This window comes from Schistocerca nitens, chromosome 2, assembly GCF_023898315.1.
Source record: "Schistocerca nitens isolate TAMUIC-IGC-003100 chromosome 2, iqSchNite1.1, whole genome shotgun sequence".
In the NCBI taxonomy this organism is placed as follows: Eukaryota; Metazoa; Arthropoda; class Insecta; order Orthoptera; family Acrididae; genus Schistocerca; species Schistocerca nitens.
The window spans coordinates 26,738,254-26,810,342 of record NC_064615.1 but is presented as its reverse complement, the minus strand read 5'-3'; the positions used below and the strand labels follow the sequence as shown (position 1 = coordinate 26,810,342).

Sequence of the window (72,089 nt, the reverse complement as noted above, 5' to 3'; positions counted from 1 at the left end):
ATTTCTTTCCCACTGACATTACTTTCGTTTTGGAGATGCTAATCTTCATACCATAGTCCTTACATTTCTGATCTAGCTCTGAAATATTACTTTGCAAACTTTAAATCGAATCTGCCATCACAACTAAGTCATCCGCATATGCAAGACTGCTTATTTTGTGTTCACATATCTTAATCTCACCCAGCCAGTCTATTGTTTTCAACATATGATCCATAAATAATATCAACAACAGTGGAGACAGGTTTCAGCGTTGTCTTACCCCTGAAACTACTATGAACCATGAACTCAATTTACCGTCAACTCTAACTGCTGCCTGATTATCCAAGTAAAGACCTTTAATTGCTTGCAAAAGTTTGCCTCCTATTCCATAATCTCATAGAACAGACAATAACTTCCTCCTAGGAACTCGGTCATATGCCTTTTCTAGATCTATAAAGCATAGATACAATTCCGTGTTCCACTCATAACACTTCTCCATTATTTTCCGTAAGCTAAAGATCTGGTCCTGACAACTTCTAAGAGGCCTAAACTCACACTGATTTTCATCCAATTTGTCCTCAACTAATACTCGCACTTTCCTTTCAACAATACCTGAGAAGATTTTACCCACAACGCTGATTAAAGAGCTACCTCTGTAGTTGTTACAATCTTTTCTGTTTCCATGTTTAAAGACTGGTGTGATTACTGCTTTTGTCCAGTCTGATGGAACCTGTCCCGACTCCCAGGCCATTTCAATTATCCTGTGTAGCCATTTAAGACCTGACATTCCACTGTATTTGATGAGTTCCGACTTAATTCCAACCACCCCAGCCGCTTTATTGCACTACAATCTATTGACCATTTTCTCCACTTCTTCAAATGTGATCCTATTTCCATCATCATTCCTATACCATTCTACCCCAAAATCTGAAACATTACTCATCGTATTTTCACCTACATTGAGCCACTCTTCAAAATATTCCCTCCATCTGCCCAAGGCATCCACAGGATTCACCAGCAGTTTTCCTGACCTGTCCAAAATACTTGTCATTTCCTTCTTACCTCCCTTTCGAAGACTGCTAATTACACTCCAGAATGGTTTTCCAGCAGCTTGACCCATAGTCTCCAACCTGTTTCCAAAGTCTTCCCAATATTTCTTCTTGGACGCTGAAATTATCTGTTTGGCTTTGCTTCTTTCTTCAACACAACTTTCTCTGTCTACCTGAGTTCTAGTATGTAGCCATTTTTGTTACGCCTTCTTTTTCCTTTTACAGGCTGCCTTGACTGTGTCATTCCACCAAGCTGTTTGCTTCATCCTACTTTTACACACTACTGTTCCAAGACATTCTTTAGCCACTTCTAGTACTGTGTCCCTGTACCTTGTCCATTCCTTTTCCAATGACTGTAATTAACTACATTCAACTAACTGGTACCTTTCTGAGATCGCTGTTATGTACTTGTGCCTGATTTCCTTATCCTGAAGTTTCCCCACTCTTATCCTCCTACATATGGACCTGACCTTGTAACAGAACATATTAAAGGCTTTACTTTAATGAAGTATGCGATACCCTCCAAATTCAACCAGTTTAACTAGTATTTATGATTATAGAAAAGTTATTGTGTATGTTAACAATGATTGCACAACACGTCTCCATAAACAGTCAACCCATTAAATTATACTGAATAACTGACCCACATAAAAGTTAGTATCACTTGATCACTGATACAGCAAATGTCATCATGTAAAAACGCTAAGTTCATCTTAAATAATTAATATGAAGTACGAAAATAGTGGCCAACTTAGGTATTTTGGACCTCCTTAAATAAAAATCACCCAGTGAAACCTATTTGTTCACTAGGAGCGTTTTCACTCAGTATTCACGTAATCAATCCTATTTTAGACGAAAACCAATGTAATTCTTAATAATTCATGTTACTTACTTATTTGTGCAAATTAGAGAAATCAACTGACAAACTTCTAAAAAACGGCCTTTTTGTAACAGAGAATTATTCTGTCAAGTCAACAAATCTGTCTGTCATTTTCATAACATGTTAAATTATGTCACTCGATGCAAATTAATAACTTATCTGCACAAATTATGATAACAGATGTACATGTGACTTATAAACTATATCTATTTTTAGTAGTTCTTTGACAATGTTATAAATACAAGCAGCAAGAAGGGTCGAGGGCGCAGTCGGAACGTCACTTTGGTAAAGTGTGTTTATGTGTGATTGTTTGAGGTGGATAAACAATGCAAAGATCATGTAAAGGAAGTAATACTTTGTGTTGTGTCATGGTCTTTGGTGGACAGTGGAATTAAGATGGCCACCAGAGTAGTAAATATTTGAAGTTTACATGTTTGTTGGTTTCGCTCGTTCTTTATCATCCAAAGCACATAAAAAACACGGGACCTCATGTTTTTAACCCTAGACAACCAGATTTAGAGCCAACATCGGCATCGAGACACAGCAGCGATCCAGCAAGCAGCAGCGATTACCACAATGCATTTTAATGGTGCCAACCTAACATCAAGTGCTAACAAGCTCCGTAAATTGGAGTGAAATAGTGCGATTATAGCAATTAGGAATATCTACGACTAGGCGACCTTTACAACCTCCTGCACTTTCGGCTTCACAATCCCAATTTCACTGCAGATTAAATAATGATCAGTGTCATCAAAGAATCCCCTGAATACACGTGTGTCCCTCACAGCCTTCCTGAATTCCTGATCTGCTATTATATAGTCAATGACAGATCTGGTTCCCCTGCTTTCCCAAGTATACCAGTGAATGTTTTTATGTTTAAAAAAGGAGTTTGTATTACTAAGCCCATACTGGCACAGAAATCCAAGAGTTGTTTCCCGTTCCTGTTGACCTCCATATCCTCTCCAAATTTACCCATTACCTTTTCATACCCTTCTGTTTGATTTCCAATCCTGGCGTTAAAATCACCCTTGAGCAGAACACTGTCCTTGTCCTTTACTCTAACAACTACATCACTGAGTGCCTCATAAAAGCTATCCATCTTATCTTGATCTGCCCCTTCACAATGTGAATATACTGACACAATCCTAATTTTCTTGCTAGACACTGTCAAATCCATCCACATCAGTCATTCGTTTACATACCCTATTGCAACTATGCTGGGTTCCATTTCTTTCCTGATGTAAAGCCCTACACCCCATTGTGCTATTCCTGCTTTGACTCCTGACAGGTAGACCTTGTATTCTCCCAATTCCTCTTCTTTCTCACCCCCTTACCCGAATGTCACTAACAGCTAAAACGTCCAACCCCATCTTACTTGCAGCCTCTGCTAGCTCTACCTTCTTCCCAGAGTAGCCCCCATTGATATTAATAGCTCCCCATCTCATTACCATTTGTTTGCCAAGTCGTATCTTAGGAGTCCCTGATTTGTCAGTTAGAGGTGGGACTCCGTCACCTCCAAAGGTCCGAGGCATTTTGCTGTGATTGTTGCCAGCATCATATTTAAAGTACCAGGGAAGCAGGTAGCCTTATTTGCCCTGAGTCCCATTGGGTTTTACCCCTAACGGCTGAGGGACTAACTGGTAGATTTGGTAGTCTTTGCCGTATGAGCACAAAGGTGACCATGACTCAGGATATGTCCGAGATGCCCAGCCTTATTCCAAAGTAACTGGTATCCCGACTGTCGGGACCACTTACTTGGCCACTCATACGTTGCCCGTGGTTCATGAACTAGGACATGACTACAGGAACCCACACCATGAATCCACTAGGGTGTCCCAAAAAAATCTATATATTTTTTTTTGAACGCACAACCTCTTTATTTATTTATACGATGTGAAAAACAAATGCAAAAAAGATTTCATAAACATAACCTCGGTAAGCCATGCCGACTTATACAGAAACTCGTCAATGATTGCAAAGTAAGGCGAACGCGCAGTATTGTGTTGACGTGTTTTTAAAAGTTTTTAACATTGCCAGTAAACGAATTATTGTCAATCAGTGAACATGTCAGTGGAATTACAGTTTGTTAACTGTAAGTTAACACCTGCAGTGCTGGCACCACAAATTACCCAGCATGCTTCCTCGAAAGCATAAGTCGTGCACGCAAGTAAAAAATCGCTGAAATGCTGTTCGTAAAGAAACTGAAATTGTCATATGTATTGACATGTTTAATACAGATTCTAACTGTAGCAATTATGTAGACCTATTCGCAAGGAAAGGAAACAGTACTAAATATATTGAAATGCAACAAAGTAACACAGTAGATAACAGTGAGTACCTCACACAGTACTGTGTGCTAGTTAATGTTGCCTGCACCCAAAAACAAATAATTATCCACCGAAGCTGTCCGACTTTTACCGACTTCTGCCAGTTTAGGAGTAAGGAGTGGTCAGCCATCTGGAAGTTACCACGCTGTACGTAGTAGCTCTAGAAAGTAATGTTTTAAATAGGCAGTGTAAAACATCAAATTAAAGGCTCAAAGTTGCCCTCTAATGAAAAGTTTTGGCAGTTTTATATCAGTGAAGCGGCTTTTAACTGTCAGCTAAACTGCAGATCTCACTATATGGCTATCGAATCCTTGCCTAATTGTGTGAAGCTTCGAGGGAGTTATAAAAAAATATACAAAACACTAAAAACGCATTTGAGCAGCGCCAACAAGAGTTGGTCAACAACGTAAGTAATTTGTCTGATACTGCACACTCAGATGCGCTTCAGTTAATGAATGCAGGTCGCCTTATCACTTAGCTGGATTGGACAAAAAATTCAGTAATAAAGAATAAAATGCGAGCTCAGAACTATTAAGTAAAATGAGGCGCTAAATATTTTTCCACGCCAACTTCTTCGACATCATGTTACGAACCATTACAAAAGAGTAGTCTCCTGATTCTAATGAAATGACATGCATTTACACGAAGATTTTCCAACTATGTTCGAGAACATATATATCGGAACTTGTATAACTGCTATGCAGAAAAATTTCGCTCCAAAATTAGTAGCAGTAGACAGGTGCTCGTTAAGTATGAAAGATTCAGTGTTTATGCTTGAAGCTACATTTAGGCTCTTGGATATAATATTGATGAATTTCCTACAAGTAAGTTCTCGATTCAAAGAATTCGAATAGAATAACGGAAAGAGCATGCGGAAGCCATAAAAGCTAATTCTCAGAATGAGGTACCAGATGTAACTGTTCACTGGGCTGACAAACTGTTGGCTGCCTTACAAGATCGGGAATCAAAAGAAGAATGTCTTCCTGTAGTTACTACATATCTGAATAAAGAAAACTTTTAAGCTCTTCAAGATGCCAACAGGCGCAAACTATTCGTAACGCGGCTGTGGGCTGACATCTCGAAGATAAAGTGCAACTTCCTTGTGGTGATACTACAACTTCATACGTGGATCATATCGATTAATCAGTTGTTCAAATGGTTGAAATGGCTCTGAGCACTATGGGACTTAACTGCTGAGGTCATAAGTCCCCTAGAACTTAGAACTACTTAAACCTAACGAACCTAAGGACATCAGACACATCCATGCCCGAGGCAGGATTCGAACCTGCGACCGTAGCGGTCGCGCGGTTCCAGACTGTAGCGCCTAGAACCGCTCGGCCACCACGGCCGGCTTAATCAGTTGTAAATGTGTCGATCCTTGAACAAAATTTTAACGGAGATATAACTATTTTTGTTTGCGCCATCATGTGTATGAATTGGTTTTGAAATTCGTGTTCGAAGTAAAACTCAGTGAACTGACAACAATCCTGATATTCTACCCTTCAAAAAGTTCCGAGATTACTGGAAAAGTACCGATCAGAATATAATATAGTCCTATATATAAAAGCTCGCATTGCATCTGACTGTGTAGGAAATTGATAATCTGCTTGAGTTTTACCGAACTAATAATAAATAATTAGTCAGAGACGATTATCGAGACTTGACTGAGATTTCTGTGATATTTTTAAGCGGAGATTCACAGAAAATTTAAGATTTGACCTCCAGGTGCAATAAACCAAGCTCGACGGAAGGCGAGAGCTATTTATTCCGTAAAAATATCATTAGTTTGTATGCAGTACTAAATTACGAGCAAGGATAAGGCAGCAGCGGTGTTAGACGTTTTCTGTGCGTCGTGACATCCTACGTCAAGCCATGAGTATAATCTGTTTTGCCAGTAAAAGCACCATGCTAAGACTTGCGCTTTTTTGAAGTCGGTGGTAGGCTTACGTAAAAATTGAGAAAAGAGTCTCAAACGGAACTTTACAGAGAAAGGCCAGTATTTATAGTGCCTGACTGATAAATTTTGTCTTGTCACTATTTGACGATGATGTGGATCAAAGTAAAAAATGGTTGAAAATTTAACGAAAAAGAATTTTTCAGCCCTTGGAAGGAAGAACTTTTGAGTTCCATTCTACTGTAAGTTAAATAAATAAATACAGAAGTTGTCTCTTTAGTTTCCTGTTTAGATCACTATTTTGTTAAGTGACTTTCTCTTTTTTTTAAATTTAGAAAAGTACAGCTACGAATTCATTCGAGTCAGAAGCAAGTCATTGTTCGATAGTCTCAAAACTGATGACAGTTTGTCTCCTCTAACGCTCTACTATGAGGCCAAATAATCCTTTTTTCAAGAAGCCAGAAAGAAGGTTTCAACGCTGAGGCCAGTGAACGACACAGCTAAAGAACAGTCACGTTGATGCAAGACCGGTGCTTAATTTTAAGATGTTAAGTGCCGGAAGCACCGAACGCACATCTTCAATAGTACAACCCCGCCACACACACTTAAAAACCACAAGTTTGAGTCTCTGAAATCGTTTTTTATAGAAGACTGCTCTTAATTTCGCGTTTTTAAAATAATTTCTTATAATCAAAACAACAAACCACAAGATTTTTAATATAAACAACAAATGCTACCGTTTGTCACAATAGCAGCGCTCACTTGGCTCCCTGCGTCTGCGCAATATATCGGCCCAAGTCGGTAGTCCTCGTGACTATGAATAACAGTGTTGCCAAACGTACGAGGTTTCTCGTACAAACACGAAATCTGTGGTCTGGTGTCGAGTTACGAGGACGTCAGGCCAGTACAGCTATGTACCGGATTCCGACAAAGGAAATTTTATAACATGGTTTTCTATTGTGGGCCACAATTTATAGCGTAACTGGGTCTTCACACTTTGGCTACATTGGGTGTGCTACACGAAAAGTAGACGCATTGGGTATGTTCGCAGATTTTTTTCATTTTAAAGCACCTTTTAAAGTTTTCCTAGTTCCCTTAGCTCCCTCAGTTTTCCTCGGAGCTCGTCGGCAGAACCCGGAACATTCTGTAGTTTTACGCCCTGCTGCCAACGAATGCTATTTGCAGTGTGCGGCACTACAATGAACAGAAGTTCAGTGTGCAGTGGACGCGATATTGTTCATGATGATGATACGATGATGACGACACTGAAATCTAGATTCCAGAAGAATGCAGTGCCTGCGACTGACTTGTTAATGATTATATCCGTTCTGAGTATTAAAATATGTTTTTACATGGTTTTGAATGTAATTCATGTCTCACTCATTGAATAACTGTAATACATCATGATTTACTTTTTTCTATATTTCATATTCATTGATATAAAAAGTACCATAACTTAATATAAACTTGCACAGATATGTTCTTTCAGCAAATGTGTTCACTTTCATGCTGTTTTCACCACAATAAGCGAGGATGCGTGCCCGTTGGCAATGCTGCAAAGAAGCCATTCCGTTGTTAAGCGTTAGCTTCTGCTGTCGTTCCTCCTTGCCGCGCATCCCCCTCATCCCAGGAAACAACAAAATCGTAACAAGGAATAGTGGCCCATACCCATGCGTATAATAAGTTATACTTCTACTTTGCGTGGAAATGACACATGCGCAAAAGATTGTCACTCAGCAATTCAAAAACTGTGAAACGTAATACTCAACGAGAATAGCCGGCCGGGGTGGCCGAGCAGTTCTAGGCGCTACAGTCTGGCACCGCGCGACCGCTACAGTCGCAGGTTCGAATCCTGCCTCGGGCATGGGTGTGTGTGATGTCCTTAGGTTAGTTAGGCTTAAGTAGTTCTAAGTTCTAGGGGACTGATGACCTCAGAAGTTAAGTCCCATAGTGCTCAGAGCCATTTGAACCATCTACATCTACGTCTACATACATACTCCGCAATCCACCATACGGTGCGTGGCGGAGGGTACCTCGTACCACAGCTAGCATCTACTCTCCGTGTTCCACTCCCAAACAGAACGAGGGAAAAATGACTGCCTATATGTCTCTGTATGAGCCCTAATCTCTCTTATCTTTGTGGTCTTTCCGCGAAATATAAGTTGGCGGCAGTAAAATTGTACTGCAGTCAGCCTCAAGTGCTGGTTCTCTAAATTTCCTCAGTAGCGATTCACGAAAAGAACGCCTCCTTTCCTCTAGAGACTCCCACGCGAGTTCCTGAAGCATTTCCGTCCTAACAAAAAAATGGCTCTGAGCACTATGGGACTCAACTGCTGAGGTCATTAGTCCCCTAGAACTTAGAACTAGTTAAACCTAACTAACCTAAGGACATCACAAACATCCATGCCCGTGGCAGGATTCGAACCTGCGACCGTAGCGGTCTTGCGGTTCCAGACTGCAGCGCCTTTAACCGCACGGCCACTTCGGCCGGCTCCGTCCTAACAGGCCGCCTCTGAATTGCTTCTATGTCCACCCTCAATCCGACCTGATAGGGATCCCAAACGCTCGAGCAGTACTCAAGAATAGGTCGTATTAGTGTTTTATAAGCGGTCTCGTTTACAGATGAACCACATCTTCCCAAAATTCTGCCGGCCGAAGTGGCCGTGCGGTTAAAGGCGCTGCAGTCTGGAACCGCAAGACCGCTACGGTCGCAGGTTCGAATCCTGCCTCGGGCATGGATGTTTGTGATGTCCTTAGGTTAGTTAGGTTTAACTAGTTCTAAGTTCTAGGGGACTAATGACCTCAGCAGTTGAGTCCCATAGTGCTCAGAGCCATTTGAACCATTTTCCCAAAATTCTACCAATGAACCGAAGACGACTATCCGCCTTCCCCACAACTGCCATTACATGCTTGTCCCACTTCATATCACTCTGCAATGTTACGCCCAAATATTTAATCGACGTGACTGTGTCAAGCGCTACACTACTAATGGAGTATTCAAACATTACGGGATTCTTTTTCCTATTCATCTGCATTAATTTACATTTATCTACAGTACATTTAGAGTAAGCTGCCATTCTTTACACCACTCACAAATCCTGTCCAAGTCATCTTGTATCCTCCTACAGTCACTCAACGACGACACCTTACCGTACACCACAGTATCATCAGCAAACAGCCGCACATTGCTATCCACCATATCCAAAAGATCATTAATGTAGGTAGAAAACAACAGCGGACCTACCACACTTCCCTGGGGCACTCCAGATGATACCCTCACCTCCGATGAACACTCACCATCGAGGACAACGTACTGGGTTCTATTACTTAAGAAGTCTTCGAGCCACTCACATACTTGGGAACTAATCCCATATGCTCGTACCTTAGTTAGGAGTCTGCAGTGGGACACCGAGTCAAACGCTTTTCGGAAGTCAAGGAATATGGCATCCGTCTGATACCCTTCATCCATGGTTCGCAAGATATGTGAAAAAAGGGCGAGTTGCGTTTCGCAGGAGCGATGCTTTCTAAAGCCGTGCTGTCTCAAGGAAATTCATTATATTCGAACTGAGAATATGTTCAAGAATCGTGCAACAAACCGATGTTAAGGATATTGGTCTGTAATGTTGAGGATCCGTCCTTCTACCCTTCTTGTATACAGACGTCATCTGCGCTTTTTTCCAGTCGCTCGGGACTTTACGTTGGACAGGAGATTCGCGATAAATGCAAGCTCAGTAAGGAACCAATGCAGTAGAGTACTCTCTGTAAAACCGAATTGGAATCCCATCAGGACCTGGCGATTTATTTATTTTCAACCCATTCAGCTGCTTCACAACCCTAGGGATGTCTATCACTTACTCGAGAATAGATCTGTTCTCCATGACAATACATTAGACTCGTTCATTTGGCGCAATGTTATCTAAAATTAGCACTTCTGTTGGTAGATTTTTGTAGTTTTTAGTCACAATTTAAATTTATAAAATTCGGACATAAACAGAATGTGCCTCTGACCTTCCTGTTACTAAAGAAATTAAATGTTTTATTGTAATAATGACATATTTTCAATTCATAAAAAATAATTAGTTGATAAAGCCTATCTCTGCAATTCATTTTAACTAAGTTTCGAATTTTGCACGTGACAATGAGCACGAGAAAGTCCAATGGAAATAAAATAATATTTTTCATTCATATCAATTTTTGTTTCAGTGGCCATCAGTTATACAAAAGTTGACGTAACACTTGCAATCGTATTCCGAAAGTCTTGTCTAAATAAATGTTAATGCGTCAGGATTGGCCAGGAGAGTAAAGCAGTAGACACCATCTGAGGTGAAGAATAAAACATAGTTTAAACTGTATGAAGTTTTAATGCCAAAAAGAAGGCAGGCCTGGAGAAGCCGCCGGTAGAAGATTTTATTTTTTTAACTCGTTCATATTGTTGGAAGGGTTAGAAAACCAAGTTTTGCCAACAAAATTTCTCTTGGGAAAACTTTCTGCAGTCAAAAAACTTCGAAAATTTCGGACTTTTTTCAGTTTTTTCAAAATATCTCAGTTTCATTTGCTCCTATCGCTTTGACGTCTATTTTCTTTTTTAAAGAGCACAAAACTCTCTACAAATTTGATTCTTACCATTTTTTTCTACTCCCAGTATCTAAGGCGCTACAGCGCGTCAAAAAATAGCAATTTTTCAAATTTCGAGCAAAGAATAGTTGGTGACAATTTCCACGATGTAAAGTTCCGTAGAGAAGATAAAGTTGTGACTCTCCTTTCTGCGTTCAATTCTGTAAAAGCTGGGAGCACTAAAATTACTCCTGTTGATCCTTTAACTCTTTTCCAAAGGATTTGTTTAATGAAACAAAGTGAAGAAGAGTTAAAAGCCTTTCTGAAATATGAACTTGCTCCTCACCCAATGTCCCTATTCTCAGAAAAAGGCATGCGAAAAGGAACAAAATCTTCATTCTACAATGCCTTCGTTCCAGTGGAAGATGTGAAGTCAGGTGGACCGAGTAAATTTCTTGTCATTGATGGAGGGTACCTTATCCACAAAGTGACTTGGACTCGAAATGTTTGCTTCAAGTCAATAGCCCAAAGCTATGTTTCTTACCTGCAACGTCATTTTGGATCTCAGTTTGCTATTGTATTTTACGGGTATCCATGTGAGGGAGATGGTTGGTTGTTGGGATGTTTAAGGGGGGACATGTGAGGGAGACAAATGTAGCACAAAGAGTGCTGAGAGGATTCGTAGGTCCAAACAACATTCTTCGGTTGACGTTGTGGTTGAATCAGAGATGGTGAACCAAGTTCCTCAGGACAAGTTCTTGTGCATCGAACGAAACAAGATGCGTTTGATCACACTTCTTAAAATGGAATTTCTGGAGTATAGCATTGAAGTGCACCAGGCACAAGAAGATGCTGATGTTATAATTGTAACATCTGTCATTTCAAGAACCAAAGATTTTGGAAGTGTTGTCATTGTAGGAGAAGATGTTGACCTGCTTGTGCTCATGACCGGTTTGGGGCAAGGAACTGAAAACTTATTTTTCTTAAAGCCAGGAAGAGGAAATGCAGAAGACAAGTGGTTTTCTACTGCATCTTACAAGTTTGACAGTGAATATATTCTGTTCACTCACGCCTTTAGCGTATGTGATACAACATCTGCTTTTTTTGGTCAATGAAAAATTAACTGCTGCAATATTGTTGCGAAAAATGAACACCTAACCTCAGCGCTTTGCTCGTTCAATAAACCACATGCTACCCGTGAAGAAATAATAACTGCAGGAGAACAGGTTACTATCGCATTGTATAGTAGAGGTGTCAGCAGTTCCCACACACTAGACCATTTGCAGTACCAGCTATTCGCCAAGTCTGCCACAAAAAGCAAACTGAATCTTGCACGCTTGCCACCTACACAAGATGCTGCACAACATCATTCGTTGCGGACTTACCAACAAGTCCAAAGTTGGATGGGAAACTGGGAACCTCTTGAGAAATGGGGCTGGAATCACAGTGACCACGGTCCAATACCCGGTATAATGAGCCAAGATCCAGCACCTGAAGCACTTCTTCACATTGTTTCATGCTCATGCAAGCTGAACTGTGGCGGAGTGTGCTCCTGCAGAAAAGTGGGTTTGAAATGTTTTTCAATTTGCAAGAAATGTATTGGGGTCAACTGTGAAAACGTGCCAAAATTTTTATATGAAGACAGTGAAGAAGATGTTATGAAGGATGTTGAGGAAACCGCTGACGAAACCAACGAACTTGCTGAGGCTGACTCGCTGTTTAAAGAAGAGGTCAGTCTGGGATCAACTCTATGTACAGACCCTGAATCCGTAACTCAAGGTATTTCTTGTGACACTGAGGAACCTGGCCCATCAAAACGTTGGAAGTGATGCTCATATCTGTCTCAAGTGCGCTTAAGTGCAATATTACAAGTACTACACACCCAGAACTTCAACATTTTTTAGTAACTGACAATGCATTTTAATTGTAATAAAGCTACTTATTTTTAATGTCAACTGTGTGGCTTTTATACACAAGAATAATTACCTACCTAATTAGGTTGCCTATTGCAGCTAATAATAGTTCAGTATCGTGGGAAAATTTATTTTGTGTGGGTGCGTGTGTGTGTGTGTGTGTGTGTGTGTGTGTGTGTGTGTGTGTGTGTGTTTATGTCTCTTAATGATTTATATTTATAGTTTTACAAATACCAGGGCTGAGGTGGCCCATAGTGAACTTCAGGCAGTGATGTAAGAATCACAATAGTTGGGTGCCCAGCAATCCTCATGTTGCATACAGAGAAATTGAATATCTGAAAGTGAGATGGTAAATTCCAACTTATAACATGATGTATAATGTATTTATACTACACAAACAGAAACTGAAAAAAATAGTGTTAAAAAATAAGGTATCTTGCCTCTATGCTCAAAATTTGAAAAATTGGTATTTTTTGAGGCGCTGTAGCGCCTTAGATATTGGGAGTAGAAAAAAATGGCAAGAATCAAATTTTTAGAGAATTTTGTGCTCTTTAAAAAAGAAAATAGACGTTAAAGTGATAGGAGCAAATGAAACTGAGATATTTTGAAAAAACTGAAAAAAGTCCGAAATTTTCGAAGTTTTTTGAAAGCAGAAAGTTTTCCCAAGCGAAATTTTGTTGGCAAAACTCGGTTTTCTAATCTTTCCAACCATATGAACGAGTTGAAAAAATAATCTCTTCTACCCCACCTTTTGCAAGGTATATCTACTATTTGACTGGACTATACCTCGTCAGCAACATACCGGCCCTCACTGTACGTAAACATGTCATCATTTAAAAGATAAAACAGTCTACTCTATGGTTAGTTAGCCGGGAATCCGCGAGGAACAAATTCCGTTCTTCGTATTTGTTATCTCTGACTACCACAAAAGCGAAAGTACTACTCAGCCAAAAATAGATAGCCCCTTCCTCCAACGCTTACCGACAATTACCGAACTGAAATCGTAGCGCTGCCAACATATGCAGCCTAACAATGTGTGGTGCGGTATTATTTCAGCAGGTATTTCACAATAAAGTAGCCACACATTTGAACATGAACACACATGCAAAGCTCGTTAACGAAATCAGGCGATCGTTATGGCGCTCTGAGCTCAAAGTGCATCTACAGTTCAGCGCAGGTGTGTTTCCGCCACTGATAATAGCCTGCCTCGCCGTATGTAGTATCTACTTTTCTCTGTTCCATACGTGTAGTACTGTGCCTCTAGTGCAGTTGTTTGTGCTACCTATTTACCTATATTTACCTATAATTATGAGTGATTGCCAGGAAGACAGTGACCATTCGTGTACTCTTACTCCACCAAGAAAAATACCCAAAAAAGCGGCTGGGCAGGAAAAAAGAAAGGAAACATCATCGCCGCATAGCTCACAAAATTTTAGTCGTCGATGGTTAAAGGATCCGGGTTTTAAGGTCTGGCTTTTGCCAAACTCAAATGATTCAACTAAAGCTAAGTGTGCATTTTTCCCAGAAATATCGATGGTAGCTGCAATATCTGATTTGAAAACTCACGCCACTACCAGAAAACATATAAATAATAAACCTGGTTCTAGTGTAAAAACGCAAACATTGACATCGCTTGGATTCCAAAAAAGTGTAACTTCACAAAATAGAGAGAAAGCACATACAGGAATTAAACTTGTTGCTTTTTCTGCACAGCATAACACAGCATTTTCGGTTGCTGACCTTTATTAAAAGAAGTTGTGACGGATTCTAAATTAATTGAGGAAATAGATCTCAAACAAACTAACGTAACAGCAGTGGTAAAGAACGTTCTTGGAGAAGGTCATAAAGCAGAATTAGACCAAAACCTACAAAAAAAAAAAAATTCGGACGTGACGGACGAGAGAACCGACATTTCAACGGTCAAAACTGCTTGGGTTGTTGTACGCTATTTTCATCAAGAAGTTAAAAAAATATGTTGCACATTTTTGGAGTTGCACAAAGTTTTCAAGCAAAAAACCGATGATGACGATATTCCTACAGCTAGTGGCGAGATCTCTTATCGATTCATTCACCAGCTATAGAGTCCTACTGAAAAATATTATAAGATTTGGCTCAGATGGATGTAACGTCATGATGGGTGAAAACTACTCCGTAAAAACTAGATTTTAGAGAAATCACAATACAATAGTGACATGTGTTTCTCACTCAGCCCATTTGTGTGCCAGCGAAGCATGTAACAATTACTTGAAAGTGTAGAGCAACTAGCTCGTGATATTTGTAACTTTTTTAAACACAGTGATAAACGCCAGCTTGATTTTCGTAACATCCACTCATTTGTTGGCATTGTCAGTAGTGGTTGAAAGAACATTACAGCAGTGGGAAGCCTTACGCCTATTTTTATCGACTTCACGACAAATCGTGCATCTAAAGCCAAAGCCGATGTGCGAAATAGGGCAGTATTTATTCCTGAAAAACTCAACAACGCATTCTACAAACATTTTTTTGTTTCCTTCAATGGTTGTTCCCTTTGTTTAATAAACCCAATCTGGAATTTCAAATCGGGAAAGTAGTTATTCACAATCCACACGAGAAAATACGTGAACTCTACCAGGAAATCCTATTGCGTTATTTACAACTCGAATATCTCATGAGGACAAAGCTAGGTGAAACAGACCCTGAAAGTCAGCGACATCAACTCCATAACACTGAACTGTATCTTGGCGTCAAAGTCGAGCTCTTAAAACATCCAGGTGTGGTCAGACAGCTTGCAGATATTGAACAATTCTTCTCATGTTGCAAAAATTTCTACAAAGTTGTTGCCACAGAAATAAATAACGATACAACATGGACGACACGTCTTCTCAAAGTTACAAGTTTTCAAACCAGAATCAGCGCTCTCACAATTTCAGGAGCCGTTTCCCAACAGCCTCTTATTGAAGTGGTTCCGCTTATAAGTGCACCATATGATCACGAAAAAAAAAAAATAAAAAAAATAAAAATAAAAATAAAAAAAAAATAGACGATCAATGGAGACGGCTGCCAAACGCACAAGCTCGGTATCCTGAAGGATTGAATAAAATTAGGGAGCCAGATAAGTTTTGGGATCTTTTACTGAAAACTGAAGCTATTTCTGAGCTGGCTATTTTTGCTCTAACTACACTGTCCCTACTTCATACAAATGCTGACGGCGAGAGAGTTTTCAGTAAGGTTAATTTGATAAAAACAGGCATAAGAAACCGGCTAACAGTGGAAAGTGTGAACGGGACACTTCTTGGTGCAGGGAGCGTAAAAGGACAAACACGTGCTGGAAATTGCGTCAATTTTAGAACCGTATGACTAGGGAAAAATTATACACCAACATAAATAAGAAAGATGTCATTGAAGTTGCGGGTGTACCTCATATATTTGGAGTCATAAACTAAGACTAGAAAATACCACAAAAATTTCATAGTTGCATACAAATGTAGGTTAGAGGACGCCACGGTTGAATGATCTGTGGCGGTGTCGTGGCCTAAGTCGCACCGCTAGTGGCAGATAGGAACGAAAAACGCTTCAACGTCAGTAACATTTGCCAAAGCAACGAAGAGGTTTTCCCCGCCAATGAGAGGGGAATATATTCCAGTCAGCTAACAATACAGTTAACTAAACAGCCTTAAAGATCGTCTAAATAATAATATAATATCATGTACCTATGTAATTTTTTGACTAATAAATTATCACCTAATTGTTACATCTCGTGGTGAAATTATTAAATTAATGTACATTCTCATTTAACCTCAATGTATAATGCGCTTTTGCGAATCCTTGTTACTTCCGAGAGTGAAATAAAATTATATCATAGTTGTTAATCGATATTAAGCATTCACGCATTCCAGTACGTCTCAACTCCCCGCCTCATAGCCTCCCCCCTCCCCCGCCCCTCATCACCAGGGCCCAAACAGCCGAGACAAGTAATGTCTCCAGAATGGCCCACTGTAACATTTTATTTGTTTAATTCAAAATTTTTAAATTAGCAAATGCCTGCTAAATTCACACTCATTTAATATGGCTATATAACAATTGGTTATATAACAATTTTTAATGCCAGATAAATGTACGAGGTTTGGAAGACAAAGTATGAGATTTTTAGTTGTTTATGTACGAGGAAAAAAAGTTCTATGGTTGGCAGCCCTGAAGAGTAAATGTTTTCAACTGCTGCCCATCGCAACGTTGCAATCAGGGATAAATTCCTGTGTTCGATGCCACCGGTCGGCTTTGACCAATGACGTCATACGTAAGGCAAAGATGCTGTAATGGACAATCTATGAATGGAACGGATCATACTCTTAAACAAACGAATGTAGCATGCCATAAAATAATACATTTAACGCGACTATTATTTATGCGCGAATTTAATTTAAAGTAGTTGAAGGTGACTGAAATAAATAAGAACACGAAAGCAATTACGAGTGCATATATTATATTTTCCACACGTACTGCAAAATCGATCCAAATAACGAAATAATAGCACGAAAGCAATTACGAGTGCATATATTATATTTTCCACACGTACTGCAAAATCGATCCAAATAATGAACCGTCGAGTAATTGGAATCGGCAACTAGAAGCAACCTATGTAGGAGGTCATTTCTAGCTACCGATTCCATTATTACTGTTTGTTGCGCAAAAATCTTATAAAATATCAGAAACGTGCTTAAAACACGATCTTGTCAGTGAACTAAAGAATACGACACACATTACTGCACTCGCAAAGAAATAAAACGCAAAAATGACCAAAATTTGCAACCGATAACTATACTACACAAAAGTCACACCAGCTACAGTAGCTCCAAATAACACTCAGTAAAATCGATAACCAGGAGTGACAGTAAAAATAAGAGAAGTGTAGCAGAAACATCGAAAAGGAAAACATAAAAGTGGCTACATAAAAAGAAACTTACCGCATATGAACTTCCAAATGAGTCAAAGATCGAGGCAGACAAGAACGAAATGAGGACATAACAAGAAATAATAATGTTAGGAGGTCAAGCTGCAACGAAAGAAGCAAAATCCAGAATAACTAATGAAAAAAATAATAAAAAACAAAAACTGTCAGGTACGAATGAGGTATCACCCAAATCAGTTCTTCCCTACCACCCACCCTCAATCAGAAGCAACATTTTAAAACAGTAAAAAAAAATGAAACCACGAGTCAATAACATAAACCCTCCGGCAAAGACAAAGCAATACCCCTCGGCTCACCACTGTGACCAGAAAATATTAAAACCACAGAAAAACCTCCCTCCAGAGAAACCAAAATAGTAGCGCTGGCACTATGCAGTAACCTAAAAAAACGCAACGTAAAACAAGAAAAAAGTATCAGACGCACCAACACCTAACTAACAAAACGAGGCTTGTACATTTTGCTGACTACTTTCATAAATTTCATAAATGCAAGAAATAAACAATAACCTTTAGGAATACTCTTCCTCCAACAGTATTCATCTAAATGGCCTTGCAACACAAAAATCCTTCTCTATCCCCGCCAGACAACAGATTTCACAGCCCCCCATACCCCTCGATAGTATTAGTGTGTGTGTGTGTGTGTGTGTGTATGTGTGTGTGTGTGAAATCTTATGGGACTGAACAGCGAAGGTCATCAGTCCCTAAGCTACACTACTTAACCTAAATTATCCTAAGGACAAACACACACACCCATGCCCGAGGGAGGAATCGAACCTCCGCCGGGACCAGCCGCACAGCCCATGACTGCAGCGCCTAGCCGGCCGAAGTGGCCGTGCGGTTCTAGGCGCTGCAGTCTGGAACCGCGAGCCCGCTACGGTCGCAGGTTCGAATCCTGCCTCGGGCATGGATGTGTGTGATGTCCTTAGATCAGTTAAGTTTAACTAGTTCTAAGTTCTAGGGGACTAATGACCAAAGAAGTTGAGTCCCATAGTGCTCAGAGCCATTTGAACCATTTTGCAGCGCCTAAGACCGCTCGGCTAATCCCGCGCGGTGACAGTATTAGTACATGCCCCTGTCTTATAATCTTTAAACTGAATATTGTGATTCACGACCAAATGATGATAGCCCCTTTCACCCACCCCTTGTATGAAGCAAACCCATCCCACGTGACTACAGAACCTTCTTCCATATATTCTTCAATTAAAGATGTCAAGACTTCCTTTGTCCGATTTGGTACAACCCTAAATACAACATCAGCACAATCTCCTCCAGAAACTACTACTTCAAAAACCCAAAGCCCAACAACCTCGTGCCCCCTTTCACACTTTCTCTTTCCAAAGTATGACTCATCTACTTCAACTATAACCTGTGCCCCCCCCCCTCCCCCAATGACCGCATATACTTTATAAGTTTTCCGCAGACTTCTCTACAAAACGAGAACCAGTCGACTACTGTGCCAGACGAAACCCCTGATTCGTGCATGACAGAATTGCAAGAATATTGATAGCAAAAATAGTAGGTTACCATGACAATTACTTCTAAATTCAGCCTCGATCTTTCGAACCGCGTCCCCCTGCGTGTGGATCTCCGTATGTTATTTTTTCTGCACCTCCACATGAATTCGTCGGAAGTTCGTGATGACGTAACCTTCGTCAAAACCATATAATTTCCAGAATTGCACTTGCAAAATTCAGCAATGACGCCCAATGATTGCAAAAATGTTATAGTTGATTTACGGTCACTCATTTTTCTGAAGCAGAATTTTAGCAGTAAAAACAACTGACTCACTCATAACGAACAGCGTCAGAAATCAAGACCTTATAAATCACGACTACTTATAAATCACGACTACTTTCATTAACAAAAGATGCTGAAAACAAATTACTAAATGAAAACAAAACAATCAACATCGAATTTTTAATATACGCGAGTGACGAGGAAATCCAGAGAAACTTCATCGACAGCAATCTGCGGTACAAACAAAATAACATCACAAATTACGTCATTGGTCAAAGACGACGGGTGGTATCTGACACTAGAATTGACCCGCAATCAGTTGCAGTGTACCTGCTCCTTGAAATTGTGCCCATTATTAATTAACCATGGACCTTGCCGTTGGTGGGGAGGCTTGCGTGCCTCAGCGATACAGATAGCCGTAGCGTAGGTGCAACCACAACGGAGGGGTATCTGTTGAGAGGCCAGACAAACGCGTGGTTCCTGAAGAGGGGCAGCAGCCTTTTCAGTAGTTGCAGGGGCGACAGTCTGGATGATTGACTGATCTGGCCTTGTAACAGTAACCAAAATAGCCTTGCTGTGCTGGTATTGCGAGCGGCTGAAAGCAAGGGGAAACTACAGCCGTAATTTTTCCCGAGGGCATGCAGCATTACTGTATGGTTCAATGATGATGGCGTCCTCTTCGGTAAAATATTCCGGAGATAAAATAGTCCCCCATTCAGATCTCCGGGCGGGGACTACTCAAGAGGACGTCGTTATCAGGAGAAAGAAAACTGGCGTTCTACGGATCGGAGCGTGGAATGTCAGAACCCTTAATCGGGCAGTAGGTTAGAAAATTTAAAAAGGGAAATGGATAGGTTAAAGTTAGATATAGTGGGAATTAGTGAAGTTCGGTGGCAGGAGGAACAAGACTTTTGGTCAAGCGAATATAGGATTATAAATACAAAATCAAATAGGGGTAATGCAGGAGTAGCTTTAATAATAAATAAAAAAAATAGGAGTGCGGGTAAGCTACTACAAACAGCATAGTGACGCATTATTGTGGCCAAGATAGACACGAAGCCCACGCCTACTACAGTGGTACAAGTTTATACGCCGACTAGCTCTGCAGATGACGAAGAAATTGAAGGAATGTATGATGAAATCAAAGAAACTCTTCAGATAGTGAAGGGAGACGAAAATTTAATAGTCATGGGCGACTGGAATTCGGTAGTAGGAAAAGGGAGAGAAGGAAACGTAGTAGGTGAATATGGACTGGGGGGTAAGAAATGAAAGAGGAAGCCGCCTAGTAGAATTTTGCACAGAGCATAACTTAATCATAGCTAACACTTGGTTCAAGAATCATAAAACAAGGTTGTATACATGGAAGAAGCCTGGAGATACTGACAGGTTTCAGATAGATTATATAACGGTAAGACAGAGATTTAGGAACCAGGTTTTACATTGTGAGACATTTCCAGGGGCAGATGTGGACTCTGACCACAATCTATTGGTTATGAACTGTAGATTAAAACTGAAGAAACTGCAAAAATATGGGAATTTAAGGAGATGGGACCTGGATAAACTGACTAACCCAGAGGTTGTACAGAGTTTCAGGGAGAGCATAAGGGAACAATTGACAGGAACTGAGGAAAGAAATACAGTAGAAGAAGAATGGGTAGCTTTGAGGGATGAAGTAGTGAAGGCAGCAGAGGATCAAGTAGGTAAAAAGACGAGGGCTAGTGGAACTCCTTGGGTAACACAAGAAATATTGAATTTAATTGATGTAAATACAAAATATAAAAATGCAGTAAATGAAGCAGGCAAAAAGGAATACAAACGTCTCAAAAATGAGATCGACAGGAAGTGCAAAATGGCTAAGCAGGGATGGCTAGAGGACAAATGTAAGGATGTAGAGGCTTATCTCACTAGGGGTAAAATAGATACTGCCTACAGGAAAATTAAAGAGACCTTTGGAGAAAAGAGAACCAAATGGGAGGTATGACACTGCGTGAAAAGTTTGACAGAACACTGAAGACCTTAGTCGAAACAAGGCCCTGGGAGTAGACAACATTCCATTAGAACTACTGACAGCCTTGGGAGAGCCAGTCCTGACAAAACTCTACCATCTGGTGAGCAAGATGTATGAGACAGGCGAAATACCCTCAGACTCCAAGAAGAATATAATAATTCCAATCCCAAAGAAAGTAGGTATTGACAGATGCGAAAATTACCGAACAATCAGTTTAATAAGCCACAGCTGCAAAATACTAACGCGCATTCTTTACAGACGAATGGAAAAACTAGTAGAAGCCGACCTCGGGGAAGATCAGTTTGGATTTCGTAGAAATATTGGAACACGTGAGGCAATACTGACCCTACGGCTTATCTTTGAAGCTAGATTAAGGAAAGACAATCCTACGTTTCTAGGATTTGTAGACTTAGAGAAAGCTTTTGACAATGTTGACTGGAATACTCTCTTTCAAATTCTGAAGGTGGCAGGGTTAAAATACAGGGAGCGAAAGGCTATTTACAATTTGTACAGAAACAAGATGGTAGTTATAAGAGTCGAGGGACATGAAAGGGAAGCAGTTGTTGGGAAGGGAGTGAGACAGGGTTGTAGCCTCTCCCCGATGTTATTCAATCTCTATATTGAGCAAGCAGTGAAGGAAACAAAAGAAAAATTCGGAGTAGGTATTAAAATCCATGGAGAAGAAATAAAAACTTTGAGGTTCACCGATGACATTGTAATTCTGTCAGAGACATCAAAGGACTTGGAACAGCAGTTGAACGGAATGGACCGTGTCTTGAAAGGATGATATAAGATGAACATCAACAAAAGCAAAACGAGGATAATGGAATGTAGTCGAATTAAGCCGGGTGATGCTGAGTGAATTAGATTAGGAAATGAGACACTTAGAGTAGTAAAGGAGTTTTGCTATTTGGGGAGCAAAATAACTGATGATGGTCGAAGTAGAGAGGATATAAAATGTATACTGGCAATGGCAAGGAAAGTGCTTCTGAAGAAGAGAAATTTGTTAACATCGAGTACAGATTTAAGCGTCAGGAAATTGTTTCTGAAAGTATTTGTATGGAGTGTAGACATGTATGGAAGTGAAACATGGACGATAAATAGTTTGGAGAAGAATAGAATAGAAGCTTTCGAAATGTGGTGCTACAGAAGAATGCTGAATATTAGATGGGTTGAGCACATAACTAACGAAGAGGTATTGAATAGGATTGGGGAGAAGAGAAGTTTGTGGCACAACTTGACTAGAAAAAGGGATCGGTTGGTAGGACATGTTCTGAGGCATTAAGGGATCACCAATTTAATACTGGAGGGCAGCGTAGAGGGTAAAAATCGTAGAGGGAGACCAAGAGATGAATACACTAAGCAGATTCAAAAGGACGTAGGTTGCAGTATGTATTGGGAGATGAAGAAGCTTGCACAGAATAGAGTAGCATGGAGAGCTGCATCAAACCAGTCTCAGGACTGAAGACCACAACAACAACATTAATTAATAAAAGATTTAGCGATGAATGATACTGAAGATATTTCATCACATACGTTTGTCGCCCATTGTCATATTCACCAGTACCAGCGCAACCGCAAATTATAGTTGCACTACCATTTAATATACGTGTACTATTTTCAATCTCTGCTGTGGACTTGTTCCGTCACGCTCAAAATAAAATCCCAGGTAGGTGCCGGCCGATATTAAGTCCTGTACAAAACTGTCATCTTTTAATCACGGATGAGGAGGAACAACAGTATTTTTATTACGTTACGTACAATAACACCGGAATATTTATCCTGACAGCAGAAAGCCAACTAAGAAAAGAAAATTTAAATAATAGTGTTTATAGCACGTTAAACTATTTAATCATGTAAAAATGGACATATCGGTGTTTCCCTTATCAAATGAACATTAAATTTTAGAACCCTTTAAACTCAGTACAAATTGGCAGCGAGTCAGCACGTGTTATCACAATTAAGTTCCAGTAATATGTATTATGTGAGTTATTAAGGTCAAGCAGCAAAAAATTAGAGAGTGAAATGCTATCTTTGGGAAAATAGGCCACTTATGTTTTGCGACACCCTAAGGGCAACACCAAGCAAAGAATAAGGTCCCTCAAACATAATACAGAAGTCTGGACCACAAACTAAACCAAAGAGCGCACTGCGCCGCTTGTTTCGACCAAGGACAGTGAAAGAGATTTATGTGTATTTTCGGTCTGCTCGTGGTGGGTGGTTTGGTCCACTAGTGAGTATCATCTGGTCCTATTGTCTACAGGCGCATTAGGGAGTGAATCACATTATTCCATCAAAACAAAAATAAGCTCATAACACCAGCAATCCAGTTACCATTAATGCAGATGTATTTTTTATTTTAATGGCATACAAAACAATACGAAAACCCACAGACTTAACTCAGTATAAATAAAAACACCAACCAGTGGCCAGTAGTAGAGAGGCAACCTTTATACCACCCCACATTCCATTGTTTCCAGATGTATCCAAGATGGCGGAGATGATGTCAGCCAAGATGGTTGCATAGAGACTCGGCAAAAGTGCATGATGTCATCCAAGATGGCGGCCGTGACGTCATCTAAGATGGCGGATTTTGCCAGGAAGATAGGTCAATTGGGCTACCTCCACTGAAAATGGAGGGGAAGTTCAAATTCCAACAGGATAATGCATCACACCACAGTTACCACTACGAACCCTAGAAAATGGTGGGAACATAGGTCACTTGGACTACCTCCAGTAACCTAAGTCACCTGACCGCCACCTCTTCCTAGGAACTAGCGCCATGTTTGAATTTTGGCGGTAAAGAAAGGTCACTTGGCTTATCTCTACTAACCTAAGAAAATGGCCTGAAAGAATGGGCAGTTGGGCTACCTGCACTAACCTAAGTCACTGGACCACCACCTCTTCCTGGGGATTGGCGGAAGGAGGGCTCGACTTTTGCTTGACATAAGTCTTTATTATTTTGCATGCATTATTTTGTTTAAACAATTAGAGGCATTACCACCATCCAGTGGTCGCCAAGGGGTCCGGACTCCAACTGACCTAGTGCACAGTACCACCACTAGAGGGCACTGTCATCCCTCCTGTGATGTAATCCGAGTTGGTGGGGGGGGGGGATGGTGGGAAACAATGTGATCGCCATGGGGGCCAAAATCCAACTGACCTAGTACACAGTACCACTACCAGAGGGCGCTCTCATCCGTGACGTAATCCAAGTGGCTGCCATGACGTCAGCTGATGATGCAAGTACTATTATCGCGGGAAACAGTGTGTTCACCACGAGGTCTGGGTCTAGTACACAGTACCACCACCAGAGAGCGCTGTCGTCAGTTCCATGACGTAATCCAAGATGGCCGTCTGGGTTAGGAGAAAATGGCGGGAAAAGGACTCTGCCTGTGCTGGACATAAGTCTTTATTTTGCAGGCAGTGTCTCCACCACAAGATGTAGAGTCCAGCTGACCTAATACTCAGTTCTGCCACCAGAGGCTGCTGTTATCCCTCCTGTGATGTAATCCAAACTGTTGGTTTCGAGGGGCAAAATGTCGCGAAAATGACTCAGCCTGCTCTGCGCTGCTGTGGAGAAATGTGTGCAAATGTGTGTGAAATCTTATGGGACTTAACTGCTAAGGTCATCAGTCCCTAAGCTTACACACTACTTAGCCTAAATTATCCTAAGGACAAACACACACACCCATGCCCGAGGGAGGAATCGAACCTCCGCTGGGATCAGCTGCACAGTCCATGACTGCAGCACCTTAGACTGCTCGTGTTGGGTAGAGTAAGGTACCAAGTATGACAGGGATGTCGCCACCTCATGCTTGCAGGATCCATACGGGCACCTGTGTGTGGTTTGACAGCTGATGGCTGTATCACTTCGTGGGGCTGCAGGTAGCCTCCTGTGTGGTCTACTGGATGGTGCTTGTGCATGTTGATTGTGTGTCTGTTGCATTATTCTATGAACGGGTCTGTAGGCTGTGCTATGCGTTATTTGGACAGTTCATCAGTTGATTTTGTGTCTGCACATCTGCGTACTGCATTATTTAGGAGGACATTGCATATCTGTACTGAAATTATTTTGGTAATTTAGGAGTTGTTTGTGTGTCTGCAGAGCGTTATTTAGGAGTAGTTTACAGGTCTGTGGGCTGTGTGGCGTGAGCCCAAGCATGTCAGAGCATGTGTTCCGTATCACTGTGATAAATATACTCCATCCCTAAATAAATTGTTCCAAAATAAATAAAGTCCACTCCTTCCCTACTCTCTCCAGCAGCCCAGCACAGGCTGAGTCATTTTCGCGCTATTTTCCCCCTCCAGACCACCATCTTGGACTACATCACAAGAGGGATGACAGTACCCTCTGGTCGTAGTACTGTGTACTAGGTCAGTTGGACTCTAGACCTCATGGTGGAGACACTGCCTGCAAAATAAAGATGGGCAGAGTCCTTTTCCCGCCATTTTCCCCTAGTCCAGACCGCCATCTTGGATTACACCATAGAACTGATGACAGCACTCTCTGGTGGTGGTACTGTGTACTAGACCCAGACCTCATGGCGAACATACTGTTTTCCGCCATCTTGGATAACGGTATTTGTGTGCTATTTCTTCACATGGGCATTCTTCAAAAACAGTTGCTAAAAAAATTAACAAAAATCTGTATGACAAGACTGTTGTTAGTCATGGGCGGAGGCATGTTTGGAGAAATGCTGATGTAATTGGCGCTCGGTCCTACCCACAGAAACTGAAACGTTTAACAACATGCAATTTTGACACTACAATTGCTAGGTCACTGGAGCTCTTAAAAAATAAAAAAGGGGAAGGGGGGGGAAAGTCGACATGAAATGCTTTGGAAATCGAACGATGGGCCCATCTGACACCTTTTATTGTGCCACTTACATGCAGTTACCATTGCTAACAAAATGGTTATCGCTAAGCTTCAACGTGTGTCGTTTTCCTTTCAGTCCTTGCTCTAAGGTGGATAAGGGGGCTGCTAACTAGTTCATGTACAGAATATCTAATAATAACTCAATACTTAAATATAATGCTCTAAAACCGATGGTACATTTAAAATGTGCAGCCGATATTTTTCACTGTGTTTAATTTCGTTGAGTGTTCCAATGGTCAGTTGATTTTTTTGATTTAGATAAGAAATTGTGTGAAGCTTTGGTGGTATTGGTATTAGTTGTGGTTTAGAAGTATTAATAAAAGTTGTTGCTTTCTTAGTAAATTGCACTAATGTAATGCAGACATTTAGTTTTTGCAGCAGCTATTAAAATTTTACCATTAGTGAGAAGTCTGGGCTTTGTCGTTGATTTGTGAGTAGTGGGTTACGGTGTGAGATTTGTTCAAAGTATTTTCATTGGGGGGAATGCAGTGGGGAAACCAGTGGGCATTCTAGCGAGCTTCTCTCCTGGAAATGCAGAATTTGGATCAGAAATAAGTTGATAGAGGAGGAGGAGCATAAGATCTGTGCAGCTCAGGTGCAGTTACAAGACGCAGAGGAGGAAGGAGATAGATTAAGGAGGGTGGAGGTCGCTGGGGAATGGGAACTGGCTGTTGTTAAGAAGGCAGCTGGGAGGAGGAGATATTTAGACAGTTGTACTTTGCGTATAACCAATAGATTTGATCAACTGTCAGAGTTGAGTGGAGAGGAGCATCTTGTAGCTGTAGGTGTAGGAAACATGCAGCAGTCCTCATCAGTTAAGGAGCCTGTCAGTTGGAAATTTTAACAGAAAGAATAAGGTTCTGGTCCAAATGGTTCAAATAGCTCTGAGCACTATGGGACTTAACATCTTTGGTGATCAGTCCCCTATAACTTAGAACTACTTAAACCTAACTAACCTAAGGACATCACACACATCCATGCCCGAGGCAGGATTCGAACCTGCGACTGTAGCAGTCCCGCGGTTCCGGACTGCAGCGCCTAGAACCGCAAGACCACCGCGGCCGGCTAATAAGGTTCTGCTGCTAGGCAGTTCGCATGGCAGAAGTGTGGGCCAGCAGTTGCAGTAAGTGTTGGGGAGTGAGTACCAGGCCACTAGCATTTGTGAAGCTAGTGCAGGATTGGCTCAGGTGAATGTTAACGTGGGGGAGTTATGTAGGTATTTTACGAAAGAGGATCAGGTAGTGTTTGTAGGTGGAGTAGGGAGTAATCTTGATAGGGACGGGAGTGCGATATAGGTGGTGATCTGGTAAAGATACCTACTCAAATTGGTGGCGCTAACATGCACTTCGTGCAGCTGTTTCAGCTTCATGATTGGCCTCATGTCAGTGCCGCTGTTAGGCTTGTTAACAAGGGGCTGGAGAATGCACTGATGGTGGAGGTCGTGGCTCACATTCCAGTGGTGCCAGTTGGGTCCATCAGTAGATCGGGTTTCACTAGACATGGCCTGCACGTCAATATGTGTGGAAAGGGGAGGCTGGCAAAGCTTATAGGTGACAGTGTAGTGGTCAGTGCTGGAATCACTCATGGAAAAATTACTGTAATAGCTAGTGTTAAAGCTGCGCCTTTCTTAGACTGAAGTCAGTTGAAACATATTCTTGCTTAAGGATACAGGGTACATATAAATGGTGTATAACTGATGATGGTCGAAGTAGAGAGGATATAAAATGTAGACTGGCAATGGCAAGGAAAGCGTTCCTGAAGAAGAGAAATTTGTTAACACCAAGTATAGATTTAAGTGTCAGGAAGTCGTTTCTGAAAATATTTGTATGGAGTGTAGCCATGTATGGAAGTGAAACATGGACGATAACTAGTTTGGACAAGAAGAGAATAGAAGCTTTAGAAATGTGGTGCTACAGAAGAATGCTGAAGATTAGATGGGTAGACCATATTACTAATGAGGAGGTATTGAATAGGATTGGGGAGAAGAGAAGTTTGTGGCACAACTTGAAAAGAAGAAGGGACCGGTTGGTAGGACATGTACTGAGGCATCAAGGGATCACCAGTTTAGTATTGGAGGGCAGCGTGGAGGGTAAAAATCGTAGAGGGAGACCAAGAGATGAATACACTAAGCAGATTCAGAAGGATGTAGGTTGCAGTAGGTACTGGGAGATGAAGAAGCTTGCACAGAATAGAATAGCATGGAGAGCTGAATCAAACTAGTCTCAGGACTGAAGACCACAACAACATAAATGGTGTTGAGACTGCAACTTATATCTGACCTATTATCTACACATAATGATAGTACAACTGTGACTAAGTAATTTAATTGCGTAACTTTTCATTATCTTCAAATCTTGGTGATCGCTTACAGTAACTGTTCACATTATCGTTGTTCACTTTCCTCTATTCGTGATTACACTTAATGTCTGGAGATTATGCAAATGTTGACTCAACAGGTAGTTGTTTGCGGAAACTAATAAACTTGCAAGTAGTCAGAATTTTTTCTTCGCTGACTAAGCAAAATAGTATGAAGAATCATAATTTAGTATTATTTATTTATTTAATCGTATGGCTAGGGCCCCCCGTCGGGGAGACCGTTCGCCAGGTGCCGGTCTTTCAATTTGACGCCACTTCGGCGACCTGCAGTCGATGAGGGTGATAGGATGATGATGAGGACAGGCACAACAGCCAGTCCCTGGGCGGAGAAAATTCCCCGACCCAGCCGGAAATCGAACCCCGGCCCAGAGGATTGACAATCCGTCACGCTGACCATTCAGCTACCGGGGGCGGACTATCAAGATCCGCCAATAAATCTGCAGGAAGAGACTAAATTTAAGACGTGAGAAACGAGAAAAATAGATGTTTAAATCCCAATGGTAATCTTTCCCTCCCCCTCTTCCTCCACTTCAATCAAGCAACTGTAGCCTTTGGTTCATGCTTAGTCTACTAAATCTTGACACTGTTCTTTCATAACTTCCAGACAAATCCTGCATCATTACATTTCTATAGTATGGAATGAAACAACAGGGTGGAAAACATGTATACTGTGTAGCCTTTTTTCACTATTTCAGTAGGGAAGTTTTCGTGAGTGTATAGTATCAGACTTACACCATAATGTTTTCTGAGAGGCTGAACAGAATTTAATATGTAGACCTGTATAAAAGTTAATGGTACCGTGTAAGAATAAACTTAACTGGGTGCCCCTCATATTTAATTTGTGGTAAAACTGTTTGGTTGCTGTGCTTGAAAAATTTTCTAAAGCTTGTAATAAATTCTCAGTTATCCATAAAAACTTAACATAAATATGTAATATATATCTATTTCCATGTTGGTCCCAGGTTACCTCCAGGCAGAAGCATGATACACTATGAAGAAGCGGTGCAGGAAGCAGAACGCAAGATGAAAGGCAAATTACAAACCAAGGCTGGTGAGATGTAAGTACCATTTAATGTTTCCGAAACAGTGGATGCATAATTGTTTTCAACATCTATTGTCATAGACATCATATTCTGTCACTATATTTACACATACAATTATGGAGTGCTTGAGTTTTAACAAAACTTCCTTTACATTTCTCAGTAGTTCTAGGACGAGCGCAACTGTTGTCATATTCTGCGTACTTCCACTATTTGGTGCACTGTAGAACTCTCAATAACTGTTACAGAAACTTAATTTATTAGGCTGAGAGTGTTTTTCAGAGTTAGTAATTGAACAGCCGTCGGAGACGCCTCGTAGACATTTGCAACATGGCATTTTCAAAGTGGTATGTAATTCGCAGGCTAGAAAACCTGACAAAAATTTAAAAGTGTTATTGTGAAATAAAGTAATGTCAGCCAGTATTTAAATACTGTTGAAGTAAAAGAGGAAGAAAAGTGGGGTTTAACGTCCGGTCAATGACCAGGGTATTAGCAAAAGCTTGTTTAGGGCTAGGATATGGAAGGTAATTGATTGTGATCTTTTCAAAGGAATCATCCCAAAAATTTGCTTTAAATGGTTAACGGAAAAAATGAAAACTTAAATTTCGATGACTTGATGGTATTTTGAAGTCTTACAAAAGACTGTCAACGTCTAACCAATGCGTCACCTCACACACTAATGATGCTGCTCTGTACTCAGACAGATTCATGTTGGAGCGTAGGAAGTAACATTTACATTCAACAGCGTGTTTTCCTATTCTTGTACTTACTGCTGTCTTCCTCAAATGGGTGCCGAATGTGAACGAATACTGGTCAGTTCCGTATGTAGTACCATCATGTGTCCTTGTTTTAGATGTTGCATTCATAGCCCAAATAAAAAAAAAGAATAACGAAGGTCTCCTCTGTGATTCTGGTCATACATAAAGCACACCAGTGGCAAGGCGCAATCAATACCTTCACTGCGCGATAACAACGGTGAAGTCACTGATGACAGTGTGTAAGGGGTCCGTAGGCCCTTACTGTAAGTTTGCACTCGGCACAGGTCGATGGGGCAAACAATCGATAGTGTCGTGTTGCGAGAGCGAGTGTAGAGTTGAGTGAGTCCCATGTTGCGGGCCGAGCTGTGTGGAGGCCTGTTGTTATAATGCAAGGCTTTACCGACAAAGGGAGTGGCCATCGCCACGGTTTAACCCCTTTGTACTAGAATAATATCGGGAAAGTGAAGTAGTATAATTACGAGAGTGATCAGTGATATTTCGAGTGTCGATATTTTGGTTTCGCGTCTACCGCGCCGGCATCATTTGGATTGCAGTGTTGGATTGCAGTGTTGGATTGCAGTGATTGGATTAGCGTGTGACGATAATGAATAACGAAGAAGCCTGTGCTGAGATTAGCCGTAATTAGATGTGTATGACGAAGGCATGGCTGTCTCCTCCCTTTGGTGTTTTTGAGACGAATATAGCTTCTTGATTAGTGAAACTGTGTTGGTGTTCTTCTTGTTACCAGACATTTCATTATTACAGCATTTGAGAAGGACAAACTGGAAAGTAACAACTCCGTAGCAGTCAATTCCGATTGCCAGCCCCATTAGGTACAAGGTCACATTAAATTAATAATTATTTGGGCTGCTATTCGGTCAGATCAGATCAGGTCGGCGAAAAATATAAATTGGAGGTGTTACACCTTGGCTTACTGTGAAAGGACAAGTGCAATTTTCGGACGAATCGTAAAGAGCAATAGGTAATTTTACCTTGCTCAACGCGAGAAAATATTTTTCAATTTCAAGACAGAGTATAAACTTTAAAATCGCGACAAGAAACAGTGCATTTTTTAACAATACGAAGTAATAGCATCTTACGATTGTGAAATAACTGTTTTTTCTTGCCATATTAGATAAGAATAATAGTGTCGATAAACTGTGTTATAATGTGCAAACGCGTAAATCCGCGCGAAAAACTGTGAAAAGTGAACACCAAAGAAAGACACGTGTGAACATTATCACGGCAAAACGAGCCAAGAGTTCGTCACGGAAGCTTTAAAGAAATGTTTAGTAGTAATATTATGACTGAAATTGCTTTTTGAATAGTGAAAATCGGGCAAATTCATGTGGACCCATAAACTGTTATGCAGACGACAATTTATGTGGTGACGCAATTGTTGAGTGACGTCATGCAGACCCGTGTAGCAGCGGCGCCAAAGAGCTTCATTCCACGAGGTGATTTCACACGTCATCCCAACTACCTGTGCAAGGAGTAGGTCAGGCACAGACGCACTACACCGACGGCAATTAGCGCGACCTCGAGACACCGAGCGCCGACCCGGCATCTAGCGGCTGTACTACAAACTACGCCCGCCTGCACCGCCACGGAGCGGCCGGCTGAGAACTACGACGTCTCACCACGGATCTTCAGCACGACTTCGAGACACCGAGCGCCGACCCGGCATCTAGCGGCCGAACTACAAACTACGCCCGCCTGCAGCGCCACAGAGCGACCGGCTGAGAACTACGACGTCTCGCCGCAGATCTTCAGTGCGACTTCACACGGCTCCGGCGGCAGTACAGCGCCACGCCCACTTCAAACATCAAAACATCGCGACTCGTGGTAACGTCAGTTGGTGAGTGAAGACGACTGGTTGGTATAACATTAAATTGCAGTATGCAGTCTTCGCAGTAAATAAACAATTTTTAACTGATTTTTACATTAGGAAAAGTGCCCAATTATAGTAATTTCCGAAAAGTTTGTGAAACATACTCTGAAATATAGCATACTTATTGATGCATGCTGCGCTGTCTAAATGGTGATTATACATATATGCTCATTGTTTTTGGGGATTTCACATTTATAGAGTTAATGAATGGTGTGATTTATCTTATTTAGAACATTTTACATAAACTGTGTATGTGAAAATTTCTATTTGAAATTATTAGGTTTTGAGAGTCATTATGTTCTGTATTCATACGTGATGTATCAATATTGGGATTAACTGAAGATACTGCAGGTACTGTTTGATTAGTTTCATGGTAATTAGGAGTGTTTTGGGTTACTGGAGGTTATTTTATATTATTTGCCTGTGCATTAAAAATAAACCAAACATGTCTACTGAAGATAAGCAGGTTTGTGAGGCAGTAGTTGAAAGGAAAGGGATAGAACAGGAAGACAGAGATGATTCAGGAATCAGTGGTTGTGGATTGTCATTAGATAGCCCATTAGCACATTCAACTAGTTATCCCGAGACACTGGGACAAACGACGAGAGATAAGCCAGTTTCAGAGGATGCAGATATACGGTCGATGTTGGCAGACTTGCTAAAAGAAACTAGAGAAAGGGGAGAATTATTCCGCAAATCAAGAGAAATGGTAGAAGAATTCAGAGAATCATTAAAGAAAGGTTTACAAAAAATTAGAGAAAGGGAAGAAATGTACCACGCATCATTAGAGAAAGGTTTACAAGAGATCAAAACATCGCAAATGAAGATGGAATGTAATCTGAAGAAGGAAATGCAGGAGTTACCAGAACGACTGAAGATGGACATCAACGAGAGAGAGAGGAAGCTACAGAAGAGAATAGACCAAGTCCAGGGAGACGTGGAGAAGATGGAAGGAAAGTTAACAAAAAAGATAGAAGACGATGTTGAAGAAACTAAAGCCGAATTGGGAGAAAGGATCACCGAGGTGACGCAGATGCAGAAACAATGCAATAATGCGGTTAAGGAGATAGGAGATAGGCAGAACCAACTGGCTGTCAATCTGAGAAATGCTATAGCTGTGCAACGAGAAGAGGATGACCAGAGGGTTGCAATGAAAGGTGAGGCCTTCACTTGGGGAACCAGGAAGAAGGAAGGGACTACTAGTTTTGATCAGTTTGAAGGGGAATTCTTGAGGAAATACTGGTCCAAAAGTCATCAGTGTGCAGCAATTAAGGACCTACTACACCGCAAGCCACTTAATACATGGAGAGGAACGTTGAGAGAGTCTGCCGAATATTTGTGGGAATTGAACGAGACCTTGGAACAACCCCTGAGTGATGACATAAAGATATCTGCGATAAAAAGAAGATTGAGCCGGAGAATGCAAGAAACTGTATCCGGGAGCCTAATTAAAGATAGGGAGGCCTTGATGGAGACACTGGAATATTTGGAATCTGTTCGATCACAGGAACACAAGCAAGCTAATGATCAAAACCGAGAGGGAAGTAATGACCCAAGGAATCATTTTAATCATTCGTCTGATTATAGAGGAAGAGGTGGAGGGCCCAGAAAACTGAATGACACTCCAGATGAGGTCCGGTCAAGAGTGAGAGCTACAAGGACCCGAATAAACCTACTAAGACATGTTTAGGACATTTAGTTGTTAAACGGACATATGAAAAAGGGGAATGTTTATTTGCATTGTATTTTCTAATGTATTATAACTAGAACTTCAGATTTCATATCGACGATTACCTGAGAATGGGTATAAAACCTGTAACAACTAGTTTGTAGTATAATAATTCATATGTCATGTGTTCAAGTAATAATTTTTGATTGTATGTTGTGTGTTTCATTCAATATTGGACTATAGAGGACTATTGCTGCTTGATAAAATAATTGTAATTTGGACAATGCTATATTTATGAGATGTGATAACCTTTTGTAGAAATTATTGTGGAGGCAGCCCACTACCGGAGTCAAGGGATTTTTTGGTGAATTGTAATTTCATTAATTATTTTCACTATGTGTTTTGTTCAGATGTAGTAATGTCAAATTCCCTTGCCGATTCTTTTACGCCAGAGGCTCCAAAGAAGTTTTCGAGGTCGGGGATGTAAGGGGTCCGTAGGCCCTTACTATAGGTTTGTGCTCGGCACAGGTCGACGGGGCAAACAATCGATAGTGTCGTGTTGCGAGAGCGAGTGTAGAGTTGAGTGAGTCCCATGTTGCGGGCCGAGCTGTGTGGAGGCCTGTTGTTATAATGCAAGGCTTTACCGACAAAGGGAGTGGCCATCGCCGCGGTTTAACCCCTTTGTACTAGAATAATATCGGGAAAGTGAAGTAGTATAATTACGAGAGTGATCAGTGATATTTCTGTGCCGATATTTGTTGTTTCGCGTCTACCGCGCCGGCATGATTTGGATTGCAGTGTTGGATTGCAGTGTTGGATTGCAGTGATTGGATTAGCGTGTGATGATAATGAATAACGAAGAAGCCTGTGCTGAGATTAGCCGTAATTAGATGTGTATGACGAAGGCAGTGGCTGTCTCCTCCCTTTGGTGTTTTTGAGACGAATATAGCTTCTTGATTAGTGAAACTGTGTTGGTGTTCTTCTTGTTACCAGACATTTCATTATTACAGCATTTGAGAAGGACAAACTGGAAAGTAACAACTCCGTAGCAGTCAATTCCGATTGCCAGCCCCATTAGGTACACGGTCACATTAAATTAATAATTATTTGGGCTGCTATTTGGTCAGATCAGATCAGGTCGGCGAAAAATATAAATCGGAGGTGTTACAAGTGCCATAAAGCAGAGTTATTAAACACGGTTTTCCGAAACCCCTTCACCAAAAGAAGACGAAGTAAATATTCCTATCAAGAACAACTGCCAAGATGAGGAACATAGAAGTAGATATTTTCGGTGTAGCAAAGCAGCTTAAATCACTTAATAAAGGCAAGGCCTCCGTTCTTAATTGTATACCAGTCAAGTTCCTTTCAGAGTATGTTGATACATTAGCAATTATATACAACTGCTCTCTCATAGAAAGATCTGTACTTAAAGACTGGGACCGAGCGGGATGGCGCAGTGGTTCGACACTGGACTCGCATTCGGGAGGACGACGGTTCAATCCCGCGTCCGGCCATCCTGATTTAGGTTTTCCGTGATTTCTCTAAATCACTCCAGGCAAATGCCGGGATGGTTCCTCTGAAAGGGCACGGCCGACTTCCTTCCCAATCCTTCCCTAATCCGATGAGACCGATGACCACGCTGTCTGGTCTCCTTCCCCAAACCAACCAACCAACCAAAGACTGGAAAATTGCTCAAGTCACACCAACGTCCACAAAGGGAAGTAGGAGTAATACGCTGAATTACAGACCCATATCACTAACGTCGATTTGCGGTAGGGTTTTGGAACATATACTGTGCTCGAACATTATCAAGTACCTCGAAGAAAACGATTTATTGACACACAGCACGGATTCAAAAAATATCGTTCTCCTGAAACACAACTAGCTTTTTATATTCGTGAAGTAATTAGTGCTATCGATAGGGGATGTCAAATTGATTCCATATTTTTAGATTTCCACAAGGCTTTCGACACAGCTCCTCACAAGCGTCTTCTAATCAAACTGCCTGCCTATGGAATATCGCGTTAGTTGTGCGACTGGATTCGTGATTTCCTGTCAGAAAGGTCACAGTTCGTAGTAACAGACGGAAAGTCATCGAGTAAAACAGAAGTAATATCCGGAGTTCCCCAAGGAAGTGTTATAGGCCCTCTTTTATTCCTGATCTATATCAACGACACTAGAGACAATCTGAGTTGCCCTCTTAGATTGTTTGCAGATGATGCTGTCATTTACCGTCTTGTAAAGTCATCAGATGATCAGAACGAATTGCAAAATGTTCTAGATACGATCACTGTATGGTTCGAAAAGTGGCAATTGACCCTGAATAAGGAGAAATGTGAAGTTATTCACATGGGTACTAAAAGAAATGCGCTAAATTTCGATTACGCGATAAGTCACACAAATCTGAAGGTTGTAAATTCAACTAAATACTTAGGGATTACAGTTACAAATAACCTAAGTTGTAACGATCACATAGATAATGTTGTGGGTACAGCAAACCAAAGACTGCTATTCATTGGCAGAACAATTAGAAGGTGCAACAGATCTACTAAAGAGACTGCTTACACCTCGCTTGTCTGCCCTATTTTGGAGTATTGCTGTGCGGTGTGGGATCTGCATCAGGTGGGATTGACGGATGACATTGAAAAATTCAAAGAAGGGCGGCTCGTTTTTTATTATCGCGAAATAGGGGAGATAGTGCCACAGATATGATACGTGAATTGGGAGTGGCAATCATTAAAATAAAGGAGTATTTCGTTGCGACGGGATGTTCTCATGAAATTTCAATCACCAGTTTTCTCCTCCGATTGCGAAAACATTCTATTGGCACCCACCTACACAGGGAGAAATGATCATCACGTTAAAATAAGAGAAATCAGTGCTCGCATAGAAAAATTTAAGTGCTCGTTTTTCCCGTGCGCCGTTCGAGAGTGGAACGGTAGAGAGACAGCTTGAAAGTGGTTCATTGAACTTTATTGTGAATAGCAGGGTAATCACGTAGATGTAGATGTGAGATTACTATAGTTGAATTCTTTTATCTTGGCGGCTCGCGCATGCCCGCCCAGACGCGGGAGATTGCTGCGTTGCCAGTTGCACACGACGCACGCGCCAAGAGAAACAGCACCATAGTACAGTATAGTTCGCAAGCTTACGTTTAGGGGGGAGCGCGCAGTTTATGAAGTAAAGCCACCACGGCCGCATTAACCCTTTCGCTGCTACAGAGGCGTGCTCCCCGCATTCCGCGTTGTGCGCGATTTTGTCACTGCACTGATCGTCTGTGCTGATACATGGTGTTTCCGACTGCTTTGACACACTTATCATTCGATTCCACAACAACTATTTGGCCCAAAAATTAGATTTTTACACATCTTCTTGACTGATACCTTCCCCCCACTTCCTTTGACTGACTGAAGTGCTTTAAAATAAAGCCAAACGCGCCCGGTGTAAATAAAACTTTTATTACAGTCGCAAAAGACGGAATATTTCTCAATATTACATACGACACCTATGTGGTACTTAAATTAAATGAGATATTGTTATACAGTAAATTTTATATAAAATTTAGGTACCTTGTCCACATTTCATTCTCAACATTGTGGCAACTAAAATCGACCATACGGAAAGTATACGCTATGGACTTTTACCTCTGCAAACTCTTCAAAATTTCGTGCAATGGTTTACTACATTTAATGCTGCACAATAACTGGGTTGAACATCGAAACAAAATTAAGTCATTTATGGGGGAAGGTATCAGTCAAGAAGATGTGTAAAAATCTAATTTTTGGGCCAAATAGTTTTTGTGAAATCGAATGATAAGTGTGTCAAAGCAGTGGAAACACAATGTGTCTGCACAGGCGAGCAGTGCAGTGATGACAAAATCGCGCACAGCGCGGAATGTGGGGAGCACGTGACTGCAGCAGCGAAAGGGTTAATGAAGAGACAAAGCACTAGAAATTTCAAAAAACTGCATTCAAACGAATAAAATTCGTGAAGTAAGACACTTCGATATTGTTTTAAAATAAAAGAAAATATTTAGCATCGCACAAGGTTTGAACTGGTTACCTATCGCCTTCTAAACCAACGCCTTAACCATTACGCTAACGCAGCTCGTTCTGCAATATCTTTCCATAAGGACTCTAACTCGTCACCCAAAATTCTGACAAACACTGTTGGTATGCCTATGAATTACTCGCACTTCGTCGAAGTACAATAGGAAATAAACAATTACCGCTGTTCTTTATTGCGAAAAAGCGGTTCGTGAAATTGATACAAACACCTTTCCTTGCTATCGCCTGAATTAAGAGTCTTATTGCTTGTTTGGATTAATTAATTAATAGAAAATGAAGCAATTGGCATAAAGAATGGTTTTTCCAAACTTTCAAAAAACAAAGTCTGCTATCAAGACATTGCTTTTGTTCTATTACTTTATTTATGACTGAACGTTTCTAAAACTGAAGACAGTCGTCCGTGCTCTGTACTACAGTCGAGATCTGGCAACGTTGTTCTCTGTTCATTGGCTGACTGTATGTTTTGACGTCAGATGCGCAGAACGAACCTAAACTCGGCCGCCAAGATATATGACGCGCACTTTAGCAAAGCCCAGTTAAACCACAAAACTTGCTTTATCCTGCCGATTATTTGATTTGATTAGTAAATTTTGCGTTTCCAGTGTAATATGTAATAAAAAAAGGTGGTTTAGATGTGAGTTCCTTAAGAGATTACTTATGACTGTTCAAGGATTTTGACTCGTAAACCACTTGTTACATGATCATTAATAATGTCATGTGGATAACAGCAAACAGAGGGCCTTTTTTCGGCAAGTTGTATAGATAAAACTGTCCTTAAGTTGAAGAAGTGGTATGCACCATCGTTGCTGTAATAGGCGTGGTCCTAAAGGAGGTGGCACCAGCTTGTTGTTGGAGAACGCTCTCAGGCACTCTGTAAAGACTGGCTAATGGAGGCTACCCGAAACGACGCCCGAACGGCAATAACAAGTTTTCCTCCCTTCAAAGTTAGTGCGACTTCGCTAGCACATAGCGTTGAGTTGAGCATGTTGTCTGCTTTTGTATATGAAATCAGACGCAACACACACAAAAGAAAACTCAGCGTAGCGAAGACAACATACATTATTGGCTATTAAAATTGCTACACCACGAAGATGACGTGCTACAGACGCGAAATTTAACCGACAGGAAGAAGATGCTGTGATATGCAAATGATCAGCTTTTCAGAGTATTCACACAAGGCTGGCGCCGGTGGCGACACCTACAACGTGCTGACATGAGGAAAGTTTCCAACCGATTTCTCATACACAAACAGCAGTTGACCGGCGTTGCCTGGTGAAACGTTGTTGCGATGCCTCGTGTAAGGAGGAGAAATGCGTACCATCACGTTTCCGACTTTGATAATGGTCGGATTGTAGCCTATCGCGATTGCGATTTATCGTATCGCGACATTGCTACTCGCGTTGGTCGAGATCCAATGACTGTTAGCAGAATATGGAAACGGTGGGTTCAGGTGGGTAACACGGAACGCCGTGCTGGATCCCAACGGCCTCGTATCACTAGCAGTCGAGATGACAGGCATCTTATCCGCATGGCTGTAACGGATCGTGCAGCCACGTCTCGATCCCTGAGTCACCATATGGGGACGTGTACAGGACAACAACCATCTGCGCGAACAGTTCGACGACGTTTGCAGCAGCATGGACTATCAGCTCGGAGACCATGGCTGCGGTTACCCTTGACGCTGCATGACACACAGGAGTGCCTGCGATGGTGTACTCTACGACGAACCTGGGTGCACAAATGGCAAAACGTCATTTTTTCGGATGAATCCAGGTTCTGTTTACAGCTTCATGATGGTCGCATCCATGTTTGGCGACATCGCGATGAACGCACATTGGAAGCGTGTATTCGTCATCGTCATACTGGCGTACTGCTCGGCGTGATGGTATGGGGTGTCATTGGTTACACGTCTCGGTCACCTCTTGTTCGCATTGACGGCACTTTGAACAGTGGACGTTACATTTGAGATGTGGTACGATGTGTGGCTCTACCCTTCATTTGATCCCTGCGAAATCCTAGATTTCAGCAGGATAATGCACGATCGCATGTCGCAGGTCCTGTACGGGCCTTTCTGGATACAGAAAATGTTCGTCTGCTGCCCTGGCCAGCCAGTACATTCTCCAGATCTCTCATCAATTGAAAACGTCTGGTCAGTGGTGGCCGAGCAACTGGCTCGTGACAATACGCCAGTCACTACTCTTGATGAACCGTGGTATCGTGTTGAAGCTGCATGGGCAGCTGTACCTGTACACGCCATCGAAGCTCTGTTTGACTCAATGCCCAGGCGTGTCAAGGCCGTTATTACGGCCAGAGGTTGTTGTTTTGGCTACTGATTTCTCAGGATCTATGCACCCATATTGCGTGAAAATGTAATCACATGTGAGTTCTAGTATAAACATATTTGTCCAATGAATACCCGTTTATTATCTGCATTTTTTCTTGATGTAGCAAGTTTAATGACCAGTAGTATAGATATGAGATAACAACGGTAGTGAAACTTTATTTCATGCTGAGATACGGCTGGTAGTATGCGGAAACAGGTGAATATCGATACAGAATCGCATGTCATCTTGAGACACAGATTCTGCTGTTCTCACCAGACATCACATCGAGTGTTTTGTTGGAGTACGCATTTAGTACCTGGAGTCTAAACCACGTTGCAGTTCGCATTCTTCACGTGTAAATGCCATTTACAGAAATGAAAGAACAAAATGTGATGGAAAAATTCGTAGGACTGACCGAAAACTGAGCCCAGGACGTTTAGATTTATTATATGACTTTTCCCCACACAAACACCAAGCCGCATTGGCAAATTAGAGCACAGGCAAATAACACTGGACTTTAAATTGCTGTGGATCTCTCCCACGTGTCCGGAGCACTCCGTGTTTTTGGGATATTGTTAACACCTGTTTACTGCACTTTCACTGGCCTGTCTTCGCCTCTGCGTTGCTGCAATCACTGGAACGAATGCGGTGCATCATAGGAGAGGGCAGATCAGAGCCGGTTACCTGTGGACAAACAGTATGAGCTGCTAACACCTGGCGTACCTTCTGTCACGTCTAACCGAACCCTTTGTATTTTTTGGAGACGATGCCTCTGATTTGCTGAAACGATATCTGCGACAATTTACAATTAAGGACATAACTAAAGAATGATATCTGTACAATCAAAGACATTGTTGTGCAGCGTGTGCTGTAGAGTGTGCTTTTGGGATTACAGGCCTAAGCAGTAAAGATACAAAAATTTACAATTTTGCATTCAAGTGGATGGCGATTTTCCAATTAAAATTGATCACCGTTGTTACGTTTTGCGTTTTAATGACAAAAAAATTAATAAATGAACTCTATTGTTTCTTTTCTTGGGATATTTTGAGCCTTAACATCGAAGAAGTAGCTACAAGAAGTTATGCCTGTCGACAAGTTAACAAATGGGCTTGAAAAGAGATTTTTTTTCTAACTGTATCAATGTATCAGGAGTCGTATCTTCAAGACAGACATGTCCTACAATCACAGTAGAAAGATGAGGTGGCGCGCGCGTTTACTACCATTACGTCCAAACGACATTTACGTTTGTAAAATCATGAAATGTTCTATTACACAAAAATCTGATTGCTTTCCTTGTTTCTCACAGTATCAGTACTCTTTCTTTAACTTCAGTTGTCATTCATCGATACTTTTATTGTGTGATTTGTTTGCGAAAGTTAGCAATTTAAATTAAAAAATCCTTAAAATCTTCCTGGGTTTGTCTGCTTTCCAGTAGGCAAATCATTGTACTTGTCATGCTTTTCCCAGCGGAATGCATTCTAACATTTCACCGCCAATAGTACGTTGCTACAGTCCTTTAATGAATCCCAAAACGAGGTGGCTGTTCCTGACAGTTGTGTAACTGAAGTTCTAAAAACACATCAGTAAACAGCTAGTACAACATCGAGTGAAACAAGTCTACTGTTACTAGGCACTGTTTATTTACCTCCAGAAAGCATTTCGAATGTTTAAACCTTTATCATCACCTGAATTTATGTGGATTTATATATCACATATGTGTTGTGTTAAGACTTTGGAGTAATCTTTGGCACTGATAAAATCTTCTCGGGTTGACAGCCGAGTCAATGCGTTGTTCTCCAGCAACGTTTCAGCAAGTTTTTTACTTGCCATCAAAAATGGTTCAAATGGCTCTGAGCACTATGGGACTCAACTGCTGAGGTCATTAGTCCCCTAGAACTTAGAACTAGTTAAACCTAACCAATCTAACGACATCACACACATCCATGCCCGAGGCAGGATTCGAACCTGCGACCGTAGCGGTCTCGCGGTGCCAGACTGCAGCGCCAGAACCGCGCGGCCACTTAGGCCGGCTACTTTCCATCTTCAGGCGCTGTATAGTAGACAGTTTGTGGCCAGAGGGTAGTGAAACTTTTTTACGTACTGCCCACTTCTGTAAATGTGTTAGTAGCAGAATTTTCTAACCGCCCACCAGTTCCACAGCAGTAGTGCTTTATACAATAGGGAGGTAGCTTTAGTTAATAAAATTATAAAGCGGAGTAACAACAAGTTAAAGCATATAATAATAATTACTTACCAAATACGTTATGTCAAAATATTTTGAAAACATAATGAATTTTTTTCAAACCCTTGCCGCTTACCGCCCACCATGGAAGCCGGAACGCCCACTAGTGGGCGGTAGGGACGAGGTTTACTGTCCACCACTTGTCTAGATAGTGTCACAGGTTACACCCGAAAGTCGTGGCACAAGACATTCAGTCCACATGATGACAGAGATCTAAACCTTCGAAACGCATTGTGGAAATAAATAAACAGCGTGTGGTAACGATAAACTTGTTGTTTCATTCGGTATTAGTAACAGTTACGGTAAACCCTAACCACACATGGTCGCATTTAAAACTAGTACAATAATACAAAGTATAATATCTAGTTGAATTAGCTACAAGCAGTAATAGTCAGGATTTTTGAATCAAACGAGCAACGCACAGGTGTGTTGATAACGCTCTGTGTAATCGAGCACAGCACTATCGTGACACATAACTGACATGTCGGTAATACAGACTGTCCGTCGTTGAAAGTTCTCATATAATATATACCTCAGCGAAGCACTGACGCGCGCCAGTCAACCGACATTAACACCACGCTGAAAACAGTGCTGTCAGCAGCCTTGTAACATGTGCGTAAGTAAGTACGGATGTACCCCAGTAATATTGTTCGGCTAAACGGGATTTGTGTTTGTAAATTGCGCCAAGAGATGTGCCGTCGAGGATTTTTTTGTTCGACTCGGTGCAAGTGTACGCCAACAGTGCACCATCGTATGACAAAGGGTGGGTGGAGCTTATACTTCCAGTGCCGTGGAAGTAGTACGGATGACGAAGAACGAAGTGGCGGACCCACCTCCCTGTGAAGAGCCAGGAATCGTAAGAGAAATGGAGTCCGGACGCCACAAGACCGGCGTATCTCAATGGAGACGGTATTGGAAAACGTGAGAGCCATCCATGAACGAGTTTTCAACATCTTGCATGGCATTTTAAAAAAGGCGCCGCCCACTGACTGCTCATACTCATCAAAAGTGGCACCGAACCGCGAAGGCAGCAAAAATGTTGCTGTCATTTCAGGCCAGTCCACATTACTTCTTCAGCCGCCTAATCATCATGAAAGAAAGACGGATGTATCACTATGCAAGGGTGTGTTTCTTTTTTTTCTTTCACGACAACGCCCCATCTGATCCTACACACGACACAGACACCCGAGTTGCTCTTTGTGCTATAAAATATTGCCTTATCGACTGTGTTCTCCTGACACTAAACCCAGCCACATCCTTGCTCTTTCCCCGGATGAGGAAATCATCGCATGTCAGATACTTCGAGAACAGTGGTTCCCCACCTTTATGAGACCATTGCCAATGAGTGCAATCAGATATTAGCTATCACCCCCCCCCTCCCCACCCCCACCCAATCTCTCCTTCCATCACATATCATCAACATTAGCATTTAACTAAACTTTAGAGTAAAAAACGTAAGGAGAGGGGCTAGTGTAATTGTTTAATACAAACCATACAAAAATGCACGGAAGAGTGTTTTTTAACACAAACCTACGTTTTTTTTAATGGAACCACGTTAGTTTTGTTAGCACATCTGAACATATAAACAAATACGTAATCAGTGCCGTTTGTTGCATTGTAAAATGTTAATTACATCCGGAGATATTGTAACCTAAAGTTGACGCTTGAAACCTCCGACGTTCAGTTGCGTGTTGTAACAAACACGGGCCTCGGTCGGCGAGCAGCATCTGCAGGGACATGTTTACGATGACGACCGTGTTTACGAGTGTGGCTGTAGTGCACTGTTGTGGTTTGGTCTAGCTGTCGCAGTGTCCGCATGTAGCGCTTGCTGCTATTGTTATTCTGCATTCGTCTCCGCACGCAGACCAACTGTAGTACACCGTGTTACCAGACGTCTGTGATAGTGTAGTGTTGTAGGAACTGTGACCATGGTGTATTCGAACTCTGAAAAGGCGGAGATGATACTCATCTATGGCGAGTGTCGAAGAAATGCGGCTGAAGCCTGCAGGGTGTATGCAGAACGGTACCCGGACAGAGAGCATCCAACGTGCCGCACATTGCAAAACATCTACCGCCAACTGTATGCAACAGGTATGGTCGTAGCACGCAAACGAGTGCGTAACAGGCCCGTCACAGGAGAAGCGGGTGCAGTTGGTGTGTTAGCTGCTGTTGCCATGAACCCACACATGAGTACACGGGACATTGCGAGAGCCGGTGGACTGAGTCAAAGTAGTGTCATGCGCATACTGCACCGTCACCGCTTTCACCCGTTTCATGTGTCGCTACATCAGCAATTACATGGTGATGACTTTAATCATCGAGTGCAATTCTCTCAATGGGCATTAACAGAGAATGCGTTGCAGTTCTACCTGTTTACCGATGAAGCGGGTTTCACAAACCACGGGGCAGTGAATCTACGGAACATGCATTACTGGTCCGTGGACAATCCTCGCTGGCTCAGACAGGTAGAGCGACAGCGACAGTGGACTGTAAATGTATGGTGCGGGATCATTGGCGACCACCTCATTGGTCCTCACTTCATTGCAGGGGCCCAAACAGCTGCAACATACATCGCGTTTCTACAGAATGATCTGCCAACGTTGCTCGAAAATGTCCCACTGGAAACGCGTCGACGTATGTGGTATCAGCATGATGGTGCACCTGCACATTCCGCAATTAACACTAGGCTGACCCTTCACAGGATGTTCGACGGGCGTTTCATAGGACGTGGAGGACGCATAAATTGACCAGCCCGTTCTCCTGATCTTACACCTCTGGATTTCTTTCTGTGGGGTACGTTAAAGGAGAATGTGTACCGTGATGTGCCTACAACCCCAGAGGATATGAAACAACGTATTGTGGCAGCCTGCGGCGACATTACACCAGATGTACTGCGGCGTGTACGACATTCATTACGCCAGAGATTGCAATTGTGTGCAGCAAATGATGGCCACCACATTGAACATCTATTGGCCTGACATGTCGGGACACACTCTATTCCACTCCGTAATTGAAAACGGAAACCACGTGTGTACGTGTACCTCACCCCTCATGGTAATGTACATGTGTGTCAGTGAAAAAGACCAATAAAAGGGTGTTAGCATGTGGACGTAATGTGCTGTTCCAGTCTCTTCTGTACCTAAGGTCCATCACCGTTCCCTTTGGATCCCGATACACACGATCGAACAGCGGAGGAGTGGTACTCAAGTGTCAACTTTAGGTTACAATATCTCCAGATGTAATTAACATTTTACAATGCAACAAACGGCACTCATTACGTATTTGTTTATATGTTCAGATGTGCTAACAAAACTAACGGGGTTCCATTTAAAAAAAACGTAGGTTTGTGTTAAAAAACATACTTCCGTGCATTTTTTTATGGTTTGTATTAACCAATTACACTAGCTCCTCTCCTCACGTTCGGTCTGTGGAATCGATTCGTCAGTATTTGATGTGGTTTACGAAATATATCCAGCGGTAATGTTAGGTGACTCACATCCAAACCTTTGTATCGATTTCAACCAAATTTGGAAAAGAAACAGCAGAATACTTAAGTATCAGCACTGTTGGGTTTATAAACTCCTCGCTCCAATAGGACCAGAGATACAGGCAGTGACATATTTTTTCAGCTCTTGGCATATAGGCTGACCTGCATGACAGGCTTGTTGTGCTGAAACAATATCAGCCCACCAGATGGCAACCTACATGTTACAGGCTGGAAACGGTTTTCTGGACCCCAACATGTAGGGTGCCCTGCATGACAAGCATGTTGTGTTGGAGCAGTATTTGCCTCCTTTACTGACGTGCTTTGCAAGGCGGCCTGTGCGCCAGGGGCAAAGAAATTATTTTGAATTATTATATTTAGCCTGCCCTGTATGACATACGTGTTGCAGGAGTAATATTGACTTGCTTTATCAAACTGTACTGCAGGGGCTACATGTGCTGATAAGCATGGCTGGGCACATGTTGAGATGGATAGAGGGGGTTATGGATAGAGCGAGGGGGGAGGAGGAAATGGGCAAAGAGAGGGGGGTGGAAAGTTAGAGGGATAGTGGGTGGGTGGGTGGGAAAGGTAGCGGGGGATCAGGAGATGGAAAGAGTGAGGGCGAGAAGGATTTGATCAGAGGGAAAGGATGGCAGAAGATATGGTCACAGGGAGAGGGTGGAGGAAACAGACGAAGAAAGAGAAAGGAGGAGACAAAGTGTGGTGTGTGTACTGTAAGACATCTGGTACACACACTAGCAGATTATTTGACTTGTCGCTCTGACGAAGTAGGTGAGTGTTAGCAATATGTCTCTTGGTCTTATCATGGTGTGCTTATCTTCTGCCGTTAGGTCAGACAATAGAAATGCCACTTGCACCCTTAGAGTAACAGATTGACGGTGACCAACTTTAAACAGAACTTGATTAATTTTCACACACATTTATTAAAATAATAAAAATCATAAAATTACTTAACTTGATTCTGGATGCTATTTACAACTGACAGTCTGAAGTTCCTTTGGTCTTGGTATGTTAATCTTATTCTCACATATCTCTGATACTTGACAAAGTGTCTATTCATTTATCTTCATGGCTATGTACAGGAATATGATAATCTTACTAGGCGCAGACTGAAACTTGACTATAGACTGGTACAGACTAATGCAGACTGAGTAATCAGAGGTCCGTACACTCGTTATAATACCTTGCGCGTTCAGGTATCACTGCGCGAGTGTGATCCGCAAGGGGAAAAGGTTCTACGTTAGCAGCAATCTCATTGGCTGCGTTACATATTAATACGTGGATCGGTGGAAACAGAAGTTGGTCCGTCTCTAAGACAGCGCCATCTCGTAGTGCGGAGACGGACGAGCGCTGTGCCTGCGCTGTTGTGCTTAGCGGGGCGCGCTCTAGTGGGAAAGTTGTGTACGCGCTGACTACGCGGAGCTATGTACACAACGAAGAGACACAGAGAGTGGGGAGGAGGAGGAGCTGTGTTCAATACATGTGTCGAATGCGTACATGGGTGAAGCTGTGGAGAAAAGGCTAGTAATACAGCAGTGCAGTAGACATTGCATAATTACTGTTATATTATTCTATAAGTTATTTCGTTTATTGTTTTGAAGTGAATAGTGAAGTAATTTCAAGTATATTCTCATTTTCATGAGATTTTAAGCATATGTGATGTACATGTCTCATTTTACTGTCTGTGAGGCATGGTAGAAAGAGCAAAGTATGTATGTAGTGGTTGGCCTATGAGAGGAAGATAAATGATTATAGTAAAGAGCTTATAAAATTATTTAGTTTCATGCATGCAATTATTTATTTCGTGAATGGAACAAAACTGAACCATTTTGTTTTTACCCTTCAGAAAATTACATATTATCCCTAAGTGGGTAAGTACCACCAGGTTACGAATCACTGTCCTAGAAGGATGACGAATTGATTTGTGATATGGAACATTTCCTGATGAGCCAAAATGCATACTTCTACAACGTATGTGTCGTCACAATCATCGATGGCTAGAAAAATGTGTCGTCATGAAGAGTGAATAATTAGAGAAGGACTAACACTACAATAATTTTCACAGTCGCAGTTTAATTTTTTTCGACATGGTAATTAAAACCTCATGGTTACCTCCACTTATACACTGACAGACAAAAATCGCAGTACCAAAAAATAATTACTGTAGAGTAACGAATTTTCGGGAATACATTTGTCTAGGTAACATGTATCTGTGATTAACATTGCAAGATCACCAGTCAACGTAAGCGAGTGATTAGCCATTGAATATGTCAAATAGTAGTACATAAACAACCGGTGCAGCCGCCAGAATGTTGAATGCAAGCATGCAAACGTGCATGTATTGTGTTGTACAGGTGCCAGATGTCAGTCTGTGGTATGGAGTTCCATGCCTGTTGCACTTGGTTAGTCAATACAGGGACGATTAATGCTGGTTGTAGATTACGGTGTTGTCATCTTATGATGTCCCGTATGTGCTCGATTGGTGACAGATCTTGTGATTGGGCAGGCCAAGGCTAGAATTCGACACTCCGTAGCGCAAGTCGTGTTTCAACACTAGTATGTGGGCGAGCGTTATCCTGATGGAAAACACCCCCTGAATGCTGTTCGTGAACGTCAGTCCAATAGTTTGAATCACCTGAGTGATGTAAAAATCTGCAGTCAGGTTGCGTGGGTTAACCACGAGAGTGCTCCTGCAATCATACGAAATTTCACCACAGACAATAACTCCAGGTGTAGGACCAGTGTCGGCCCTCAACTGGCCTCATTCTAACCAACACACAGCTATTACTGGCACAGAGGCAGAACCGGCTTTCATCAGAAAACACAACAGATCTCCACCCTGCCCTCCAGTGAGCTCTCGCTTGACACTACTGAACTACAAATGGCTGTCGTTTGGGATCAGTGGAATGCACGTTACAGGGTGACTGGCTCGGAGCTCTCCTTGAAGTAACTGATTTATAACAGTTCGTAGTGTCACTGTGGTGAGAGCTGCTGCGCCAATTGCTGCTGCATATGCAGTACAATCCGCCGAACATGGAGGTGCTACATGGAGGTGTTCCCCCTCGGTAGTGCCACAAGACATTCCGCAGCATGGTCTTTTAGAGACAGTACATTCTCGTGATCAATCGCGGCCTGCAATCATGTACAGTGGCTACGTTTTTGCCGAGTCTTTCTGCAGTATCGGAGAAGGAACATCCAGCTTCTCGTAGCCCTGTTACACGACGTACTTCAGACTCAGTGAGGTGATGATAATGGCATCTTTGAAGCCTTTCTTGACTAACATCAACTCATCGCGTCCAGCCTCAAAGGAAACTGACGCTCTTAACCGTTAGAGAGTGTATTATTTAAAGCAAACCCGATTTTCATGCTCATAGTGCGCTGTTAGCGTCATTATTGTGCGGCCGGCGTGAAATCTGAAGAATCATCTTGTAACGCACCCAGGAGTACATATGGCAGGGGTACCTTTAAACTTGTTTCTCATTTCGACCGTATTGACCGTGCGCCCTGTCCACACCACGTACCTGGTAACCCCGCGGCGGTCGTACTGTTGTGCTCCACACTGCTGCTGGCTTGCCTGAAATTATCTATCGAAATATGCAAGCGGGTTTAGGGTAGCCACTCAACGTTAAAACACAACACTGTTCGACGTCTGGTATGAACAACTATATTCTGAGACGATTAAAGAAAATCGCAGGTTGCACTGTTTACATTCTAATTCTGAAGTGTTATCCCAATTAATGGATGATCAATAGTCCACAATATCACTTGGACGAGCGTACGCGTACCGAACACGGCGCGGATGATTGTTGATGTTGCGAAAGCCCAATAATCGAACGAAAGTTCTTACGCTCGCCAGGCATACACAGATTTCTTTTGGTGCCAGTCCTCCCTCTCATTTGTAATGATATAACACTGTCCGTAAAGTTAAATTTTCAGTTCTCTGTTCTCACTTGTACGAGCGTGCGCGTAACCGTCGCGGCGCGGCTGATTGTTGATAATGCGGAAACGCGATGTTCGAACGCACGTTCTCACGCTCGCTGCAAGACACTGGCACTTGACTGCACTATTTCATGATAACTAATTTTTACTGATTCACATTGGTTCATTCTGGGAGACCGAACACGGCGCGGATGATCGATGCTGTGCGACACGCTGGGGGGCGGCGAGTAAGAAGAAGGGAAATATTGTTGTTGCTGTATAAAAGTTTGTTGTTGTCTCAGCTTCTGGCTATTAGAATGTTGTTAATGCTGTCTTTCGCCGTTCTCAACACTGGCTCTCTATTTACTTTATAGGCCCCCAGAAAGTGATTTAACGAAATATGAAGCCTGTACGTAGAGTTCCTAGTGCCCACTTCATCTGAGAAGAATATTATAGCTGCAGCTTATAACTCTGAGGAATTAGGAGATTGTCCGGGATTTCCAATCAAAAACGATTTTCCAAAATAGTTGAGTATATTCTCAAATTCACAAATAAAAAAAAAACACAAGTATCCCTACAACCTAACTAACAGAGCAGTTCAGAGTCTAATGCGCTGATGCAACTATAAATGTCCGAATTAAATGTTAAAAAGAATGCTCGCCATAATTTGATGAAAATATTTCATCAAACGCCACGCTAAATAATTGGTAGAATGTCTGTCCCGCGACGGCACGTGAAAATACGACAATACGCGAACTGAAGCTAGAAAATGAAAATCACTTGAAATGATTTCATGGTTACGCGCATCTCTAGTAACTTAATACGGCACCCGAGGCTGTTAGTAGCAGTGATACCGGCGCAACGCGGCTGCCGACACAGATGGCGTGTCATTCAGCGTCTGGAGAGAACTGGGGCCTTCCTTCCTCGCGCAGCGCTCTTTTATATAAAGCCGCGGTGCGGACGGCTGAGGGAACGCCTGATCAAATCGGCTGTCCCGACTAGCCGCTGGGCTAGTAACGCACCACTTCAAGTTACATAATTAATTATAGCTTCTCTTGCTGATGGCCGATGAAGCTCTTAATTTAACTGTGCATTCAGCACGCAGGTAAGTATTGATAATAAAATTTTGACGTGGCTAACTTAAATATTTTGGGCGAGAGAATTAATTTAATTGCACTGCACGCAGCAGATGAGCTCTGAACTGTCCCTTTTGAGATCCGCTATTGCTAGAACCTTATAGGTATTCAAAAGAAACTTCACACATCTTCATAGTCATAGCGGACCTCCAACCTATTTAAATCTAAACATCCTAACCTTATTCATTAGCCTACTTAATCTATCTTGCTTCCTTTAGTTTTGAGACGAAAACCAGAAAATCGTGAATCTCCACTAAAATCTTAATTTGTGAAATCCAAAGTACAGTTTTTATTAAATCATTATGAAAGATGAATCTAAATATAAATTTTGAAGTCTCTAGCTCTTTTCTGTTGCGCCAATTATTTTTGCAGAAAAACGTCCAAATTTCGGAAATGGCTTAAGTTATCGAACTGATATTTAACACACATTAATTTATCATTATTCCTGACATGCTATAAAAGTTTTAGGTCACTTGCTTGATTTTTAAGGTATTGCGCAACATTTATTACGTCAGAGCTAGTTACAGCAGACTGGCTGGCACACAATGGAAACTGATGTGAATTTACTACAGCGTGAGTAGGCTGCTTCCCTACATTACCCTCTACTTAAATTTTTTGTTTATGAATGTTAATGAATGAAAAAAAATTTAATTACAAAAAGGGAAGCAAGAGTACAGTTTAACTCCCTATGAAAATTGAAATGTAAACATATAGACACATTAAAGAAAACTGATTACCTACATTAATTATTTAAACTGTAGGCATGTTCACTGCCGTTTAAACAATGTCATTCAAATTTCAAGCAAAGTCAATGAAATATTTTGGCATACATATTGCCTTAGACGAACAAGCACATGCAAATTGAAAAAATATGAAAATCGTAGATCCATTAAATACATTAAATACATTTTTACATACACAAATTCAAAGAAAATAACATGATACATAAACAGATGATTATCTCTTATCAGTCTTTTCTAAACCTGAAAGAAAATTTTCACAAATGATTTTTACACACGTGGTTGTAGCCGCTTTGGCTGGCGTCCTACACTTCCATTCACAAGGGTAGAGGAGGGGAAGTTGCTATGGTGTGCGTCCTTCTCGTTCACTCTAAATTACATGGGGAAAGGGGAGGGGTCACTGTGAATTGTGTCCAAGTCACTCCACGCTTTCACGCAGCTACCAGGCTGCCGTTATCTGGTTTGTCCTGTAGAACAAACAAAAAGAGTGCCTCAGACTCTGTTCACTTAATATCTAAGGGTGGGTCACAATGAAATGGGGATATATACATTTTAGCTTTCAATATTTTGCTGGAACAAAGTTAACAGAACTTTTTCAGTATTACTTTCGCGGTTACTTAATTGTCATAAAATCGTTAAACAAATGGCTCAAAACGCCTTTAGTCATGTACTAGAGAAAATTTATGCTCAAGGCATATTATCATAAATCATATTTAATCTGAATTTATCATTTCTGGTTCGGAACACTGAACCAATGCTCGGTACATTCCTGACAAATCTGTATCTTATTCACTTAGCTGACATCTTTGATTAACTTATTCTTAGAGACAGTATGAGTACGATTAGTGGTTGTTTTCTCAGCTTCTTTGTACATATGAGTAACATTTGGTAATAGTGCAGTTGTGAGTGTTCAAAACACACTACGTTTAGTTGACTACTAAATCCACTTATTGGTCCTCTGCTGTGGTGTCAGTTCCACATCTGCAATTGGGTACTTACTTACTTTGAAGTGTATTTATGCTGAGCTAAAATAATGTTTCACGTCTGCCATTCTGTTACTTATTTACTTTGCTAGTGTATGTATTTATTTAACACACACTCTATTAATATTTAAAGCATAGGATAGCACATTTATTTCATATCTCTAGTGTATTGCAGCTGATTAGTTTGCTCACGTGGCAATCCATTTCCACTCGATCGGACGCTGAAACCACAGGTAGTCTCTCTCGACTTACCACTAAAGTGCATCAAGTAATTATGGACGAGCGTAATGCTAATTTCCTTAAACCTATAGGACACCATGAGCTGCTCTGTCTCATCTAACATAAGGGTACCTATGGTCGCATTCACGCCTCCAACTCATAACCTCAATGCGTGTAGGTGTATCCTGTCACACACTACACCAAAATAATGGCCAGCTCCAACCTTATAAATACTTCAGGGACGTGTCCTTCACGTCTCAACCACAAACACTGCTCAATTCTATTACACTGCCTTTCCTTGCTACACCAGGTGAGTTTAATCTTACAACTTATCTGCATATTTTTCGTAACACTAAGCAATCTCTTTTACTATTTCTTAGTTAGCTCCAATGCTTACACTAAGTTTCACTACCACTTCAGATCCTGCTCGAACATGAATTTGTACATCTTTTTAAATTACTATTGTGGGACCATTTCCAATCAAACAACACTTTGTACTTACAATATTACCAAGTTTCTATACATAATTGTTACTCAAATACATTTGTATCTTAATTTACGTCATACTTCTCTATTGTTTGTCACTATTAGGTTTGTCATATCAGGTATTTTTCTTCACTAATCGGTAGATAGAATGGTTACATAACTCATGACTTGATAGTCATAACGGAAAATTTAATTTGTTGTAAAGAAGAGGTCGAAATTCTTGTAGATAGGAAAGATGAAGAGTGAGTGAGACCTGAAATGGGAAAGAAGATCTCACACAGCTGGGACTGCACAGCTGCCACACTGTGTAGAGGTTACAGAACAACCTCCTCCCTACAGCATTCATTGGCTGAATGCTGTATTGATAATCATAACGGAAAATTTTAGTATTTGGAAAGAAGAAGCCGAAATTTTTGTGGATAGGAAAGATAAAGATTGAGTGAGACCTGAAATGGAAAGAAGATCTCACACAGCTGGGACTGCACAGCTGCCACACTGTGTAGAGGTTACAGAACAACCTCCTCCCTACAGCCTTCATTAATTGAATGCTGGCTTCAGAAATTTTTCTTACTGGAAAGAAGGGGTCGAAATTTTTGTAGATAGGAAAGATGAAGAATGAGTGAGACCTGAAATGGGAAAGAAGATCTCACACAGCTGGGACTGCACAGCTGCCACACTGTGTAGAGGTTATAGAACAACCTCCTCCCTACAGCATTCATTAGCTGCCTATGAACACGCCACGTCGATCTGAAAATACTTTATGGTGCCTTTTTAGAACCTGTCTCAGTTCTTCCTTCTGATTGGCTGAAATCTTATCGATTTCCTGCAATTTAGCTTCTATTTTGCCCAAAATTATTGCTTCTTCTTCTTCTGTGTTTAGCTTACTGTTACTAAGATTAACACTTTCGTCCCAATATCTCCTATTTCTCAGAACTCGTATAGGCAGCTCCCAAGTTACATCATCAGTTACTACATGTTTATCACTAAAAGGTACTATAATTACTCCGGTTATTGGCAAGACCATTTTTAACTGGCTTCTTTCAAAGTCAACAACACTCTGATATTTTGACAAGAAATCTATGCCAATTAAAACCTCAATACTGAGATTGTTTACAATTAAACATGGATGATCAATTAAATTACCATTAATGTTAAAGGGTAGTAAAGCTTCTTGCTTTACCGTTTTTGACACCTTGCCAGTAGCACCAATTATTCTTAGTCCTGATACCCTCATTACTGTAAGCTTGTCTTTACCCGGTAATGCATCAAAGAAGGACTGAGATATTGCACTCACCTCACTTCCACTGTCTAAGAGACAACGTACATTGATACCCAACATATTCACTGTTATTATAGGGTGGCTTATTCTAGGTTGTACAGGTGCTTTCTCAAATTCATCTAATAGTTCCTTTTGGATTCGTCTCCAACTAAAGTGATCGACATCAGTCTTCATTACCTTTAGGTCACAGTGTGTAGGGGTTTCCTGAATTACATTTTCAGCTGCCTTTTCCAGTCGGTCTATTAATTTTAAATCGAAACACCGCACGACTTCATTACATTTAGTCTGCTGAACATAACCCAAATTACTGTAGTCTGAGCGATTCTGCGTCTCCAGACCGGGCACAACACTAGTTACAGCTAAACCACTTTCACCATTATCGTCGGTTTCCTTCTCAAGTGACAACTGGTCACAGATACCGGGTTCATCGACCCTCAACAACTTACCCTCTACATTCTCACTTACCTCCTGTCCTAAATCTATTAGTACATTATCAACATCCTGCACAGGCACTTTAGATAAGAGCACATCATCTTCATCGTAAATATAAGCATGAATTTCTTCTGCTTCTTCACCTGTCAATTCATTATTTTGTAGCTCCTCCCTATCATTACACTGCTGCGCCTTCTCTTTCTCTTCCCACTTAGAAAGCGTCTCTAACACGGTATCTATCAAATATTGTGAGTGATGTAATATTTCTGTTGTATCCTTAGGTGCTACCGACTCTTCATCCACATGTTCAGATTGAGTATTTTGATCTGTCTTACCAATTCCCTTAACTACTGGCTTAGGAAAAGTAACCGCCTGTCGAGCGCCAGTGTCCCCATAGACGGGAACTAGTTTTCCTGCCTCTGCCTACTACTGTTTCCTTTATTTTCATTATAGTTAGCTGGCATAGCATTGCTTTCCGTACTGTGGTTTACTTGCATAATTTTGTTTGGCACAACATTACTGTCATTTGGATGCCATTGTTGGTTCTGATAATTATTTCCCCAATTCCTACCTCTCCTAGGATGGCGAACACCTACTGTTCTGATGTTTACATTGCCATTTTGCTCGTTCCTAAAATTACTATTACTGTTATTGGCATTTCTGTTATTACGTGCTTGCTCCTCATTGGCAGCAACACGTTCTACACGTTCCAAATATTCAATGAAACGATCCAGATTATCTCTAGGGGCAGATATAATTCTAGTTTGCCAATACCATGGCAGTTTGGCTTCAAGACCTAGTATAATCATTTCAGGTTTCAGCTTTTCGTCCAAATGTGACAAACGTGAAATCCATGACCTAGCAAACTCTTTAATTGATTCCTTGGCTGCATTGAAGCGTTTTCCACTCCAAAATTCTCTCAACACTTCATTTTGCTTATTGCTAGACCAATACTCATTAATAAAAGCTGTTTTAAATTCCGCTAATGTTTTACACTTTAACATAACGTCAGCTGACCAACGCATGGCGTCACCTGCTAAATGGCTTCTAACAAATGAGATTTTCTCTCGTTCAGACCAAGTTGATGGAATCACATCTTCAAAATCGTTCCAGAAATCTAGCGGGTGAATATTTTTATCTGGATCGAACCGCAAGAACTGCCGACACCCGATAAAAGCGGCGTTTGCAGCTACAACTTGTTGTATACTACCATTACCAGAAGTTACTGAAGCTACTTTACTCTCAATGTTAGCAATGTTAGTACTAATATTTTCTACTTTCATTTCAACATTATCTACTCTTTGTACAATATGAGTAGTATCAGTTTTGATTGCATCTATGTCAGCTTGACATATGTTCACTTTTATATTAACATCTTTAATTCTATCTGAGCACAGTTCAGATTCCGCCTCGATCTTTTCTGTTAACTCGTGCTCCAGCTTCGCATCTTCCATTTGGAAGTCTTTGCGAACCTCAGCAACTTCGGATTTAACTGTTTTATACATTTCAGAAAACTGTTGAGCAACCTTTTTCTTAATATCCTCATGATTGTAATCAATTTTATAATTTAAACTGTCTAAATCCTCTTTCAACTTATTGCAACCAGCCTTGAAGGTATCGTCCATTACCTCCAATCGTTTATTAAAATTAGTTTGACTGGCCACAATCCTGTTATTTACCTCAATTATATCAGATGTTAATTCAGCATTACTGCTTTTGACCTGTTCACTTATTTCAGACTTTAATTCAGCATTCATTCTAGCTGACATTTCTGCATGACTGCTTTTGACTTCAGTTATTTCAGATTTTAATTCAGCATTACTGCTTTTGACCTGTTCACTTATTTCAGACTTTAATTCAGCATTATTGGATTCTAATTTATTGTCCATTGCCTCAAACCGCATATTAAAATTTGTTTGACTGGCGGCTATTGCTTGTAATATAACATTTAGATCAACAGCCCCAGCATCTTTGGGTTGCTTACTAGCTGGCTTTTTATCACACTCAGGTGACGAAAAACTAACTCCAATACCAGAATCATTAAAACTAAATGAAACTTCAGATTGATCAGTTATATCTAACTTCTCCTTCTTAAACTCTACCATCTCTGATGACTGTTTCATTATTAATTCATCAGAGAAACTATCATCCAATAAATTTACAATTTCTGCTTTCTGCTTTACTACAGGGGTCTCTATTATTGAATCATTGCCCCTTCCCACACTACTGTCAGGAGACAATATTTCATATTTCACCTTAACATTACTACTTCCATGCATATTTACACTTGAACCGTTGTCTGAATTTACAGATCCCTCAACAGACATAGGTTCTAATTTAAGTTTAAACTCGGTTTCTTTTGGCGGTTCCATCGCCGACAGTCTTTTAGTGCAGGTTAGTAAAATTTTTAACAACTTTTCACTTAACTTAGTTCCTTCTGCACGACGTTGTCGGCGCGGCGTACCAGGATTACTGAGGCGACGTGGCACGTTGAACTGCAGACGGCACTCCGACGGCTGTTGTGTGTTTGCGCTGCCCGTAACTACAGGCTCGGCCCCGGCTGCTGCGGCTGACGACTGCGGTGCGGCGAAACTGGCTACTCGCGATGCCGGCAGCACCGCTAGACTCAGTGCCAGCTCCGTCAATCCAGATGCGTTGTTAATCCAATTGCGTCGTCCACATGCACACGTAACACTTTCACTGTTCTATTACTCAGCTGCGTGTCGCATTCCACTCGCGAATCCGAATAGTTAAAAATCACTTTCACTTAGTTGATTTCCCGGCCGATGCACCATATGTGGGGCGGCGAGTAAGAAGAAGGGAAATATTGTTGTTGCTGTATAAAAGTTTGTTGTTGTCTCAGCTTCTGGCTATTAGAATGTTGTTAATGCTGTCTTTCGCCGTTCTCAACACTGGCTCTCTATTTACTTTATAGGCCCCCAGAAAGTGATTTAACGAAATATGAAGCCTGTACGTAGAGTTCCTAGTGCCCACTTCATCTGAGAAGAATATTATAGCTGCAGCTTATAACTCTGAGGAATTAGGAGATTGTCCGGGATTTCCAATCAAAAACGATTTTCCAAAATAGTTGAGTATATTCTCAAATTCACAAATAAAAAAAAAACACAAGTATCCCTACAACCTAACTAACAGAGCAGTTCAGAGTCTAATGCGCTGATGCAACTATAAATGTCCGAATTAAATGTTAAAAAGAATGCTCGCCATAATTTGATGAAAATATTTCATCAAACGCCACGCTAAATAATTGGTAGAATGTCTTTCCCGCGACGGCACGTGAAAATACGACAATACGCGAACTGAAGCTAGAAAATGAAAATCACTTGAAATGATTTCATGGTTACGCGCATCTCTAGTAACTTAATACGGCACCCGAGGCTGTTAGTAGCAGTGATACCGGCGCAACGCGGCTGCCGACACAGATGGCGTGTCATTCAGCGTCTGGAGAGAACTGGGGCCTTCCTTCCTCGCGCAGCGCTCTTTTATATAAAGCCGCGGTGCGGACGGCTGAGGGAACGCCTGATCAAATCGGCTGTCCCGACTAGCCGCTGGGCTAGTAACGCACCACTTCAAGTTACATAATTAATTATAGCTTCTCTTGCTGATGGCCGATGAAGCTCTTAATTTAACTGTGCATTCAGCACGCAGGTAAGTATTGATAATAAAATTTTGACGTGGCTAACTTAAATATTTTGGGCGAGAGAATTAATTTAATTGCACTGCACGCAGCAGATGAGCTCTGAACTGTCCCTTTTGAGATCCGCTATTGCTAGAACCTTATAGGTATTCAAAAGAAACTTCACACATCTTCATAGTCATAGCGGACCTCCAACCTATTTAAATCTAAACATCCTAACCTTATTCATTAGCCTACTTAATCTATCTTGCTTCCTTTAGTTTTGAGACGAAAACCAGAAAATCGTGAATCTCCACTAAAATCTTAATTTGTGAAATCCAAAGTACAGTTTTTATTAAATCATTATGAAAGATGAATCTAAATATAAATTTTGAAGTCTCTAGCTCTTTTCTGTTGCGCCAATTATTTTTGCAGAAAAACGTCCAAATTTCGGAAATGGCTTAAGTTATCGAACTGATATTTAACACACATTAATTTATCATTATTCCTGACATGCTATAAAAGTTTTAGGTCACTTGCTTGATTTTTAAGGTATTGCGCAACATTTATTACGTCAGAGCTAGTTACAGCAGACTGGCTGGCACACAATGGAAACTGATGTGAATTTACTACAGCGTGAGTAGGCTGCTTCCCTACAACGCAAGGAGAGGATACACAATATGTTATCGGCGTTACTGCTCATTTTTAATTACTTCTTGACGCACTTTCCTCTGAATCATTTACTTATTTTATCACTTTACTGTAATAGCACTTGTAGCAACACTTCAAATTCCATACTACCAATGCTTCTTACATGCAGAGCTATCCACAACACAACATAACAGTTCGTTGTCCCACGCTCGACTCAACAGACGCGGCCGCCCGCAAAGATACTCCACAACTAAGCCAGCGATATGACAATACGCTTACAATCTTTCATCTGTAGAAAACATGCCTACCAAATTTCGTTTATGTCAAACAACTCCTTCTTGGTGCTGCGATTTTTTTTTCTGTCGGTGTATTCCCAGCGGCAGGGTAAGCCATAGTTCTCCAAGAAATAGGCGGTGTTATTCTGCGTCACCTGGTGGACACACTCCACAGATCGAAGCCAAAAAGTCTGAATCAATCCTGGAGTCGTGACGACGTCGACTAACGATTCAGGGAACTGCTCGCGAAAAATTGGTAATCCGAGTTCGTCTTCCAGTCTGACACGAATTTTCAACTGTCACAGTCTCGTTCATTACATTGCACAGTAGGCATTTGTGAACAGTGTGCAGTGATTTCGGCTCATCTCAATGCCTCAGCATCGGTTTCATCCCCATCGACCCATTCATTTCATTTGAGTACATTTATTATTATCATTATCGTTAATTCCCCATTTAGAAGAGCGTTAAAAAACAATCAATATTCATGACACTTTTTATGTTCTCTTTCTTTTCTCTTCCCATAAACCTCTCATATATTCACTGTGTTTCTTCTTCCCCTTCTTTCCTGGTTTCTTCTCTTTTGGTGTTTCCTCGAATTTACGTTTCCTGATTTTTCTCTGTATTTCTCTCTGTTTGTTATTTCTTCTGCGGAGATATTCAGTTTCTTTAGGTGTTTCAAGGTTTCCTTTTACCCAGTTAGTTTACATCGTATTACTCATCTCTATGTTAAAAATCTTCTTGATCAGCCAATTTTCGTTCATCCTATAAATGTGCCCATAGAATTTAGCCCTTCTTTTTCTGATGTTGTCTGTTATTGTCTCTGTCTGTTTGTACAGTTGTTTTGTCGGTCTTTTTATCCAGATCCCCTGTCTATAAACTGGCCCATAGATCTTTCTCAGAATTTTCCTCTCCTGCTTTTCCATTTCCTTGATTTTCGTTCTACCCCTTATTACTGCCGTTTGTGAAGCATACAAGGTTTCTGGTAAGACTACTTTTTGTAATGTCTTAATTTCGCTTTAACGGAAATACCTCTTTTGTTGTAATGGTTCCATGTAAGTCTGTAGGCTTTTTGTAGCTTTGCAACTCTTTCTTCGTTGGCTGTCGAGTTTAGTCCTGTTTTCTGTATAGTCTCTCCCAGGTATTTGAAACTTTATACTTGTGCTATCTTTCCATACTTTCTTACCAATGGGTATCTGTTTGTGGATTTTGTGTCCATGTACTGGTTTTTTTCATACGAAATTTGTAGTCCTGTTCTGGCTGCGATTTCATGTAGTTTCTCTAGGGCTTCTTTGGCTTCTTTTGTGTTATTTGTTATGATGGCTATAACTTCGGCAAAGGCCAGACATTTTATGTTGATGGTTCTATTTTTGTGTCTCCCATATTTACCCCATTGACTCTTTTGTCCCATGTCCTGATTATTTTCCCTAAAAATGCGTTAAATAAAATGGGTGACTGGCCATCGCCCTGTCTCACTCCTGTCTTGATTTCTAACGGTTCCGAGATCTCTCCGCGACTGCTACGGTCGCAGGTTCGAATCCTGCCTCGGGCATGGATGTGTGTGATGTCCTTAGGTTAGTTAGGTTTAAGAAGTTCTAAGTTCTAGGGGACTAATGACCACAGATTTTAAGTCCCATAGTGCTCAGAGCCATTTGAACCATTTTCGAGATCTCTCCCATGAACTTTACTTTGGATTTTGTATTTGTTCATGTTTCTTAGATTAGATTTCTGGTCTTGTTGTCTACCTTCATTTCTTCCGGTGTACTAAAAAGTGTTTCTCTCTCTATGGAATCGTAGGCCTTCTTAAAATCAACAAATGTTATTGTGATGTTTCTGGACTTTCTCGTTGTTCATATTGCTCTCAGACACCAGATCTGATCGCTACACGATCTTCCCTTCCTGAACCCTGCTTTGTACTCTCCGATATGTGGATCTATTTGAGGTCTAGGCAATTTAACAGAGCTTTGGAGAGAATTTTGTATGTCAGAGGGAGTAACGAAATTCATCTGTAGTTATTAGGGTCTGTTTTGTCTCCTTTCTTATGGAGGGTGGGTATTAGGGCTGAATTCCATTCTTTTGGCACATTATCTGTTTCCCAGATGTTTTTGATTATTCTATGTGTTTTGGGTGAGATGTTTTCATGGTCTAATTTCCATATTTCTCCAATCAGTCCATCTTCTCCTGGTGATCTGTTATTTTTCAATGATTTTATTATTTTCACTATTTCTTCGTGTGTTGGGGGTTCGGAGTCCTGGTTAGGTTCTGGTTTTGTAAACTGTAATCTCTGTTTTCGTTCATCGCAGTGGAGTAAGGTGTCAAAGTATCGAGCTAATATTTCACAGTTTTTCCTCGGATTTGTCTCCAGTGTTCCATCTTGTCTTTTGAAGCATAAGCTTGGAGGTTGATATCCTGTCATATTTTCTCGGAATATTCTCTAAAAATTCAGTTTGTTGTTTCTGGTGAAGTCCTCTTCTGTCTCCTTCAACCTGCTGTTTTCGTAACATCTTTTTTCTCTGCGGATTATTTTTGAAGTGTTTTTCTGTATCCTGTTGAATTCTTCCAATTTTTCTTGTGTTCTATGGCTGTTAAATTTTTTCCAGGCTTGTGTTCTGTCTTTCATGGCTCTGTCGCATGTCATCTTCCACCACCGATGTGTCCTTTTTCTCGGTGTTTGCCCCAATTTTATCAGTGCTTTCATTTTTTCTGACAGTTTCGTCCAGTTGTCGCTGTTGATTTTCGTAATTTCTTCTATTATTTATTTCTTGTTTAGTTGCAGGTACTCTGTATCTGTTCTGAAAGGTCTGTTGGTTCTCTTGATTTGTCTGTTGGGTATAAATTTTGAATTGATTTGGAGAAGGCGACGATCAGACTCAAAAACACCTTTCCTAGTTCTTACGTTCATCATTTCTCTAGCATTTTTCATGGAGATTGCTACGTGGTCTATCTGAAATTCTGCTAGAGCATTGTTGGGGGATTTCCAAGTTACTACACTACTGGCCATTAAAATTGCTACACCACGAAGATGACGTGCTACAAACGCGAAATTTAACCGACAGGAAGATGATGCTGTGATATGCAAATGATTAGCTTTTCAGAGCATTCACACAAGGTTGGCGCCGGTGGCAACACCTACAACGTGCTGACATGAGGAAAGTTTCCAACAGATTTCTCATAAACAAAATGCAGTTGACCGGCGTTGCCTGGTGAAACATTGCTGTGATGCCTCGTGTAAGGAGGAGAAATGCGTTCCATCACATTTCCGACTTTGTTAAAGGTCGGATTGTAGCCTATCGCGATTGCGGTTGCAGCCACGTCTCGATCCCTGAGTCAACAGATGGGAACGTTTGCAAGACAACGACCATCTGCACGAACAGTTTGACGACGTTTGCAGCGGCATGGGCTATCAGGTCGGAGACCATGGCTGCGGTTACCCTTGACGGTGCATCACAGACGGGAGCGCCGGCGATGGTGTACTCGACGACGAACCTGGGTGCACGAATGGCAAAACGTCATTTTTTCGGATGAATCGAGGTTCTGTTTACAGCATCATGATGGTCGCATCCGTGTTTGGCGACATCGCGGTGAACGCACATTGGAAGAGTGTAATCGTCATCACCATACTGGCGTATCACCCAGCGTGATGGTATGGGGTGCCATTGGTTACACGTCTCGGTCACCTCCTGTTCGCAATGACGGCACTTTGAACAGTGGACGTTACATTTCAGATATGTTACGACCCGTGGCTCTACCCTTCATTCGATTCCTGCGAAACCCTACATTTCAGCAGGATAATGCACGACCGCATGTTGCAGGTCCTGTACGGGCTTTTCTGGATACAGAAAATATTCGACTGCTGCCCTGGCCAGCACATTCTCCAGATCTCTCACCAATTGAAAACGTCTGGTCAATGGTGGCCGAACAACTGGCTCGTCACAATACGCCAGTCACTACTCTTGATGAACTGTGGTATCTTGTTGAAGCTACATGGGCAGCTGTACCTGTACACGCCATCCAAGCTCTGTTTGACCCAATGCCCAGGCGTATAAAGGCCGTTGTTACGGCCAGAGGTGGTTGTTCTGGGTACTGATTTCTCAGGATCTATGCACTCAAATTGCTTGAAAATGTAATCAAATTTCAGTTCTAGTATAATATATTTATCCAATGAATACTCGTTTATCATCTGCATCATCTTCCCCATGAAGCATGGACCTTGCCGTTGGTGGGGAAGCTTGCATGCCTCAGCGATACAGATGGCCGTACCGTAGGTGCAACCACAACGGAGGGGTATCTGTTGAGAGGCCAGACAAACGTGTGGTTCCTGAAGAGGGGCAGCAGCCTTTTCAGTAGTTGCAGGGGCAACAGTCTGGATGATTGACTGACCTGGCCTTGCAACATTAACCAAAACGGCCTTGCTGTGCTGGTACTGCGATCGGCTGAAAGCAAGGGGAAACTACGGCCGTAATTTTTCCCGAGGGCATGCAGCTTTACTGTAGCATGGAGAGCTTCAACAAACCAGTCTCAGGACTGAAGACCACAACAACAACAACAAAATCTGCATTTCTTCTTGGTGTAGCAATTTTAATGGCCAGTAGTGTAGTTTTCTGTGTGGTTTCTGGAATTTCGGAATTTGATTGCCTTTGAATAACTTGGGGTAATTTACTGATTGCAGACAGCCACACATCTGCAACCGCTACTGTGGAGGGAGCCACACGGTGACGACGGCCCAGCAGCGCGTGTCTCGGGTGGGTCACTTCCTGGAGCAGTGGGGGCCTGAGGCGATCCAGCTGCTGGAGGGTGGTGTCAAGGGCACGGACGGCCGCATGTACAAGGCGCGCGGCAAGGTGGGCTCCCCGCTGGCCAGCCCGAGGATGGTGTCCGTCACGACGTCGCCCATGAAGTTCCCCGAGGAGGGACTGCAGCTGCCTGTCGGGGACGCCGCCGCCGCCGCACACGCCTCTCTGGAGGAGATTGTACTGCAGGCGGTGACGCTCGAGGCCGAGGCGGAGGCGGCGGCGGAGGCGGAGGCGAAGGTGGTGAGTGGCCCTCCTTCCGATCCCACCCGTGAGCGCCGCTGGTACAGTTGCTAAGGGACTCCACTGTAGCCTGTTTGCGTGATGAATGATGCACTCAGCTACGATGGAAAAATGTAGATGTGTCAGAATGAGATAAGCAACACTGGTTGGGAAACGATTAACGAGGGGACCTCACGACTGTTGATTTGATTCAGTAGCCGTTTGCCAGTTGGTGATAGCAGATCGCAATGACAGTGACAACTTGCACGGCCTCAGTTGTGAAGTGCGCGTTGTGATTAGATTTTTGCTGGCAGAAGGATCTTCACCTGCTGAAATGCATCGTGAAGTATGTCTAGTGTATGAGCCTGAAATATATAGTAAAATTAGATCGGACATCACTATATGTTACAGTTCTACTGATAGAAAAACCTATTTTGTGGGATCCTAAATGAGATATAGTAAATTAAGTTTTGGATTTTAGCATACAGTAATCGATTTGAGGAGCTGAGTATCATAAGGCACACCATAGTCAATTGTGTGAGTGTAGCATTTATTCATGTTTCCGACATCTGTTGATCTTATGTTGAGTCAGACAGATTTGTGCTGTAGGCCAACGTTCTACCTATGAGCATAACCGAAAAACTGTCTCACGCATTTCTCTGATATTCCCTTAAATGTGGGGTCGAAGGCGGTGTGGTTTTGACCGTTATGGCTATTAGTGCCTCATTTGTATTCTAGTCGAGTGACCTTGTTGGTAGATAGTACTAATTGAATTTAATAATTTCCGCAAACTGCAGTTTGTCTTAAGAGTTGGTAACAGCTAGGTTTTTTAAATTAAAATACAGAACGTAGGTACGTAGGAACATTTTATTTCGGTTGTTCCAATGCGATACATGTACCTTTGTGAACTAATCACAGCAAATATCCTTCAACTTTCCCCACAGAAAGAAATCCGGGGACGACAGATCCGGTGAACGTGCGAGCCATGGTATGGTGCTTCGACGACCAATCCACCTGTCATGATAAATGCTATTCAATACCGCTTCAACCGCACGCGAGCTATGTGCCGGGCATCCATCATGTTGGAAGTACATCGCCATTCTGTCATGCGGTGAAATATCTTGTAGTAACATCGGTAGAACATTACGTAGGAAATCAGCATACATTGCACCATTTAGATTGCCATCGATAAAATGGGGGCCAATTATCCTTCCTCCCATAATGCCGCACCATACATTAATCCGTCAAGGTCGCTGATGTTCCACTTGTCGCAGCCATCGTGGCTGTTTACAATTTGTACAGAAACCAGATGGCAGTTGTAAGAGTCGAGGGACATGAAAGGAAAGCAGTGGTTGGGAAAGGAGTGAGACAGGGTTGTAGCCTCTCCCCGATGTTATTCAATCTGTATATTGAGCGAGCAGTAAAGGAGCCAAAAGAAAAATTCGGAGTAGGTATTAAAATCCATGGAGAAGAAGTAAAAACTTTGAGGTTCGCCGATGACATTGTAATTCTGTCAGAGACAGCAAAGGACCTGGAACAGCAGCTGAACGGAATTGACAGTGTCTTGAAAGGAGGATATAAGATGAGCATCAACAAAATCAAACCGAGGATAACGGAATGTAGTCGAATTAAGTCGGGTGATGCTGAGGGAATTACATTAGGAAATGAGACACTTAAAGTAGTAAAGGGGAGCAAAATAACTGATGATGGTCGAAGTAGAGAGGATGTAAAATGTTGACTGGCAATGGCAAGGAAAGCATTTCTGAAGAAGAGAAATTTGTTAACATCGAGTATAGATTTAAGTGTCAGGAAGTCGTTTCTGAAAGTATTTGTATGGAGCGTAGCCATGTATGGAAGTGAAACATGGATGATAAATAGTTTGGACAAGAAGAGAATAGAAAGCATTCGAAATGTGGTGCTACAGAAGAATGCTGAAGATAAGGTGGGTAGATCACGTAACTAATGAGGAGGTATTGAATAGGATTGGGGAGAAGAGAAGTTTGTGGGACAACTTGACTAGAAGAAGGGATCGGTTGGTAGGACATGTTCTGAGGCATCAAGGGATCACCAATTTAGTATTGGAGGGCAGCGTGGAGGGTAAAAATCGTAGAGGGAGACCAAGAGATGAATACACTAAACAGATTCAGAAGGATGTAGGCTGCAGTAGGTATTGGGAGATGAAGAAGCTTGCACAGGATAGAGAAGCATGAAGGGCTGCATCAAACCAGTCTCAGGACTGAAGACCACAACAACAACAACATCCGAACATTAACACATATTATTCGACCAGACAGAAATCGGTCAACATCTTTTAGTACCTTCTGTTGCTCTATACTTCGAGCAGATATATTTCCACGTTACATTTGTAAAAAATGATCAAAACGTACAGCAGGTTGTTCCAGTGAGTTGCAGACACAGAATTATTCGAAACAAGAACAAGGGATCGCGGTAGAACTCGAGCATTTCACACTCCAGATATGGAGAAGTGAGTAGATGATCCTAAACACACGTGTGCGAATAATTTGAGCTACTGAAGGTGTTAACCACGATCTTGCATAATCAGTTCTGCACACCCAGTTACTTAATCCAAATCGCTTGCTTGCAGGCTCTAGAATCTGTCTGGCCACGAGACTGACACGCCAGATTACAGATCAGCCACTGGATTCTAAGAGGGAGCTCTGAAATCCCACAGTTCACAGCTTGCATTTTATTTGCGGTTGAATTGGAGTTCACACAGAGAAGGAAAATGAGTGACCACAACAACCATGTGTTGGTAGATGAAAATCCTTAAGTGATCGTAGAAACAAGGCAACACATTCGCATTAGTATCAATGTGTGTGCAGAGTCATAGAAGCGCATACTTTACCACAGAAATTAACAGACACAGTTTATCACGAATTTTTGCACGACAAATTACCCGCGCTATTTAAGATCACTATCCTTGCAGAAAGACAAACAATATGATATCACTCCGGTATCTGCGACTAATACCTAAGAAAAAGTATAATGAACGGTAGACTGGTCGATGACACCAAGCAGGATGGACTCCCCTTTCTGCTGACCTTAATCCTGTAAATTTCAGGCTATGAGGACATTTGAAAGCATTGGTTTGGTCTACGCCTATCGACAAAGTGTACGCAGGCGAATTACACGCAAGTGACCATATCCGATGGCAGCAATGAGTGTTCGCACCAGTTCATGTTTCTTTGAGGAAGAGGGCTAACCGATGTGTAAGACTGAGTGGTAAAACACACTGAGAATCTAGTAGACTATCAACAGACATATCTTAGGACGCAATACATTCTCAACAAATAGACTGACGGAAAAGAACCCATCACCAAGAAAAAAATTCATGTGGAGGATTGAAATTTCGGGAATACATTTGTCTAAGTAATGTATGTTAATGATTAACATTGCAAGATGACAGGCTAATGTAAGCTCGAGATAAACCGTTCCAAATGTGAGTGTAATCGCCAGACTGTTGAATGCAAGCATACAGACGTACATACACGCTGTTGTAGAGGTGCCGGATGTCAGTTTGTGGGATGGAGTCCTATGCCCGTTCAACTTGGTCAGTCAATAGAGGGACGGTTAATGCTGGTTGTGGATGACGTTGGAGATGTCGTCCGATGATGTCCATGTATGCTCGACTGGAGACAGTTCTGGTGATTCCACGGGCCAAGGCAACATTTCGACACTCCGTAGAACATGATGGGTCACAACAACGGTATGTGAGCGACCTTTATGCTGTTGGTAAACATCCCTTGGAATGCTGTTAATGAATGGCAGCACGGCATTTCTAATCGCCAGACTGACGTACATTTTTGCAGTGAGGGTGCGTGGGACAAGCAAGAGAGCGCTTCTGGTGTCGTGCGAAATCGCATCCCAGACCGTAACTCCAGGTCTAGGTCTGGTGTGTCTAGCAAAAAGACAGGGTGGTTTGCACGCCCTCAAGTGGCCTCGTTGTAATCAAGACATGACCATCACTGGCAACGAGACAGTTCCTCGCTGCCCTCCAATGAGCTCTCGCTTGACACCACTGAAGTCGTAGATGGCGGTGGTTTGGGGTCAGTGGAACGCACGCCGCAGGGCGCCTGGCTCGGGCCTGCCCTTGAAGTATCCTATTTGTAACAGTTCGTTGTGTCACTGTGGTGCCAACTGCTGCTGAAAGTGCTGCTGCACATGCAGTACGATGCGCCAGAGCCATACACCGAACACGATGGTCTTCCCAAGTGGTCGTCCGGAGCCCGATCTTCTTGAGACAGTGTATTCTCGTGACCAACCGCTGCCAGCAGTCATTTACAGTGACTGCATTCCTGCCCAGTCTTTCTGCAGTATCTCTGAAGGAAGACCCAGATTCTCGTAGCCCTATTGTACGAAGTGAAGTGTTGATAATTACATCTTTGTCGCCTTAAAGGCATTATTGACTAAGATGAACTTTCCACGTGTAACCTCAAAGGTAACTAACGATCACGACTGTTACAGCGTGTGTTTAAGGCACCCTTGATTTGCATCTACTATGCGACTGGTGTGAAATTTGAATAGACACCATCTTTCAGATGTAGAAATACACCTAGCAAGTTCGTTATGTTGCACAACTCCTTGCTGTTGCAACTGTTTTCCGTCTGTGTATTTGTTTCCGCAAATATTTTAGCAGCACTTTTTTCTAGTTTTCCCAGTACTTTCTCCTGTAAGAACAAAGAACTTTTTTAAAACTTACTGTGTAACCTACGTTTCTGACAGTAATCGTGCTATAATGCCCTCTTGGGATACACTGCAAGTTTCTTGCACATATGACGATTTCACTCCTCTTTTTTTTTATTTCTGAAACGTGATATTTCTCATTAAGGATATCGAGCAAGATCCATTATCTACTCATTACTTCTTTCTATGATTTAATCGATGAAGAGTTACTAGCGTGACTACTATAAATAGAAATAAATTGTTCTATGTCTCATTCTATTATTGTGCGTAAGTGGTGCGTGTTTGTCAGCAGGTGGCAGCAGCCCCAGCGCAGGAGGTGCCGGAGGCTGCGCCCGAGATGGGAGCTGACACCTCTGGTACGCAAATGGCACAAGAGATGGTGCACGAACTGATTCGCGGAGGGTATCCATCAGTGGTAATGGAAGAAGAAGAGTCCGCAGCTGGAGCAGCTCCTACGGAAGAAAGTGCACCGTCTGAAGAAGTAGCGCCATCAGAGGGAGAAGCAGCAGAGCCTGAGGCCGCAGAAGAACCTCCGGCAGGGGGAGAACCTCCGGCCGGAGAAGAATCTTCGCCGGCAGAAGAACCTGCACCAGCTGAGCCTGAAGGCGAAGCTGCACCTGCGGAGGAGTCTTAACTGCAAGTTTCTGTGGCATTACGACGTGAGCGCTCATGTCCTTCTGCCATTTCAAGCGCATATACTATCTGATTGTCATATTACCTACACACTGTGAGCCCCACAAAATTTTTTGTCATCATCATTAGACTGTTTTGCTTTTGTTTTGTATTGATGTATACTGATGTCAGCGGAATGTTTTTGTGCTGGTATTAAACTATATATAACAGAATAACAGTCTGTATTGGTAGGCATGGTGCTGAAACATTATTGTCGTACGAGGGCTATTAGCAAAGTAAGTCCCGATCGGTCGCGAAATGGAAACCACTGAGAAAATCAAAATGTTTTATTTGCAACCGTTAGCTACACCTTGCAACTACTTGTCTACATAGCCGCTGTGCCAGCATTCCAATACTCTCGTCATAGAAGGCAGCCGCCTGTGCTTTCCGCCAATACTTTACGTTGTCCTACAGCTTGTTGGCTGCGCCAAAATGTTGTCTTTGTAGCCAACGGTTCATGTAAGCAGAGATGACACTCAGGGGAAGCCAATTACGGGATGTACTGCGGGTGATCAAACACTTCCCATCGAAAATGCTGCAGGATGTCTTCATAGCTCTGCGTAGTGCGAACGAGAATTTTCATGAAGAAAGAAACCCATGACAGTTATGTGTGCTGCATGGCATCAGGCGAAATTTCTCACTAGGCCCTCATACTTGGCGGGAGAAACAGTTACTCTAGGAGGCATCTTTACATGATCACCTTGCGCTCAGAACTGAAAAGAGCGCCGTGATGCTATCGAGGGACATGCTAGGGACACTGTGCAACACATCTGTGAAAAGCTTCATCGAATTTTCACAACGGTTTCCATTTCGCGACCGATCGATAGTTACTTCCCCAATAGCCCTCGTATTTATTCGCACGCTCTGTTCGTAAAGAGGTAAATCACTGTTCATATGAACGACACGTCCTCAAGATCAGAGTCCTTCATATTGCTAGTACAAGAAAACAGATAATAATGCTGGAATTGAATTATTAAGAGACGAGAGCGGTTGAGTGGATGTTTCATTTTACTTGACAATAGAAAATCCTCAGCAATTATTTTTCATATGTTAGCCAGATTCCTCAACCACCCACCCTCCCTTTTTTATACTCAAATCATGAATTGGGAACGGAAACGCTCTTGTGGTTCTATTAGGTAAGGTCTAGACAAGCCTCTTGCTACTGACATTGCTCTCACACACCAGTAGCCAAAACATTGTGACCATTTGTTCAGTAGCGTGTTGGTCCATCTTTGGAACACAGTACTTAAGTGATTGTGCTTCGCATAGGTTCTACAAGTCACTGGTAGGACTGTCTTCGCACTTTTCGCCTCGTTCTCGTAAATAACAGGCCTGTGATTTGCAGGCGCGGAGCTGATGCTCGATAACGTCCCAGATGTGTTCCATCGGGTCGAGATTAGGCAAATTTCCTGCTCAAGACATAACATAAATTCACTATCATGCTCCTCAACCTACTGTAGCACGAATTTGGCCTTGTGAGACGAACTGTCATCCTGCTGGAGCATGCCGTCGCCGCCGGATAAGAAATCTTGCATCATGGGATATAGGTGGTCCGTAGCAAATGTTCACATAGTCCATAGCAGTCATGGTGCTTTCGGTTACTACCACAGATCCCATGGAAGTTCAGGTGAATGCCCTCCATTGCATAATAATATCCCCATCTGCCTGCGTCAGAGACGCAATGTATATTTCGAGCAGCCATTCGCCTAGATAACGGCATATCCGGACACGATCACCAACATGGTGTAACAAGAAACACGATTCATCCGACCAGGACGAACATTTTCCCTGATCCAAAGTCCTCTCTCGATGATGGCATAGCCACTGCGATCGTATTTGATGATGTCGTTGGGTAAGCATGAGAAAACCTGAGCATCGTCTGCTGCGGACTCCCGTGTTCAACAATTTGGGTTGA

The 72,089-nt window shown here is 41.9% G+C and overlaps 1 protein-coding gene across 1 annotated transcript; it reads left to right on the top strand.

The window, feature by feature from the left end:
* The first annotated feature begins 32,935 nt into the window (after positions 1–32,935).
* Positions 32,936–70,136, top strand: LOC126234229 (tropomyosin-1, isoforms 33/34-like). The gene is made up of 3 exons (XM_049942917.1): positions 32,936–33,744; positions 64,456–64,819; positions 69,795–70,136. The coding sequence occupies exons 1-3, from the start codon at positions 32,936–32,938 to the stop codon at positions 70,134–70,136; spliced, it is 1,515 nt and encodes a 504-aa protein (XP_049798874.1).
* The last annotated feature ends 1,953 nt before the right edge of the window (positions 70,137–72,089 follow it).

Excerpts from the sequence above, each read along its gene's own strand:
- LOC126234229 (XM_049942917.1), top strand. The coding sequence starts at position 32,936 with ATGGTAGAAGAATTCAGAGAATCATTAAAGAAAGGTTTACAAAAAATT. Across the intron at positions 33,745-64,455 it reads GTTCGATCACAGGAACACAA|ACAGCCACACATCTGCAACC; the intron begins GCAAGCTAATGA and ends TACTGATTGCAG. Across the intron at positions 64,820-69,794 it reads CGGAGGCGGAGGCGAAGGTG|GTGGCAGCAGCCCCAGCGCA; the intron begins GTGAGTGGCCCT and ends GTTTGTCAGCAG.